Here is a 72089-nt window from a genome sequence, read left to right as displayed (position 1 = left end):
AGACATATGTCCTATCTTATCACAATTGAAACATTTCAAAGGTAGTTTTCCTTTATAGTTACCTTTGCCTCTCAGTAACCTTTTGGCTAATAGTGCTTCAAACTCTTCTTGCTTTCTGATTTCCTCATACAGTTTGTGTACTTCTTCCATGTTTTTGTGAAATCTTTCACTTGCTCCACTATGATCCCCTTTACTGTATTTACTCATTCTATCATTGTAATCATCAAATTCACCAATATGAAAAGAACTAAATGCAGATTCAACTTTATTTACCGATGATCCACTATTATCAAAATTACTTAACTCAAATGCATGTAGCTTACCAGTAGTAGCATCTAAAGAAACTGGCATATTGGGTATAGACCTGAATTCATTAATTGCAGAGAATCGGATTGCATAAGATGGTAGAAGGGTTCTTAACAACTTACTTGTTATATCCTTTTCTTCAATAGTTCCACCTGCTCCTTTAATTTGATTGACAATCTCCTTTAGTCTTGTACTGTACTGGGTTATGTTCTCACCTTCATTCATCCTCATAGATTCAAGTTGTCCTCTTAGACTATCCACTTTTGCTCTTTGAACATGTTCATCACCACCATACACAGATATGAGCTTGTCCCACATTGCCTTTGCATCATTGCAACCTTCTAGATCATTAAACTCTGAGTCAGTCAATGTAGATGTTATTTCAATCATTGCTTGGATATGTTCTTGCTTTTCCTTTATCTCTTCCATTGTCAATGGATAGGTGCTCGATGTAATGAAATCATTCTCCAGATAGTATACAACATATTCTCCAACTCCTGATAGGTGCAGCTTCATCCTTTTCTGCCATGTAGAGAAACTTGACTTGTTCAGCTTCGGTACATCCCTCTTATACATCTTTGGATCTTTTCCTCAACTACCTTTAAACATTTCTTCCAGAGTCCAATGCTCTGATACCAATTGATAGTTCTGGTACTTAAAGTTAAGTACATATGCCAAGCTAATAAGATGAGATGAGGGTGAATCATACAACCTTAATCTTCCATAAAAACAATAGATTCAACCTCGATAACATATACTTCAGTAATATAACCAAAACTACTAAACATGCAAACTCAAAAGCATATAAACATCATAAAACTCATAACACTAGATTTAACGTGGAAACCCAAATAGGGAAAACCCACTATGGGATTTTAGACCCACTAAGAAATATACTCTTCTAGAGTATGCTTGGTTAAAAGCAAATCCTGCTAAATATTACAAACACATTGCTAGATTTGACCCGATTAAGGGATTTCCCTCAGATCTGTTAGGATCTTCACCTTGTTAGAAGTGACCTTGTTAAAGGATTTCAAACACTCAATCAGAATGTCACCTTGCTAGAGGGTTATACAAATAAGACTGTTAAGTCCACTCAGTCAAGAGATTTTCTGTCACTTTACAAAATAACAATAATAAAAATCTATCTGCAACTTTAGATCTAAAATGCGAAAGCAGATTCTTATTTGCTCATTACAATCTAGACATAGAACTTTGTCTTGTCCATCTGCTGGTATCTATACTCTGTTATTCAAATAGGTCTTCAAGCTTCAGTGCTCGATAATCACTATGTAGCATCCTTGTGCATACACTTGCCCACATACATTGTTTATCAACAGTTCCTTATTTATAAGCAATTTGCTAGCCGCTTAATCTCCTTGATCACATTTCCCATGATCAATCATAGCCATCAGATCTTCAAACTTTGACTAGGTTCAATGTATCCTTCAATCTAAAAATGTTTTACCCCACCTTGGAACATGCATACATTTCTTGGAACTTGTGCTAGGGTATTGCGGTTTAGTCTGAGCTGTAGATTTTCCTATCGATTTTCCTTTACCATAGATTCTTTAACAAACTTTATGCATGACATACCAATCATTTAATCAGTTCGAGTTCATCAGCTTCCTTCATTAACTAATGTTTATATTCATTCAATGCATTCTGTTACTACTCAGTTGCAACTCGGTAAATACTAAACTTCACTCGGTAGATATTCTGCCTTCATTAATCGATAGCGATAACCTTAGGGTTTACCGACTTGGTTCCTTAGGGTTTACCAACTAGGTTGTTTGCTCAGTAATATAGTATAGTATTAACCTTACAATCAATAACATATGTAGGATATCAAAGCAATCTAAACATCATGATCTCATCATTGTCTAACTCGGTAATAGTTGCCCATTGAATAACTTATTCCTCCCCTTATTCATCACATTATGTCTGTGTCTTTTATCGACATCTTTATACTCATCAAATCATACTTCTTAAGATATGGCAACATCATACTGAATTAGAAAATCAATTTTTTGACATCAATGACAAAATAATAATATTAAGACAGTAAACATCCTTAATAAATTATATCCATAATCATCAACAACCTTCTCAATATCCTTATTGAAATGCCAATAATCTCTCCTTGTCTATTATAATGCCAACATCTAAAGCCTTGTAGAAGTCCAAGATTTTCAAAGCCATGGTTTAGACTGAGATTGGACTGAAGCTGAAGTGTCTGAGATTTCATAGAGGTGGCAAATTTACTTTTGATGAGTTCAATGTATTTTTGTGAAGAGCAAGGAGTGAAGAGACAATTATCTGTACCTAGAACCCCTTAGCAAAATGGTGTTGTGGAGGGAAATAATAGAATAATTCAGGAAGCTTCTAGAACCATGATGATTGAAGGAAATGTTTCGCATATCTATTGGAGGGAAGTTGTGAGTACTGCTATATACACTCTTAATCGAGTGCATATCAAAGGTAATATCGGTAAGACTCCTTATGAGTTATGGTTTGGTCATGTTCCTACAGTTAGATAGTTCAAAAAAATTGGAAGTAAATGCTATATTAGAAGAGATGAAGATCTAGGGAATTTTGATTCTAGATGTGATGAAGGAATCTTTCTTGGTTATTCTACTGAGAGCAAGGCCTAATAGTGTTAAAATAAGACATTGAGAAAGATAGTTGAAATTGCTAATGTGAAGGTTGATGAAAGCAATGTGAAACATATCAGATCTTGCATATATGATTTAGATGAGTAGGATGTTAGTTTAGATGAAAGAAAGCAAGTGCAGACCTAGAATCAAATTTAGATTGTTCCATAAAACCCTAAGATTGAAGGAGAAGGTACTAGTGCAGAAGAAAGAGCTCAAGAGTCTCAAAATCAAGAAAATCCTAAGACTCCCAAGTATGTGAGATTGAATCATTTGGAAAATCAGATCATAGGAGATAAGAATAAAGGTTTGATGACTAGAAGAAGAATTTTCGAAGAGTATTGCTTTATTTCTAAGATTGAACCTAAAGATGTGATGAAGCATGCAAAGATGAAAATTGGGTTAAAGCATTGGAAGAAGAATTAAACTAGATTGAAAAGTTTTGTGCCTATGAAGTGTATACATGTTCCTGTAACACAAAACACTCAATATATCATTACAAGCATGATTAATGAATTTAAAACAAAGAAAGATAAAACCATAGCTAAGCGATCTATCGCCTCCTAGTAAATACGAGTATGAATTTTGCTCTTAGATCTGATCGGGCAAATTCCAGTGACTTGACTACACTTAAATGGAGGATTTAAATGATGAATATGCATAAGCTAGAAATGATGGCATAATTAAACTACATGATTTCATGATTATTCTAGAAAATGGACTAGAATGAATATGCAATTAAGCTAAAATTGAACATGATAACAATGCTAAAATGATAAACTAGATGCTAGATGCCTATAGTAACAATTCTTGAATGCAAATGAGATGGGATTTGGGATGCTTTGAATTCCAAAATGGGGTTTATTTATAGGATTTCCAAGGCTAGGGGTGAGGTGGCAGGAATCAATGGTCAAGATTAAGTCTGAAGATATCAATGGTTAAATTGGAGGAGGTTGGCAAAGAGGTTGGATTAAAGGGAACATTTGGAGGTTGGTAGGAGAAGAGGCTGGATGAATTGGGACAATTTCATCTCCATGGTGAAAAGTGTCAAGAGGCTTCTAGAAGAGGTTGGATGAAAGGGAACATTTAGTGACAAGTGTCACAAAGCTTTACTCATGAGAGGGAAAAGTGCTCAAGGAAAGGGGACATGTGGTTAGAAGTTAGGAGAATTTGAATTTAAAAATTCAAATAATAGGAAAAGGCTAATTAATATCAACAACTCATAAATTGATTTGTTTTAATTAATTATGGGATTTAGAAGAAATGAATTTGATGAGAGAAAATAATTAATTTGAATTAATTAATTAAAGGGGATTATGAAATGAACCTATTAAATAAATCCTTAAATGTATTAATAAGTAGATGAAAGGGGGAATTTAATTAAATTACTTAGTGAATTCAATTAAATTGGGAAGGGGGATTAATTAAATAATTACTTATTTAATTAATTATCTTCAAACCATTTTTAGATGTATACATTTTGCCCCTCTTTGAAGCGAGGTGTGATGATGCATTGATTCAAAGAATAATCTCATTTTGATGATGATGTTGGTTCTATAGGATGCCCCAGCTCTTGATTGCGATACGATGATGCCCCCTCTGGAGATCAATTGAGATAATTGATCTTTGGGGTTTTTGGATTTTTGTGAAATTGATTTCCTGATTAGAAATGATTTGATTTTTGCAACTGTGGTTGATGAAAGTGCGAGTTCTATGATCACGGTGATGTGGTTCTTGATGATTGATAAGATCGAGATTCAGTCTGGTTTCAAGAATGACACCTCCTGTGTAAGACAAAGATGATCAAAGCATCTAGTTTTAGGAATGATATATCCTGTATAAGACATGATCAGAACATCTGGTTTCAGGAAAGATACATCCTGTATAAGACATGAGAGAATCAATTTAGATGTGATTGATTGATAGAATTGATAAGATTGATTGGATAAAGAACTGGCAGTTTGTTGATATCAAGTTGCAGTAAGATTTAGATATGCTGATGTTGGTTTAGATGAGAGGGTAGAATAAGATTTTTGTTGGGTCGATAATATCTAGAGATATATGAGTCACCATTCTGATTGTGTATACACTTGTGATGATACCTTGATGATTCCTACAATATATTTAACCTTGGATAAAAGGAGCATGTAGGATCCCATGCAAGAATGAAATACAAGCTAAATGCAAATGAAAATGCAAAGCTACAAGTGGACCAGTCACTGGATTATTGCATTTTTGTCATCATTGAGCTCTTTAAAATGTGGGAAGTGAGTGCAAACATCGATGGTATAATTAAACAATGACCATCTGAGCACTACTTTCCTGGATTTTGATATGGCAAGTTAGCACAAGCATCGAGGTATAATTGAACCAAGATGACCCAAGTGTTGCTTGCATAAAACAGGTAGTATTAATCATTTCAATACGCAAATCAAAAATTTCTTCGATGATACTCCGATGATCATGTCCTGAGACAAATTTGCACATAATAATGATTAATTTTCAGACAGCAGACAAGAAAAATATCATGTTCCTTCCTTCTTCCTCTAGTCAAAGACATCCTGGAGGCACTCAGAAATCATGATAGAAAAAATCAATTATAAATAAAAGCTAAAAAATCATATTAAATCATTATCCAAAATATATCATCCATGTGTTTAGACTGACTTTGTGATAGTTTGATGGTTGATAGTTTGATCTCATGTTCAATGTTGGATATGTCACAATTTTTACTTGATAAGAGCTATCTAACCATTTGTTCTACTTGTTTGATTAAGCTCAAAATTGATCCAAAGTTTTGCCCCCAGCTAAGTGCAGAATTTTGCCCCAAGCCTAGAAACAAATTTGTTATGATATACCCAATTATCCAAACCATGGTGAGAGAGCAGTTGTGATGCCTGTGTATGTACAAAAGCTTTATGATGGATATGAACAACGTTGATGGAAAATGAATGCAATCAGAAGGATGCATGAACTAATAGATGGAAGAGCCAGCTAACCGATAGTGCTTGTTTTTTAAGGTTTTCACCATATGTTTTTATTGTACTTTTTTCTCATATTTGATTTTTTTTGGATTTTCTCCTTTTTCACTGTTTTTGATTTTTTATTCTTTTTCACTTTTTTTTTATTTTTCTGCTTTTTCATTGTTTTTTATTTTTCTGCTTTTTCATTGTTTTTAGATTTTTTTTACTTTTTCACTATTTTTTATTTTTTTTGCTTTTTCATTGTTTTTTATTTTTCTACTTTTTCACTGTTTTTGGATTTTTTTGCTTTTTCAAACATAGAACCTCTTCAGATGCATGCTATTGATTGGTTCCTCAAGCTGATCTCCATCCTATGTTGATAGCTGATATGCTCCTGATCCAAATATTGTTGTGATCACAAATGGACCTAATCGGTTTGGTTCAAATTTTCCTTTCTTTTCTTGATCTTCCTGGTTGCATGGATTTCTAACTCTTGTAGTCTAGATACTCATTGTTCTTCATCTAGGATGAGACCTTTTAATGATACTTGTAGAGAAGGTATTACTTCTGATCCATAAACAAGAGAGAAAGGTGTGGCACCTGTTGGTGTGCTGATATTGGTATGTTAGGCCCATAGAGTAGGGTTCAATTGGATATGCCAATCTTTTCTAGCATCATTCACTGTCTTTTTGAGGATTTTTAGAATAGTTTTGTTTGATTCCCCTATGGCTAGTAGGGTGTGGAGAATCTATGTTTAATCTTGAATTTCTCACATAGCTCTTGTACATCTTGATTCTTGAATGGTCGCCCATTATCAGTGATAATGGTCATTGGTAATCCGTAGGGACAGATGATGTAATTCAAGATAAATGCAACAATTTGTTTTCCTATGATATTTATGAGAGGTACTGCCTCAATCCATTTTGTGAAATATTTTGTAGCTACAAGGATGAATTTATGACCATTAGATGAAGAAGGATTTATTTTTCTGATGAGATCAAGACCCCATTAACAAAAAGGCCAAGATGTTGCCAAAGCATGAAGTTCTTGTGTTGGTGCATGAATCAAATTCCCATGGATCTGACATTGTTTGCATGTTCTAGCTATCTAAAAAGAATCTCATTCTATAGTAGGCCAATAGTAGCCCAAGCGTATGAGTTTTTTCAAAAAGGTATGACCACTTGAATGAGTGCCACAAATGTCATTATGGACTTCATGTAAGGCCTTCTCATATTCTTCTTGTTCAAGACATCTTAAAAGAGTACCATCTAGATCTCGTTTAAATAGGGTATCCATGATGAGAGTAAAATGGGAGGATTGGGGAATAAAGTTTGTCTTTTTATTTTTTGATAAGTCAGAAGGTAAGATGTTATCTTTCAGGTATGTGTAAGTTTGGCCACAGTGGGAGGAATCATGTCCAATAAGTTGATAGATGGTTTGGGAATCAGCACAATTATAGGTGGGGTAAAACAACTCTTCCACCAGGAATTCATAACGCTATTGATTTTCCTGTGTCTGAAGGAGAGAAGCAAGTGTAGCCATGACGTTTGCTACTTTATTATCATTCCTTGGAATCTACTAAAAAGTTATTTCTACAAAGTACTTCTTGGTATCATCAACCATCTTTTTATAAGGCATTAGCTTTTCATCCTTTGTTTGATAATCATCATTAATTTGATTAATGACAAGCTGAGAGTCTCCAAATACTTGAAGTTATGTAATATTCCATTCTATAGCCATTTTGATACCTGTAACCAAAGCTTCATATTGTGTTGTGTTGTTGGTGCATGGAAAGCTTAATTTGTATGCTTTTGGAATTGTATGACCTTGTGGTGTGATGAATAGAATACCTACTCATGATCCGTGTTGTGTATGATGTCTTCTCCTAGACTGATATTTGGGTGATGTATTGTAAGATATGGATCAATCCTTGAAATATCTGTATATGACCAGGTAAAATTGATTTGCCTTCTTTTGAAGAGTTTCAAATATTTTTGCCTTGTTAATTCTGCTAGAGAAGTTGCTAGATATAGATCAGTTATGCCAATGATAACTGCCTCTACTGGTTCTATCAAAATGGATGACCTTTCTTGATAAAATTTAGGTAAGGTGTCAAATCTCCCATCTTCTGGCACCTCAAGGAGGTTTTCATCGTTAGATTCATCCTTTATTTTTACTTTTTCCTGGTCTAATGATGCCAATAAATGGTTTTCAGGATTATAGCTTATATTGTTTTCTTGATTTTCACTTTTGCGACTAGGAGATTTGACACCCACTTAACTTGAAGATACGTTAGCGGAATCCCTAGTGAAATTTGTTGTGGGTTTTATTTCATTAAGATATAAGGATATGGCCTGGTCATTAGGAAAGGTATCAATGGCAGTATGTCCTTCATTTTCCTAGTCCATAGGTTCAGGAGGGATTAAGGATAAAGGGTCCTCATATTGAATTATGTCAAAGATATTTGGGGTCATGATAGAGATGTAGCTTTCAATATGTATTTCGATGTCTAGAATGGTACTCTCATCAGAATGACCTCGTGTAAGAAACTCCTGATCATCCTTGGTTAAGTCCATGTCAGTCGAATGTGATTCTGATTCAAGTGGGATAGTTCCTAACATTTGTCCTGCATACGTGTGAACTACATCGACTTCTACATCTTCTTCTTCCCTTTCAACTTGAAGTTGCTCTTGCTTGTTTTTCCATGATAGAAAATATTCTTCATTCCCTCGATCTTTTAGCTACATTTGTTTTTCCATGCTTGACAAAATTGATGCAAATGATTGTTCCTTGGATTGTGTGCTTGAAGATGTTGCCTCTCTATTATGTGAAACTATGACCTTTTGAGTTGATTTCAAATTATTACAACACTGCAATGGATTTGAGTCTACTGATATTGTGATTTTCTGTCCATTGTATGCAAATTTTAAGTATTGATGACATGTTGATGTAATAGCTTGTATGTCCTGTATCCATGGTCTTCCCAAGAGTATGTTGTATGGTAGGTCAACGTCTAGAACTTGGCATGTGTGTCTTTCTACAAAGGTCCTACTCTGAGGGGTAATACCACAATTCCTTTAGAGGAATTCTCTTCTTCACCATAGGCTTTGATTTTTATCTTTTTCCTGGGATCAACTGCATCTTCTAAATATCCTAGATGATAGACAAGACTCAAAGAGAAAATGTTCAAGCCAGCTTCCCCATCTATTAGGACTCATTTAACAAGCATTCTATGAATGATGACTTCAATTTGAAAGAGAGTGTTATGGGGATGCTGCATTGAATTAATGCTTAGATATGAAGGAGATGAGCTTTGACTAGGATCCTCTGAAATAGGTTTGACAACAATTATGGATATCCCTTGGTGAACTTCATCTTTGGATGTATTCTTTGGTGATGATGCTATGGAAGATTCTTGCAAGCTTTCAAGAGGTGTAGGAATAAATGCCTTTGGAGAATCAATTTGTTTATGGGGGTTTGAGCCATTGCTAGACATAGGTGCATGATTTTGATCTTCTTTAGCCAAATCCTTTAGGGGCATTTTTAAGAGTTGCATAAAAGAGCCACTTTTCTTTGGAGATGCATTTGAATTCTTGTGAGGTTTTAACATAGTTGGATTTTGATTTTGGACTTGTTTGATTGCTTTGATATGTTGGTTTGTCATGTCTTTTTCTTGTGTTTTTCTTTGGTATGTCATGTTGATATAATTTTCAACTATTTCAAATGTTTCTCTTTCCGTTTCAAGGGTTTGATTGTCCAAAAGTTGTTTTGGTAAGTGATCAACTGTTAATGTAAATATGCTAGAATGATAGGACATGAAAAGATGATTCAAGTGTTTGAAGGTTTGTAAGTTTTCCGATCTTCGGTTTAAGAGTGCAATGATGATGATTTGAGAAAAATCAAGTCCAATAGGAGCGATATATCTTACGACGTGGGACAAGATTATCTTGACCAAATGTTTCAGTTTCATGATAAAGGATGATAGATCTTGATGAGAAACTATGTTTGAGTGATCAGTTTATCAAAGAGGGTGATAATGCACTTTGAGATGTTTAGATCTTGAACTTGTTGAGGGATAGCACTTGAAAATATTGAGGTGTTTATGTTCTAAAGTCTGATTTTGATGGATGATAACTTGACCAAGAAAACCAAGAAGACAATTTAAGAACAAAATAACATATAATAGGTGTTTGTGATTACTGCACACTGATCAAGCAAAATGACAGACCTAAAAAAGATATGCAAATCGATAGCTCTAGACTGATAAACACAGAGACTCATATGACAATACTTCATGAACCATACGATAAAAGATACAACACCAAATGACAAATCAAAAATTTCCTTTGAAAGAGAAGAGACTCGTACGACAATATTTTTTGAACCATATGATAAAATAGAACCCCTGTACGACAAATCACCTGACTCGTACGATAGAGAACAGGACAATGAAAAATATGTTTGTTTTGTCGAATTTGATTAGTGATTTTTGGTGTTTTTCTTATGTTTTCCCATTTTAGATGTCTTATTTTTTCAATTTAGAGATGAATACATAGCAAACACATGATGTGATAAGTGACTCCAAGCATGCTAAACCCTAAGGAAGTTGGTTGAGGAGAGAAAACTTTTTCTTGCAAGCTTAGGTACACACCCAATAGCTAATCAGAATATGACCGCTGAGTCTCACACAATGGATTCTCAACATTATATTATCCGATTCCAAATGCTAATGGGGGCACAATATGGCATGTATCTTAGGAGAGTTACTATCTCTCTTGCACAAAGAATATCATGCTTTCGGAGGTGAATCGGGTAGCTTCTAATTTAATCAGAACTAGTAAGGGATCCATTCGGGTAGCGTCTTGAAAACCAAGGTTTCCTATACCCGAAGGTACGAAGGAGAGCTATTCTTGAGCACTGTCATTGACTTGATTTTCATCAAATCACATTTATTTTATAGTGGGTTGGATTACTTGGCATTAGCTGTTCCCACTTAGGTTGTTCCCCTCACACCGACCATAATGGCTTTAAGAGTTATTAACTCCTCGAGAGGGCAGGCCTGCTAAACAAATGTACTAGTAAAAGTAAAAGATGAGTCTAGCTTTCTGATCACCTGAGAAAGGTGAGAGCATACTCACCTATCATCAAAGACACAAAATACATGATTGTTCATTTCTTTAGCAAAAGATAAGTGTGCCTAAAAAAACTTTAAGGAATATACAAAGTTTTGCTGAGTTCTTTTAGGCAACCTACAAAATAGATCCATTAGTAGTCATTGATGTGTTTTGAATTTGGTCTTTGACAAGCGTATCTTTGTCAATCATCCTACAGAAAAGAGTTAAGCTGCCAAAAATCTCACAAACAAGTCAGGGTTAGCATTAGTAAAGCTCGGATTAAAAATAGAAAACCCTAAAATGTAGTTTATTTTAAAATCCCAGAGGCAAATACTCGTACGACACAAATTTAGATCTCAGACACAAACCAAAATAGGCTTGTACAACACAGAAACAAGCTAATACGAGTCAGAATATGTTTAGTCTGAAATTCGTACGACATAGATTTAAGTCTCGTACGACAAGGTAAATGAGCTCGTATGACACATAATTCACCTGGTATGAGTTAGGATTAGGTTTTGTCCTAGCCTAAAAGGAAGTTTGTACAAGTTGGAAAATCAACTCGTACAACATTCTGAATCAAGATCCGACAGAGATGAAGTTTTGTTGAAGCTTGAGAGGCCAAAAATGATAATTTTAGCCCCATGGTGGGTGCCAAAATGTCATGCCTGTGAAGTGTATACCTGTTCATGCAACACAAAACACTCAATAGATCATTACAAGCATGGTTAATGAATTTAAAACAAAGAAAGATAAAACCATAGCTAAGCGATCCATCGCCTCCTAGTAAATGCGAGTATGAATTTTGCTCTCAGATCTGATGAGGCAAATTCCAGTGACTTGACTACACTTAAATGGAGGATTTAAATGATGAAGATGCATAAGCTAACAATGATAGCATGATTAAGCTACATGATTTCATCATTATTATATAAAATAAGCTAGAATGAAGATGCAATTAAGATAAAATTGAACATGAAAACAATGCTAAAATGATAAACTAGAAGCTAGATGCCTATAGTAACAATGCTTGAATGCAAATGTGATGGGATTCGGTATCCTTTGAACTGCAAAATGGGGTCTATTTATAGGATTTCCAAGGCCAGGGGTGAGGTGGCAGGAATCAACAGTCAAGATTAAGTCTGAAGATATCAATGGTTAAATTGGAGGAGGTCGGCAAAGAGGCTAGATTAAAGGGAACATTTGGAGGTTAGTAGGAGAAGGGGTTGGATGAAAGGGGACAATGTCATCTCCATGGTGACAAGTGTCGAGAGGCTTCTAGAAGAGGTTGGATGAAAGGGAACATTTAGTGACAAGTGTCACAAAGCTTTGCTCATGAGAGGGCAAAGTGTTCAAGGAAAGGGGACATGAGGTTAGAAGTTAGGAGAATTTGAATTTAAAAATTCAAATAATAGGAAAAGGCTAATTAATCTCAACAACTTATAAATTGATTTGTTTTAATTAATTATGGGATTTAGAAGAAATGAATGTGATGGGGGGAATTAATTAATTTGAATTAATTAACTAAAGGGGATTATGAAATAAACCTATTAAATAAATCCTTATATTTATTAATAAGTAGATGAAAGGGGTAATTTAATCAAATTACTTAGTGAATTCAATTAAATTAGGAAGGGGGATTAATTAAATAATTGCTTATTTAATTAATTATCTTCAGACCATTTTTAGGTGTATACAAAAAGAATAATACATGGATTCTTGTTCTCATAACTAAGGATAAAAATGAAATTGGAACTAAATGGGTCTTCTGAAACAAATTGGATGAACAAGGTGAAGATATTAGGAACAAAGTTAGACTTGTTTGTAAGGGATATTCCATATTTTGAGGATACTTTTGCTCTGGTGGCAAGAATTGAAGTTTTTAGATTATTTATTGCTTATGCTACTTACAAAGACTTTAAAGTGTATTAGATGGATATCAAGTCAACCCTTGTTAATGGTGAGTTAGAAGAAGAATTTTATATTGAGCAACCAGATGGATTTCAGTTGATAGATCAAGGAGATATTGTTTACAGATTGAAGAAAGCACTATATGGATTGGGGCAAGCACCAAGAGCTTGGTATGATAGATTGGATAAGTATTTGTTGAAGCTTGGATTCAAAAAAGGTACTACTTATAGTAATCTCTATTTAAAGATTTATAATGATAACATCTTGATTGTTGAGGTATTTGTTGATGATATTATTTTTGGAACGAATGATAGTTTGTGGAAGAAGTTTGTTGATGACATGCAAAGTGAGTTTGAGATGTCTATGATTGGTGAAATGAAATCCTTTTTGAGATTGCAAATTATTCAGTTAGATAAAGACATTTTTATATCTCAGCCCAAGTATATGAAAGAATTATTAAAGAAGTCTGGTTTAGATGATTCAAATCCAATTGGTACTCCTGTAGTGACCAGATGTAAGTTGACAAAGGATGATAATTCTCCGAAAGCAAATCAGACTAGATACAAATCTATGATTGGTGGATTGTTATATTTGACTAAAACTAGATCAGATATTATGAATGTTGTTTGTCTTGTTGCTAGATTTCAAGATGATCCTAACAAATCTCATGTTGTAGCTGTGAAAAGAATTTTTTAGATATTTGAAAGGGATAGTTGATTTTGGTTTGTGGTATCCTAAAGATGATGATTTTCCTTTGAGTGCTTTTAATGATGCTGATTGGGTAGGTGATGTGGATGATAAGAAAAGTACAAGTGGTGGTGCATTTTTCTTGAGAAAGAGATTGGTTTCTTGGATGAGTAAGAAGTAGAATGCTAATTTTTATCTACTACAGAGGCTGAGTATATTGCTACTTCTAGCAATTGTACTCAGGTGTTGTGGATGAAGGAGATGTCAAAGGATATCAGAGTTGGTTTTTATGAGTCTACTGCTATATATTATGATAATTCAAGTGCTATCAATATTTCTAAGAATCTGGTGTTGCATTCAAAGAAAACATATATCAATCAAGTTTCATTTCTTCAGAGAGAAGGTGAATGAGAAGGAAGTTAGATTGGAGTATTTATCTACAAAGGAACAGATTACAGATATCTTTACTAGGACTCTTCCTAGGGATACTTTTGAGTATCTCAAAGAGAAGCTAGGGGTGATTTCCCCTCCTGATGAGAATTATGATGCATCAAGTTGCATCAATCTAGTGGATTTCATAGTCATATCTTATGATCCAGATTGATGAGTAGTAGCTGCTACTCAGGGGGAGTAGTCAATTTGGTTGTTAAGATGTTAAGATTTGTTAGTTTTGATGTTCACCTGTGGGGAGAGAGAGTTTGGCCAAAGGGAGAGATTGTTGAGAGATTTTTCCAATATGTGCCTTTAGCATTGATGTCAAAGGGGGGGAGAGAGCTATGTGAAAAACTTGTGTTGAGCTCTGTGCATGATCTATGGGGGAGTTGATTATTTTCTTTCTTTGCATTGATTTTTTTTCACATTCATATGTTGCCATCAATGCTAAAGGGGGAGGTTTTTGGATATTGTTGAGAAGTTTGCTAGAATAATGTTTTCTCATTGATGTCAACATATTCATGTGTTTTAGTTTTACAGTCAGATTAATTGAGTTAGTTTGGCCAATTTGTCATAGATTAGTTGTTGTGGATTAAAGGATTTTGAGATAAGTATCTCTAGTTGGTTCAACTATAGTTTCAGAGGTTTGCATGGATATTTGATTGAGTTATGAGATCTGGTATTGTGGTTGGTTTTTCTATTGCTTAGTGTTGATTTGTATTTTGGATTTTGCTTTGCATTGCAATATATTGGTTTGTGGATTTGGCAGTGTTTTAGACATTCATATGTGTCCTTAATTTAGATGATGGTTCATGATTTGGGGCAATGCAAGTGAATCTTCATTATGATAGTCAGTTCAATTAGTGTTCTTGAAGTTTGATATAATGATGATGAAGATTCTAGTAAGTGGTGATGTAGCAATTATTGTTGTGGTAATTCATGATGCATGTGGATGTTTTTTATATCGTTTCCTATCCATTTTGATGGTCTGCATTGATCGGTGTGGACATTATTGATAATTTTATTTGATCTGGTGGTGTTCTTCATGTTATTGGCCAACATGATGATTCTAGAGGGTTGCATATGTTTGAGTTGTTGATTTAGGTCCATACTATGTCTTAGCTGACATTATTTTGGTTTAGATGTAATATTGTAGCGTGTATGGTTATAGCTTTGTAATTTGTGATGTTTGTTGAGCTGACCTTGAAATATAGGTTGATAGTTTGTATAAATATATGTAATAATCATATGAGAGATGTATCTATGAGTGTAGGTGAATGTGTTTGATCAGATAAGTGTGCAAACAATTTTTTTGATCTTTCGGAAGTGTGAAGAAGTGTGGTAGAGCAGATCAAATTGTGTGCTTAACTGGAACGGTAACTAGACATGAGGCGATGATATTTTATCAATTCATGATCTTTCGAATGTAATCTGAATGTTTTTGTAAGAAAATGAGTCTTCCCAAGGGTCGTAGCTTTCCTTGTTATGTGTTTTGAGCAATGATCTCTAGGCAGTGTGCCTGAATGCATGTGCATTCCCCATTGTAATATTTCATATGCTTCTAATAGGGTATCATCATATTGTGGGTAAGTTCCCATTGTGGTTTTTCCCTTGACCGGTTTTCCACGTCAAAAATCTTGATGTTATGTGTGTTATTGTTGTGGTATTGATTTATGCTTTCACTATTGACTATCAGATCTGAAATTTTGTTTGAGTTGAGTAAATTTTTTTGAGAAAACTGATTCACCCCCTCTCATTTTGCAGCCTTGTTGGCTAATAGATTTATCACTTTAGTTTTATACTCTTTTTTCCATGTCAATGATAATCGAATGAAAATTTGCATCACTTGCAATGGTATTTGCAAGTGCTATTTGCTTATTTTACAAGGAACAACTACCTTCAATTGATATGCAATGAATGAAAACATAGGGTATGTTTTTCACTAGAAAACAAAAAAGGAAAACTAACACCTACCCATAACCATGAAATTAGATGCAAAAGATTAATTTTAAATGAAGTGAATATAGACAAAATACACAATGTTTACTTATCTCACACTCACAAATGATATCTAGGGGAAAAAAGAACAATATAACCTTTTCAATAGATGATTTAATCTAAATTCAAAGCTTCGGAATTAAATACATACATAGTCCAATATAATAGAATGACACTGAAAGTAATTACAAAGAAGCATAGTTCATTGCAATTAAAAGAAAACATTAATAAATTCAAAGACTCAGAAATATCCTCTTTATTCTTTCAATGTCACAATGTGAGTTCCCAGACTCAACACCCCTATACAATAAAACTATGCAGAAAAGAAAACTATGTTTCCCTCCCCCTTTTTCCTTTTTTTCCCATAATCTGTTAATTACATATTTAAAGACTCTCCAATCAGGCTTTTCAATTTCTGTAACTGGTTCTTTTTAAAAGAATAAAATAACCCTTTCACACTCACATGAAATTACTTCTCTCAAAATGATTTAAAACATTTTAAATGTTTTAAATTATTGTACATAAACAATAGAGAAAGAGAGAAATTTTTAATCTCATGTAGCTACTTTTGAGTAAATTCATCATGGGTTAACCAGGCATCTTGGGGCCATGAAAGTTTGGGAGCAGTAATGATAATTAAATAAAACATGGGTTTATTAGCCATTTTTGAACAACTCACAAGATTGAGGTACTTTGTAAACTGGCCTTGCCAACCATATGGCTCCATAGAGAAAATATCGAATAACATATCATATGAGGTCGTCTGGCCATAAAATTAAAATTGGGGGCATTTGAGACCAAAATATTAAGTGGCTTTCCTTTAGATTTAAGTAATTTGCAACTTTTTTGGATGTATTTTTGGCCTTATGAATCAGTGAAGTTGGGAAATCAGGGAATTGAGGAACTTTAGAACATTGGAACCCTTTGAGGTCGACAAATTGGGTAATCAGGGAACATTGGAACCCTTTGAGGTTAGCAACTCAACCATTTTAGGAACTTTGGAACTTGAAAACTTGAAAAAGGCCGACTATGAACTAGGACTTAAAAGGTTAAATTTGGCTAGGTTAAAAAATGGACCAACAATCCTATAACATTGCATTTAGTTATTAATATAGTGATTTTGAATCTCATGGTTTTTCCCATATTGTGTTTTCCATGTAAAAATCTAGTGTTCATGTGTTTGATGTTTGTTATTTCATCTTTCATCAATGCTTAGTTGATTAAAGATAATTGATGTGTGTTTGTGATTAAAGAAAGTTAAAGGATGTGTTCAAGACCGTTCACCCTCTTCTTAGTCTTGTGTTGTGATCAACAATTGATATCAAAGAAAGGTTCCTCTAGGAAGATCTTAACTGCTTGAGGAAGGTTCAAAATGCAACAAGATAGTGCTCACAAAGTACCAAAGTTTGATGGTTCAAATTATTACTTTTAAAAGGAGTAGATGGAATCTTACTTGTATTTTGTGTTGTTTGGAGTATGGGAAGCTAATAAGGATGGTTATACACCTTTGTCTAGTGGTTATTCTACTCAAATGAGGTTAGGTTGCATGAGAATAATGGAAAGGTAAGAAATGCACTTATTATTCAATTGAGTGGCTTTGTGCTTTTGAAGGTCATCTCCCTCAAGACTACAAAGGAAGTTTTCGAGAAGCTAGGTAGCATTTGTGAACGAGATTAGAAGATCAAGCGAGTCAAGATGCAAAATTTGAAGTATAAATTTGTGACTCTAAGGATGTCTAAAGATGAGAACATTAATAGTTATCTAGATGAAGTAAATGAAATAGTAATTGTAATTAGAGGTATTGGCAAGAGATGGAAGAAAATGAGGTTGTGAGAAAAGTAATGAGAATATTTCCTAGATGCTATAGACTTAAGTTGTATGATGTTGAGAAAATTAATAATATGGATCCATATACCTTGGATCATCTCTATAGATACATCTCTACCTTTGAGATATTATAATTTGGAGAACAACACAATGTTAAAAAGGAAGTTGCATTCAAACCTACCAAGAATATTGAAGATGTACCTAAAACAAGCAATGATTTGGATGATGATGAGGCAAACTTTCTGAGAAGACTAAAGAAACGATCTAGAAAATAAAAAGGTAATTTTCCCTTTAAATGTTTTAATTGTGCAAGAATTGTTCATTATGATGCTAGATGTACTTTCAAGGAAGATAACTTTGAGAGACCTAATGATGATAACAAGAGAAAGAGTTATTATAGAAGAGATGATAGAAATAAAAGAATAGATGATAGAAATTGTTACTACTTATCAAATTGTCATTAGTTTTTATTTTCAAAGTCATACTATATACTCTAGTTGGTTAATACTACCAAATCATGCAGTTGGTACACATAGAGAAGTTGGTATGCATAGTCTACTCGATTACAGAGGAAAGTAGTCACAGAATGCAGTATACACCGAGTTGTCTACTGAGTATCTTTTTATGACTACCGAGAAGCAAAGATGAGACACCGAGTTAATATACACTGAGTGAAACATGTTACCAGATACATTGAACCTGGACATACATATGAAAACATGTTACAAGATCGAGGCACATCTAACCATTATTACATTGGAAATTGCACCAGAAGATTGAGAATTATTTTGAGATCAATCTAACCAATGAAATATTTTGTATAGTTATTCATTTGAGGAATCTTGTTTGTAAGATCAAAGCAATGAATTGGATCACCATCTTAAGAGATCTATTTATATAGCATGAGTTAAAGGTGTATGCATGAACATATATGTGTGTATGAAAACTATTACAAAGACACAGAGGTCACCAAGAAGGATTTCAAAGAACAATCAAAGAACAAAGTAAACAGAAGGGTTTACTGAGTTACTATATAGGTTACCGAGGTAGGCTATAAGCAAGGTAATCTTATTCCAAGCATATAAAATCTGCTATAACATTTCAGATGTAAAGTTGCAGATATTTGTAATGATTTTATTGTAATATTGTGAAGTTGAAAGAGAAACCTTTAACAGAGTAAAAGACTCTAATCAAGTTTATAAATTGTAAAGCCTCTAACCAGGTGCATCATTCAGAATAAATGTTGTAAAATCCTTTAGCAAGGTAGATCTAATAGATCTTGTTACTCCTAATAGGGTAAGCTATCAGAAATAGCTAAATGTAGCTCTAACCGAGCACTCTTTATTATTGTAGTAGTGAAGTTGTGGGTGCCATCCCGACCATAGTTTTTCTCTCTAACCAAGAGTTTCTGCATAACCAAAATATATGTGTTATGGAGTGAATCATGTATGATTGTTATCTATTTGTTTTAACTTCATTTTATGTTACTGCACTATTCTATTTATGCATAATAGTAAGGTTATTATTCAAGAAAAGTTTTGAAGTACTGATTCACCCCTCCCCTCTCAGTACATTAGCTTTCCATATTGGGCCTAACAATTGGTATCAGAGCTTCAATCTTGGAAAAGGGTTTAACTGCTTAAAGAGAAAGATCTTATCAATGGAAGGCTACAGACAATCTGGGAGATTGTATATCTGCAAGAAGAGATGGATCATGCTAATCAAGTGATTGCAGACATGCAAAGGCAAATGCAAAAATCTCTAAAAGTAAGAAGAAGATTATCTGATGATTTGTAGAATTCTCAAGAGCTAGTGGAACAAATTGAGACATCATCTGAGAATAGTATATCTGAAGAAACTGAAGAAATGATTGGAGTATTGGAAGAAAAGAACAAAGCATTGGCTGATCAACTAAAAGCAATGAAAAGAGAATATGAACATTTCAACACACAAATGACTGAAAATTTAGATGCATTAAGGACAACTGAGGATAAATCAAGAGATCTACAAAGAGAGAAACAACAACTTGAAGTCTTGGTATATGATAAAAATGATGAAATCATAAGATTGACTAGGATTCAACAAAATATGATAAATCAACTAGGTTATGCACATCATGAAGCAATTATGAAGAATGATGAAAATCAAGCAATGAAACTTGAAGTATCAAGGTTGACCGATGAACTTGAAATAGAGAAGAAATCCAAAGAAACACTGAAGAAGAGTTATGAAGCATCAAAGATGTTGGATGAGCAACTGAATACAAGATGACCCAACAAAGATGCAGGACTTAGTTACAAAGGAAAAGACTCTACCGAGAAAGGAATTCACACTACCGAGAGAGGAGAATCATCAAAGCAAGCTGAAAAAAGGAATAACATAAAAAGAAAGAAGCCTATTTGCTACTACTATGGAAATCAAGGTCACACTACCAACATATACCAAATCAGAAAAGGTAAGAAACTGAATATCACTAAGTCCAATGACTATTGTTACAATTGCAATAAATATGGTCACACATCTAATCAATGTAGGACAAAGTCTGTTAACAACTATCAGAAGGCAAAATTCAAAGGGTTTTGTAAAAACTGCAATAGATATGGACATAGTATCAAGAAGTGTTGGCTTAAGCAAAAGAACTACATGTGGTCTACACACCGAGCAAACACTAGAGGTTACCGAACTCACACAGATCCTTACCGACAATATGAAGCAGTACCATGGGATTACAATACAAGGATATGGTGTGAATGTTGTGGAAGATATGGACATATTAGTGCCAATTGTTTTATAAGGTTTGGAATGAACAACCAAAGATCATGGAGAAATCCTAGTATGGCATGTTTTCATTGTCACAAAGTTGGACATTTAGCTGGAGATTGCAGAGATCAACCTAGAGGAGACATTGAAAAAATAAAAGATGATTTGGAAAAAGAAGGAAATTATGTCAAATGAAGAAAGCACCTTACGTACCAAGTTAGGTGCACCTATTCCAAATTAATCAGCAAAGGTATGAAGGGACTACATTCTTTGAAGGTTAAAATCATAACAGTTCCTATTCTATTATGTACTAAATTAAAAATCTGCATAGTTAAGATGTATTAGTAAGTTTGAAATTCTATCAAAAGTACTTTACAGGAAACCTATCAAGTCGGTGAATATAGGAAGCCTGTCAAGTCAGTAAATGAAGGAAATTTGGTTACTCGGTTAAAACAAAAAGGAGAGTAAATCAGTTAAAGGTGAACCGAGTGCATTTAATGTTTTGACCTAATCCGCACGGAGCCCGATAAGGTATTTTGTGTACTTAAAAGCATTTTTGTGGTCATTTACACTTATCAAGTTTTCGAAAGACAAGGAGCTTACTGCAAAAATTCTTTCCATCAGTTGGTAAAGTAGTTTGGGAGCTACACCGACCGATCACCCATCAAATTAATGACTTTATCAAGAAGTTGGGAGATAATTTCAATGATATAATGGATGATTATTTCAGCAAATTTCAAGAGAAGATGCACAACAGGTACCGGATTCCACCCCAGCTAGTAGAGAAATATAAAGATGATATATGCTTTGAGGTAGACACCGATTACTGTTATGTGAATGCTGTGGAACCAAGAACTCAATCTTTGCCACCAATGGGTTACGAGATTGACTTTGACATCACACAATAGTAAATTGATGCATTTCTTACATTTCCAAGGCATGCTACCGAACTGAGGTATGGAACTTATGAAGAAGTTAAGGAAAAGGTAAAAATGAGCATTGTAGTACCTAAAGCTACAAGAAAGGCCACAAAGATGATTAAAGCATTATCTAAGAAATTTGGAGAAGAATCTTCCTCCACACCTATCAAAGGTACTCTTGCCATCACCAAAGAGGAATCAGAAGCTCAAGAGGCAGCAATAACATTAAGTACCGAACTACCTAAGGGTAAACTATTGAAAAGAAAGAAATAGGACATTTCAAAGGCCCTACCAACTCCTCCAACAAAGAGATCTAATACAAGAGCATCAACTGCATCACTGAGTAAGAAACAAAAGAGTGTTACTGCTCCCAAGGTAACCAAGACCTACAAGAAATCTACTCGGAGACTCTTTTTGGCAAAAGAGTTTAGTGATATAGAATCTGAGGATGCCAACAAATTCCAAATTGTCCAAAGCAAGAAGGTAAATATACATAGTGTTGTAAACTTCTGTGCCAATCTAAAAGAATATGGTGGATTTGGTTCTTTTAGATACTTATGTCAAGTATGAAACAAGAAACAATGATGAGAAGAGACTACTCAAGACCAGACCTCTCAAGCACCCTCGAGCATCAAAAATGTAGCAGTTGAGACACCCAGTACCAAGACACCAAAAGACACCACATTAGCTATAGGAACCGACCAAAGTGTTGCCTCTACTGAGCAACCTACCAAGGGTTAGCAAGCCTCTCAAGCTATTTTCTTAGTTCAACTGACCAAAGGTAAAGAGAAGAAGGTGAAAAAGCATAGTTTCAAAGTTGATTTGACTAAACCGATAGTGTTGCCCAATGTGGATATCTCAAAATTAAAGGGGCAAGCTCTTATTGATTTCAGTGAACTATGCAAATCAAAGGCCAAACAAGAAAAACAGATGGCCATTCAAAAGAAGAATAAAGTACTTCAAAAGGTAAAGACACTGCTAATAGATATGCTACCTACAGCTACAGTGTCAACTGATGCAGCCATCCACATTCAACTGGATGAACTCCTAAATCAAATAGAAACATCTGGAGTAGATGCATCTGAGTACTTGCGCAAGCTCAAAGACAAGGAGCTTACTGCAAAAATGATAGAAGAGGTACAAAAAGCTCTCACTATTGGCAAAGTCAAACTTGTCAAATTCATTGCTAAGTTATCCCCTCAACTCAAGCATATTCTTTATTTATTTCAGAAACTTTGTACATTTTCTATATTCATTAAAGATATCAAGAATAAAATTGATGCAATTGAGAAAGAGATCACATATCTCTCAAATAAGTTGACTCCTGAGCCCAATTCAGTTCAAAAAATTTATACCAAGCTTCAATAGCTCATGGCTCAACAATTGGAACTCAGAAATGAAGAACATAAGATCCAGATGGATATAATGACACTCCAGACATTATTCCTTCCTCATCTTTCATTAGTTCAAGAATAGATTAACTGAGTCACACGCCTATCTACTACACAAGAGGGAAGCACTCTTGATGGCTTAATATCACTATTGGCTGATATTCAAGCACAAAATTCTTTAATGGAAAGTGTCAAAGATGCCCTCTTTGTCGCTCTCCCTGATGCCCGGAAGAAGTATAAATCTATTTTTGATCAGTTACCACCCTCGGATGGAAATTAAGTTTTTTATGTTTGTCAAAAAGGGGGATTAATCCAATATATTGAGTGATACAGTTTTTGTGATACAGTTTTGATACAGTATTCAGAGTATTGTATACAGGGGGAGTATACTGAGCAGAGTATTCAGAGTATTCAAGGACAGTAAGCAGAGCACACAAACACAGAACCAATCATGCACAAATCAGAGTTATGTATAGTATAATGATAAGGGGAGTATATTTGAATATACGATTTCATTGACTATTGTATTTATTGTTAAGTATAGTCATTTTGCAAAGTATATAGACTTTTGAGTTATGACTTTGAAAGTAGTTTTTGTCAAACATCTCAACTAATGTCAAAAGGGGAGATTGTTACTACTTATCAAACTGCCATTAGTTTTTATATTCAAAGTCATACTATATACTCTAGTCGGTTAATACTACTGAATCATGTAGTCTATACACATAGAGAATTCAGTATGCACAGTCTAGTCGGTTATAGAGGAAAGCAGTCACAGAACGTAGTATCTTTTTATGACTACCGAGCAGCAAAGATGACACACCAAGTTAATATACACCGAGTGAAACATGTTACTAGATACATTGAACCTGAACATGCATATGAAAATGTGTTACAAGATTGAGGCACATCTAACCGTTATTACATTGGAAATTGCACCAGAAGATTGTGTATGATTTTGAGATCAATCTAACCAATGAAATATTTTGTATAGTTATTCATTCAAGAAATCTTGTTTGTAAGATCGAAGCAATGAATTGGATCATCGTCTTAAGAGATCTATTTATATAGCATGAGTTAAAGGTGTATGCATGAATATATATGTGTGTATGAAGATTGTTACAGAGACACAAAGGTCACTGAGAAGGTTTTCAGATAACAGTTGAAGAACACAGTAAATAGAAGGGTTTACCGAGTTACTATATGAGTTATCGAGGTATGCTATAAGCAAGGTAATCTTATTCTGAGCACATAGAATCTGCTATAACATTTCAGATATAAAGTTGCAGATATTTGTAATGATTTTATTGTAATATTGTGAAGTTGAAAGAGAAACCTTTAATAGGGTAAAAGACTCTAATCAAGTCTATAAAGTGTAAAGCCTCTAACCAAGTGCAACATTCAAAATAAATGTTGTAAAATCCTTTAGCAAGGTAGATCTAACAGATCTTGTTACTCCTAACTGAGTAAGCTATTAGAAATAGCTAAAATGTAGCTCTAACCAAGCACTCTTTATTATTGCAGTAGTGAAGTTGTGGGTGCCATCCCCACCACAGTTTTTCTCTCTAACCAAGAGTTTCTGCGTAACCAAAATATATGTGTTATAGAGTGAATCATGTATGATTGTTATATATCTGTTTTAACTTTATTTTATGTTACTACACTATTAAGTTTATGCATAACAGTAAGGTTATTATTCAAGAAAAGTTTTGAAGTACTGATTCACCCCTCCCTCTCAGTACATTAGCTTTCCATATTGGGCCTAAATAAAAGAAAGGATTATTATAACAAGAGAAAGGATTATTATAGAATAGATGATAGAAATAGCCTAAGAAGAATTTTTATTCAATGGAGATCCACTCATCTAAGGATTAAGATTATGATGAATCAAATGATGAATTATTATTTTTAGCCATAAAAGAAAAGGATAATAAAAGGTTTGGTACTCTACATGATGAAGAAAATAGCAAAAGATCAATGATTGTAAGGACCACACTACATGCAAATAAAGGACCTAAAGCTTGGATAATTGATTCCAGATTCTCAAATCATATGACAAGTGATAGAAAGATGTTCCTTAACTTTGAAAGTATGACAGTGGATTAGTGAACTTTGTTGGTGAAGAGATTACACTTATTTATAGAAAATGAACCATATCCATTGATGATAAGCATAAGACAGATGATGTTTATTATGTTAATATTTTAATACATAATGTTTTGAGTGTGAGTCCAATGTGGGACAAAGGATACAAGCTCATATTTTATGGGTCTGGATGTGAGATCAAACAAGGTGATTCCAAAAGGTTTATTGAAGAAGGTATAAGAACAAATGGTTATGTCTATTACATAAAGGAAAATAGAGGAAGTTGTTGTCTATTGGCATAGAGAAATGAATTTTGGTTGTGGCACAAAAGGATGGGACACATTAATTTTGACAACATGGTGAATATTAGTTCAACTCATGGTATGAATGATTTACCAAAGATTACCGAACCTGCCAATATGGTGTGCAAGGAATGTTAGATGGAAAGAAAATAAGGAATAGATTCAAGAACAAGGAGTATTGTGCAACAAAACCTTTGAAGTTAATTCATTTAGACATGTGCAAACCTACAAGGATAAGAGGACTAATGGTGAAAGGTATGTTATGTTTCTCATTGATGATTATTCTAGAATGACATGCATTACTTTCTTAAAAGAAAAAATAGAATCCCTAGATAGATTTAAAGTATTCAAATTCATTGTTGAAAATAAAGTAGAATCTAAGATCAAATTTCTAAAATTTGATAGAGGTGGAGAATCCACAACAAATGAATATGATAGATTTTGTGAAGACCATGGTATTAGAAGAAAATTGTCTGCATCTAGAACTCCATAGAAAAATAGAGTTGTTGAAAGGAAGAATAGAACTATTGTTGAAATGGCTATTGCATGCGGGAAAAGTGGGGGGATGAATGGAAAATATGATTTCAAAATTGTCCACACACCAATGGGACTCTTGGTGCAAGTTATGGAGTCATATTGAGTAACTCAACTTCCCAAGGGATGTTCCATTGTTCTCTATCTCACTAGACCCCTCAAGCCAATGCCTTTTCTCTCAGATCACTGAGCAAAGTGACTTAGGGATGACAATCATGAAAATGAGGGATATTGTTCTTAGAACCTCATTTCGGAGGTTGTGACTCAAACGCCTCATTATTGGAACATAAAAATTAGTGTTTGGAGTCACAACAAGGTTTCAAGACACAAGTCCCAATTCCAGAGTGGGTAAAGTCAAAATACAATTTTGATGTACATCATGCTCTTAGAACCTCATTTCATAGATTGTGCCTTGAAAGCCCTGATTTTGGCACATCAAAATCAATGTTTTTAGGCACAACAAGGTTTCAAGAAACAAGTCCCTATTCCGGAGCCAATAGCATCAAAATTCCATTTTGACACACATCATTCTTTGAGAAGCTCATTTTAGAGCTTGTGCCTCGAAAGACTCAGTTTTGGAGCATCAAAATCAATGTTTGGAAGCACAACAAGCTTTCAAGATGCAAGTCCCAATTATAGAGTCAATAGCATCAAAATCTGATTTTGGTGCACATCGTGCTCTTACAACCTCATTTCAAAGCTTGTGCCTCAAAAGCCCTAGTTTCAGATCATCAAAATTAGTGTTTTGAGGTACAACAAGATTTCAAGATACAAACCCCTATTCTAGAGCCAGTAGCATCAAAATTCAAGTTTGATGCACATTGTGCCCTTAGAACCCTGTTTTAGAAATTGTGCCTCAAAAGCCCCAGTTTTGGAGCATCAAAATCCATTTTTGTAGTCACAACAATGTTTCAAGATTCAAGTCCCGATTATAGAGTCAATAGCGTCAAAATCTTATTTTGGTGCACATCGTGCTCTTAAAACCTTATTCGAAGCTTGTGCCTCAAAAGCCCCAGATTCAGAGCATCACAATCAATGTTTTGAGGCACAACAAGGTTTCAAGATGCAGGCCCCAATTCTAGAGCCAGTAGCATCAAAATTTAATTTTGATGCACATTGTGCTCTAAGAACCGTATTTCAGAAATTATGCCTCAAAAGCCCCAATTTTGGAGCATCAAAGTCGATGTTTGGAGGCACAACAAGGTTTCACGATGCAAGTCCTGATTCTGTAGCCACTCTTAGAACCTTGTTTTGGAGCTTATGCCCTAAAATCATCGATTTTGAAGCATCAAAATTGGTGTTTGGAGGCACAAAAAGCTTTCGAGATGCAAGTCCCTATTCCAGAGCCTGTAGTGTCAAAACATGATTTTGATGCACATCGTGCTCTTAGAAACTCCTTTTGGAGCATGTGGCTAGTTTCAAAACACCCAAATCAATGTTTAAAGGCACAACAAGGTTTCAAGACACAAGTCCCAATTCTCAAGCTGATAGCATCAAAGCACGATTTTGACAAACATGGTGTTCTTAGAACCTCATTCCGAAGGTTGTGACTCAAAAGCCTCACTTTTGGAACATAAAAATTAGTGTTTGGAGTCACAACAAGGTTTCAAGACACAAGTCCTAATTATAGAGTGGGTAGAGTCAAAAAGAAATTTTGATGTACATCATGCTTTTAGATCCTCATTTTAGAGATTGTGCCTTCAAACCCCTGATTTTGGCACATCAAAATCGATGTTTTGAGACACAACAAGGTTTCAAGAAACAAGTCCTTATTTCAGAGCCAGTAGCGTCAAAATTCCATTTTGACATACATCATTCTTTGAGAAGCTCATTTCAGAGCTTGTGCCTCGAAAGACTTAGTTTTGGAGCATCAAAATCAATGTTTGTAGGCACAACAAGGTTTCAAGATGCAAGTCCCGATTCTAAAGGCAATAGCATCAAAATTTGATTTTGGTGCACATCATGCTTTTAGAACCTCATTTCGAAGCTTGTGCCTCAAAAGCCCTAGTTTCAAATCATCAAAATCAATGTTTTGAGGCACAATAAGGTTTCAATATGCAAGCCCCTATTCTAGAGCCAGTAGCATCAAAATTAGAGTTTGATGCACATTGTGCCCTTCGAACCCTGTTTTAGAAATTGTGCCTCAAAAGCCCTAGTTTTGGAGCATCAAAAATGATTTTTGGAGTCACAACAAAGATTCAAGATGCAAGTCCTGATTATAGAGTTAGTAGTGTCAAAATCTGATTCTGGCACACATCGTGCTTTTAAAACCTCATTCGAAGCTTTTGCCTCAAAAGCCACAGATTCAGAGCATCAAAATCAATGTTTTGAGGCACAACAAGGTTTCAAGATGCAAGCCCCGATTCTAGAGCCAGTAGCATCAAAATTTAATTTTCATGTACATTGTGCTGTTAGAACCCTATTTCAGAAATTGTGCCTAAAAAGCCCCAATTTTAGAGCATCAAAATCAATATTTGGAGGCACAACAAGCCTTCAAGATGCAAGTCCTGATTCTGGAGCTGGGAGCATCAAAATTTGATTTTGACGCACCTTTTTTTGGAGCTTATGCCACAAAATCATCGGTTTCGAAGCATCAAAATTGGTGTTTGGAGGCACAACAAGATTTCGAGACACATGTCCCAATTCCGGAGCCTTTAATATCAAAACATGATTTTGATGCACATCATGATCTTAGAAACTCATTTCAGAGCATGTGGCTCGAAAGCACCGGTTTCAAAACACCCCAATCAATGTTTAAAGGCACAACAAGGTTTCAAGACACAAGTCCCAATTCTCAAGCTGATAGCATCAAAACACAATTTTGACAAAAATGGTGCTCTTAGAACCTCATTACGGAGGTTGTGACTCAAAAGCCTCATTTTTGGAACATAAATATTAGTGTTTGGAGTCACAACAAGGTTTCCAAACACAAGTCCCAATTCTAGAGTGGGTAGAGTCAAAATGCAATTTTGATGTACATCATCCTCTTAGAACCTCATTTTGGAGATTGTGCCTTGAAAGCCCTAATTTTGGCACATCAAAATCAATGTTTTGAGGCACAACAAGGTTTCAAGAAACAAGTCCCTATTCTGGAGCCAGTAGCATCAAAATTCCATTTTGATGCACATCATTCTTTGAGAAGCTCATTTCAGAGCTTGTGCCTCGAAAGACTCAGTTTTGGAGCATCAAAATCAATGGTTGGAGGCACAACAAGGTTTCAAGATGCAAGTCCTGATTCTAGAGTCAATAGCATCAAAATTTGATTTTAGTGCACATCATGCTCTTAGAACCTCTTTTCGAAGGTTGTGCCTCAAAAGCCCTAGTTTTGGATCATCAAAATTACTATTTTGAGGCATAACAAGGTTTCAAGATGCAAGCCCCTATTCTAGAGCCAGTAGCATCAAAATTCGAGTTTGATGCACATTGTGCCCTTAGAACCCTGTTTTAGAAATTGTGCCTCAAAAGCCCCAGTTTTGGAGCATCAAAATCAATTTTTGGAGTCACAATAAAGTTTCAAGATGCTAGTCCTGATTATAGAGTCAATAGCATCAAAATATGATTTTCACGCACATCGTGCTCTTACAACCTTATTTGAAGCTTGTGCCTCAAAAGCCCTAGATTCAAAGCATCAGAATCAATATTTTGAGGTACAACAAGGTTTCAAGATGCAAGCCAAGATTCTAGAGCCAGTAGTATCAAAGTTTAATTTTGATGCACATTGTGCTCTTAGAACCGTGTTTTAGAAATTGTGCCTCAAAAGCCCCAATTTTGGAGCATAAAAAATGATGTTTGGAGGCACAACAAGTTTTCAAGATGCAAGTCCTAATTCTAGAGCCAGTAGCTTCAAAATTTGATTTTGACACACATCATGCTCTTAGAACCTTGTTTTGGAGCTTATGCCTCAAAATCATCAGTTTCAAAGCATAAAAATTGGTGTTTGGAGGCACAAAAAGCTTTCAAAATGCAAGTCCCTATTCCGAAGCCTCTAGTGTCAAAACATGATTTTGATGCACATTGTGCTCTTAGAAACTTGTTTTAGAGCATGTGGCTCGAAAGCACCAGTTTCAAAACACCCAAATCAATGTTTAAAGGCACAACAAGGTTTCAAGACACAAATCCCAATTCTCAAGCTGATAGCATCAAAACACGATTTTGACAAACATGGCATTCTTAGAACCTCATTTCGGAGGTTGTGAATCAAAAGCCTCATTTTTGGAAAACAAAAATAAGTGTTTGGAGTCACAACAAGGTTACAAGACACAAGTCCCAATTCCAGAGTGGGTAGAGTCAAAATGCAATTTTTATGTACATCATGCTCTTAGAACCTCATTTCGTAGATTGTGCCTTGAAAGCCCTGATTTTGGCACATCAAAATCAATGTTTTGAGGTAGAACAAGGTTTCAAGAAACAAGTCCCTATTTCGGAGCCAGTAGCGTCAAAATTCCATTTTAATGCACATCATTTTTTGAGAAGCTTATTTCAGAGCTTGTACCTCGAAAGACTCAGTTTTGGAGCATCAAAATCAATGTTCGGAGGCACAACAAGGTTTCAAGATGCAAGTCCTGATTCTAGAGTCAATAGCATCAAAATTTGATTTTCGTGGACATCGTGCTCTTAGAACCTCATTTCAAAAATTGTGCCTCAAAAGCCATAGTTTTGGATAATCAAAATCAGTGTTTTGAGGCATAACAAGGTTTCAAAATGCAAGCCCCTATTCTAGAGCCAGTAGCATTAAAATTCAAGTTTCATGCACATTGTGCCCTTAGAACCCTGTTTTAGAAATTGTGCCTCAAAACCCCGAGTCTTGGAGCATCAAAATTGATTTTTGGAGTCACAACAAAGTTTCAACATGCAAGTCCCGATTATAGAGTCCATAGCGTCAAAATCTGATTTTGGCACAAATCGTGCTCTTAAAACCTCATTCGAAGCTTGTGCTTCAAAAGCCACAGATTCAGAGCATCAGAATCAATGTTTTGAGTCACAACAAGGTTTCAAGATGCAAGCCCCGATTCTAGAGCTAGTAGCATCAAAATTTATTTTTGATGTGCATTGTGCTCTTAGAACCCTATTTCAGAAATTGTGCCTCAAAAGCCCCAATTTTGGAGGATCAAAATCAATGTTTGGAGGCACAACAAGGTTTCAAGATGCAAGTCCTAATTCTGGAGCCGGTAGTGTCAAAATTTGAATTTTCCGCACATCGTGCTCTTATAACCTTGTTTTGGAGCTTATGCCTCAAAATCATCGGTTTCAAAGCATCAAAATTGGTGTTTGGAGGCACAACAAGCTTTCGAGACACAAGTCCCTATTACAGAGCCTGTAGTGTCAAAACATGATTTTGATGCACATCGTGCTCTTAGAAACTCATTTCGGAGCATCTGGCTCGAAAGCTCGAGTTTCAAAACACCCAAATCAATGTTTCAAGATGCAAGTCATGGTTCCGAAGCCAGTAGCGTAAAAATTGGTTTTTGGAGGCACAACAAGCTTTCGAGACACAAGTCCCAATTCTAAAGTTAATAGCATGAAAACATGATTTTGACAAACATGGTGTTCTTAGAACCTCATTTCAGAGGTTTTGACTCAAAAGCCTCATTTTTGGAACATAAAAATAAGTGTTTGGAGTCATAACAAGGTTTCAAGACACAAGTCCCAATTCCAGAGTGGGTAGAGTCAAAATGCAATTTTGATGTACATCATGCTCTTAAAACCTCATTTCGGAGATTGTGCCTTAAAAGCCCTGATTTTGGCACATCAAAATCAATGTTTTGAGGGACAACAATGTTTCAAGAAACAAGTCCCTATTCCGGACCCAGTAGCATCAAAATTCCATTTTGAGGCACATCATTCTATGAGAAGCTCATTTCAAGGCTTGTGCCTCGAAAGACTCAGTTTTGGAGCATCAAAATCAATGTTTGGAGGCACAACAAGGTTTCAAGATGCAAGTCTTGATTCTAGAGTCAATAGTATCACAATCTGATTTTGGTGCACATCGTTCTCTTAGAACCTAATTTCAAAGCTTGTGCCTCAAAAGCATTGGTTTTGGATCATGAAAATTAGTGTTTTGAGACACAACAAGGTTTCAAGATGCAAGCCCCTATTCTAGAGCAAGTAGCATCAAAATTCAAGTTTGATGCACATTGTGCCCTTAGAACCCTATTTTAGAAATTGTGCCTCAAAATCCCTAGTTTTGGAGCATCAAAATAGATTTTTGGAGTTGAAACAAAGTTTCAAGATGCATGTCCCGATTATAGAGTCAATAGCATCAAAATCTGATTTTGGCGCACATCGTGCTCTTAAAACCTTATTCGAAGCTTGTGCCTCAAAAGCCCCAGATTCAGAGCATCAAAATCAATGTTTTGGGGCACAACAAGGTTTCAAGATGCAAGACCCGATTCTAGAGCCATTAGCATCAAAATTTAATTTTGATGTGCATTGTGCTCTTAGAAACCTATTTCAGAATTTGTTCCTCAAAAGCACCAATTTTGGAGCATCAAAATCGATGTTTTGAGGCACAACAAGGCTTCAAGATGCTAGTCTTGATTCTGGAGCCGGTAGCGTCAAAATTTGATTTTGACGCACATCGTGCTCTTAGAACCTTGTTTTGGAGCTTATGCCTCAAAATCATCGGTTTCAAAGCATCAAAATTGGTGTTTGGAGGCACAACAAGCTTTCGAGATGCAAGTCCCTATTCCGGAGCCTGTAGTGTCAAAACATGATTTTGATGCACATCATGCTCTTTGAAACTCATTTCAAAGCATGTGGCTCAAAACCACCAGTTTTAAAATACCCAAATCAATGTTTAAAGGCACAACAATGTTTCAAAACACAAGTCCCAATTCTCAAGTTGATAGCATCAAAAAATGATTTTGACAAACATGGTGTTCTTAGAAACTCATTCCAAAGGTTGTGACTCAAAAGCCTCATTTTTGGAACATAAAAATTAGTGTTTGGAGTCACAACAAGCTTTCAAGACACAAGTCCCAATTCTAGAGTGGGTAGAGTCAAAATGCAATTTTGATGTACATCATGTTCTTAGAACCTCATTTCTGAGATTGTGCCTTGAAAGCCCCGATTTTCGCACATCAAAATCAATATTTTAAGGCACAACAAGGTTTCAAGGAACAAGTCCCTATTCCAGAGGCAATAGTGTCAAAATTCCATTTTCACGCACATCATTCTTTGAGAAGCTCATTTCAGAGTTTTTGCCTTGAAAGACTCAATTTTGGAGCATCAAAATCAATGTTTGGAGGCACAACAAGGTTTCAAGATGCAAGTCCCGATTATAGAGCCAATAGAATCAAAATCTGATTTTGGTGCACATCATGCTCTTATAACCTCATTTCGAAGCTTGTGCCTCAAAAGCCCTGGTTTCAGATCATCAAAATCACTGTTTTGAGGCACAACAAGGTTTCAAGATGCAAGCCCCTATTGTAGAGCCAGTAGCATCAAAATTCAAGTTTGATGCACATTGTGCCCTTAGAACCCTGTTACAGAAATTGTGCCTAAAAAGCCCCAGTTTTGGAGCATCAAAGTCAATTTTTGGAGTCACAACAAAGTTTCAAGATGCAAGTCCCGATTATAGAGTCAATAGCATCAAAATCTGATTTTCACGCAGATCATGATGTTAAAAACTCATTCGAAGCTTGTGCCTCAAAAGCCCCAGTTTCAAAGCATCAGAATCAATGTTTTGAGGCACAATAATGTTTTAAGATGCTAGCCCCGATTCTACAGCCAGTAGCATCAAAATTTAATGTTGATGCACATTATGCTCTTAGAACCATGTTTTAGAAATTGTGCCTCAAAAGCCCCAATTTTGGAGCACCAAAATCGATGTTTGGAGGCACAACAAGGTTTCAACATGCAAGTCCTGATTCTAGAGTGGGTAGCATCAAAATTTGATTTTGACACACATCGTGCTCTTAGAACCTTGTTTTGGAGCTTATGCCTAAAAATCATCGGTTTCAAAGCATCAAAATTGGTTTTTGGAGGCACAACAAGGTTTCAAGACACAAGTCCCAATTCTCAAGTTGATAGCATCAAAACATGATTTTGACAAACATGGTGTTCTTAGAACCTCATTTCAGAGGTTGTGAATGAAAAGGCTCCTTTTTGAAAAACAAAACTAAGTGTTAGGAGTCACAACAAGGTTTCAAGACACAAATCCCAATTCTAGAGTGCGTAGAGTCAAAATGTAATTTTGATGTACATCATGCTCTTAGAACCTCATTTCAGAGATTGTGCCTTGAAAGCCTTGATTTTGGCACATCAAAATCAATGTTTTGAGGAACAATAAGGTTTCAAGAAACAAGTCCCTATTGCAGAGCCAGTAGCGTCAAAATTCCATTTTGACACACAACATTCTTTGAGAAGCTCATTTCAGAGCTTGTGCATTGAAAGACTCAGTTTTGGAGCATCAAAATCAATGTTTGGAGGCACAACAAGGTTTCAAGATGTAAGTCCCAATTCTAGAGAAAATAGCATCAAAATCTTATTTTGGTGCACATCGTGCTCTTAGAACCTCATTTCGAAGCTTGTGCCTCAAAAGCCTTGGTTTTGGATCATAAAAATTAGTGTTTTGAGGCACAACAAGGTTGCAAGATGCAAGCCCTTAGAACCCTATTTTAGAAATTGTGCCTCAAAAGCCCCAGTTTTGGAGCATCAAAATCAATTTTTGGAGTCACAACAAAGTTTCAAGATGCAGGTCCTGATTATAGAGTCAATAGCGTCAAAATCTGATTTTGGCGCACATCATGCTCTTAAAACCTCATTCAAAGTTTGTTCCTCAAAAGCCCCAGATTCAAAGCATCAGAATCAATGTTTTGAGGCAGAACAAGGTTTCAAGATGCAGGCCCCAATTCTAGACCTAGTAGCATCAAAATCTAATTTTGATACACATTGTGCTCTCAGAACCTTGTTTTAGAAATTGTGCATGAAAAGCCCCAATTTTGGAGCATCAAAATTGATGTTTGGAGGAACAACAACGTTTCAAGATGCAAGTCCTAATTTTGGTGCGGGTAGCATCAAAATGTTATTTTGATGCACATCATGCTCTTAGAACCATGTTTTGGAGCTTACACTGCAAAATCATCTATTTCAAAGCATCAAAATTGGTGTTCCGAGGCACAACAAGCTTTCAAAATGCAAGTCCCTATTCCGGAGCCTGTAGTGTCAAAACATGATTTTGATGCACATTGTGCTCTTAGAAACTTGTTTTGGAGCATGTGGCTCGAAAGCACCAGTTTCAAAACACCCAAATCAATGTTTAAAGGCACAACAAGGTTTCAAGACACAAGTCCCAATTCTCAAGCTGATAGCATCAAAACATGATTTTGACAAACATGCTATTCTTAGAACCTCATTTTGGAGGTTGTGAATCAAAAGCCTCATTTTTGGAAAACAATAATAAGTGTTAGGAGTCACAACAATTTTTCAAGACACAAGTCCCAATTCCAGAGTGGGTAGAGTCAAAATGCAATTTTGATGTACATCATGCTCTTAGAACCTCATTACGGAGATTGTGCCTTGAAAACCCTGATTTAGGCACATCAAAATCAATGTGATTTTGATGCACATCATTCTCTTAGAAACTCATTTTGGAGCATGTGGCTTGAAAGCACCAGTTTTGAAACACCCAAATCAATGTTTAAAGGAACAACAAGGTTTCAAGACACAAGTCCCAATTCTCAAGCTGATAGCATCAAAACATGGTTTTGAAAAACATGGTGTTCTTAGAACCTCATTTCGGAGGTTATAACTCAAAAGCCTCATTTTTGGAACATAAAAATTAGTGTTTGGAGTCACAATAAGGTTTCAAGACACAAGTCCCAATTCCAGAGTGGGAAGAGTCAAAATGACATTTTGATGTACATCACGCTCTTAGAACCTCATTTCGAAGATTGTGCCTTGAAAGCCCTAATTTTGGCACATCAAAATCAATGTTTTCAGGCACAACAAGGTTTCAAGAAACAAGTCCCTATTCTAGAGCCAATAGCGTCAAAATTCCATTTTCATACACATCATTCTTTGAGAAGCTCATTTCAAAGCTTGTGCCTCGAAAGACTCAGTTTTGGAGCATCAAAATCAATGTTTGGAGGCACAACAAGGTTTCAAGATGCAAGTCCCGATTCTAGAGTCAATAGCATCAAAATTTGATTTTCATGCACATCGTGCTCTTAGAACCTCATTTTGAAGCTTGTGCCTCAAAAGCCCTGGTTTCAGATCATCAAAATCAGTGTTTTGAGGCACAACAAGGTTTCAAGATGCAAGCCCCTATTATAGAGCCAGTAGCATCAAAATTCAAGTTTGATGACATTGTGCCCTTAGAACCCTGTTTTAGAAATTCTGTATCAAAAGCCCCAGTTTTGGAGCATCAAAATTGATTTTTGGAGTCACAACAAACTTTCAAGATGCAAGTGCCCGTTATAGAGTCAATAGTGTCAAAATCTGATTTTGGCGCACATTGTGCTCTTAAAACCTCATTTGAAGCTTGTGCCTGAAAAGCCCTAGATTCAGAGCATCAGAATCAATGTTTTGAGTTACAACAAGGTTTCAAGATGCAAGCCCCGATTCTAGTGCCAGTAGCATCAAAATTTAATTTTTATGCACATTGTGCTCTTAGAACCCTATTTGAGAAATTGTGCCTCAAAAGCCTCAACTTTGGAGCATCAAAATCGATGTTTGGAGGCACAACAAGGCTTCAAGATGCAAGTCCTGATCCTAGAGCCAGTAGTGTCAAAATTTGATTTTGATGCACATCGTGCTCTAAGAACCTTGTTTTGGAGCTTATGCCTCAAAATCATCAGTTTCAAAGCATCACAATTCGTGTTTGGAGGCACAACAAGCTTTGAGACGCAAGTCCCTATTCCGGAGCCTATAGTGTCAAAACTTGATTTTGAAGCACATCGTGCTCTTAAAAACTCCTTTTGGACCATGTGGGTCAAAAGCATCAGTTTCAAAACACCCAAATCAATCTTTAAAGGCACAACAAGGTTTCAAGGCACAAGTCAAAGATTGTGCCTTGAAAGCCCTGATTTTGGCACATCAAAATCAATGTTTTGAGGCACAACAAGGTTTCAAGAAACAGTTTCCTATTTGGGAGCCAGTAGCATCAAAATTCCATTTTGACGCACATCATTCTTTGACAAGCTCATTTAAGAGCTTGTGCCTCAAAAAACTCAGTTTTGGAGCATCAAAATCAATGTTTGGAGGAACAACAAGGTTTCAAGATGCAAGTCCCGATTCTAGAGTCAATAGCATCAAGATCTGATTTTGGTGCACATCGTGCTCTTAGAACCTCATTCTGAAGCTTGTGCCTCAAAATCCCTAGTTTCGTATCATCAAAATTAGGGTTTTGAGGCACAGTAAGGTTTCAAGATGCAAGCCCCTACTCTAGAGCCAGTATCATCAAAATTCAAGTTTTATTCACATTGTAACCTTAGAACCCTCTTTTAGAAATTGTGCCTCAAAAGCCCTAGTTTTGGAGCATGAAAATTGATTTTTGGAGTCACAACAAAGTTTCAAGATGCAAGTCCCGATTATAGAGTCAATAGCATCAACATCTGATTTCTGGTGCACATCGTGCTCTTAAAACCTCATCAAAAGCTTGTGCCTCAAAAGCCCCAGATTCAGAGCATCAGGATCAATGTTTTAAGGCACAACAAGGTTTCAAGATACAAGCCCCGATTCTAGAGCCAGTAGCATCAAAAATTAATTTTGATGCACATTGTGCTCTTAGATCCCTGTTTCAGAAATTGTGCCTCAAAAGTCACAATTTTGGAGCATCAAAATCGATGTTTGGAGGCACAACAAGGTTTCAAGATGCAAGTCCTAATTTTGGAGCCAGTAGCATCACAATTTTATTTTGACGCGCATCGTGCTCTTAAAACTTTTTTTGGAACTTATGCAATAAAATCATTGATTTCAAAGCATCAAAATTGCTGTTTGGAGGCACAACAAGCTTTCAAGATGCAAGTCCCTAATCCGGAGCCTGTAGTGTCAAAACGTGATTTTGATGCACATCATGCTCTTAGAAACTCATTTTGGAGCATGTGGCTCGAAAGCACCAGTTTCCCAAATCAATGTTTAAAGGCACAACAAGGTTTCAAGACACAAGTAACTATTCTCAAGCTGATACCATCAAAACATGATTTTAACAAACATGGTGTTCTTAGAACCTCATTTTAGAAACACCCATTTTGATGCTTCGAAACCAATTATTTTGAGGTATAAGCTCCAAAACAAGGTTCTAAGAGCACGATGTGCGTCAAAATCAAATTTTGACACTATCGGCTCCAGAATCAGGACTTGCATCTTGAAACATTGTTGTGCCTCCAAACATCGATTTTGATGCTCCAAAATTGGGGGTTTTGAAGTACAATTTCTGAAATAGGGTTCTAAGAGCACAATGTGCATCAAACTTGAATTTTGATGCTACTGGCTCTATAATAGGGGCTTGCATCTTGAAACCTTGTTGTGCCTCAAAACACTAATTTTGATGATCTGAAACAAGGGCTTTTGAGGCACAAGCTTTGAAATGAGGTTCTAAGAGCATGATGTGCACCAAAATCAGATTTTGATGCTCTTGACTCTAGAATTGGGACTTGCATCTTGAAACCTTGTTGTGCCTCCAAACATTAATTTTTATGCTCCAAAACTGAGTCTTTCAAGGCACAAGCTCTGAAATGAGCTTCTCAAAGAATGATGTGTGTCAAAATGAAATTTTGACGCTACTGGCTCCAGAATAGGGACTTGTTTCTTGAAACCTTGTTGTGCCTCAAAACATTGATTTTGATGTGCCAAAATCAAGGCTTTCAAGGCACAATCTTTGAAATGAGGTTCTAAGAGCGTGATGTACATCAAAATTGCATTTTGACTCTACCCACTCTGGAATTGGGACTTGTGTCTTGAAACCTTATTGTGACTCCAAACACTAATTTTTATGTTCCAAAAATGAGGCTTTTGAGTCATAACATCCGAAATGAGGTTCTAAGAACACCATGTTTGTCAAAATCATGTTTTGATGCTATCAGCTTGAGAATTGGGACTTGTGTCTTGAAACCTTGTTGTGCCTTTAAACATTGATTAGGATGTTTCGAAACTGGTGCTTTTGAGCCACATGCTCCAAAATGAGTTTTTGAGAGAATGATGTGCATAAAACTCACATTGATTTTGATGTGCCTAAATCAGGGTTTTCAAGGCACAATCTCTGAAATGAGGTTCTAAGAGCATGATGTACATCAAAATTGTATTTTGACTCTACCCACTCTGGAATTGGGACTTGTGTCTTGAAACATTGTTGTGACTCCTAACACTTATTATTGTTTTCCAGAAATGAGTCTTTTGATTCACAACCTCTGAAATGAGGTTCTAAGAACAGCATGTTTGTCAAAATCATGTTTTGATGCTATCATCTTGAGAATTGGGACTTGTGTCTTGAAACCTTGTTGTGCCTTTAAACACTGATTTGGGTGTTTTGAAACTGGTGCTTTCGAGCCACATGCTCTGAAACAAGTTTCTAAGAGGACGATGTGCATCAAAATCATGTTTTGACACTACAGGCTCCGGAATAGGGACTTGCGTTTCGAAAGCTTGTTGTAACTCCAAACACCAATTTTGATGCTTCGAAATGGATGATTTTGCGACATAAGCTCCAAAACATGGTTCTAAGAGCACGATGTGTGTCAAAATAACATTTTGATGCTACCCACACCAGAATCAGGACTTGCATCTTGAAACCTTGTTGTGCCTCCAAACATCAATTTTGATCCTCCAAAATTGGGGCTTTTAAGGCACAATTTCTAAAACAAGGTTCTAAGAGCACAATGTGCATCAAAATTAACTTTTGATGCTACTGGCTCTAGAATTGGGGCCTGCATCTTGAAACCTTGTTGTGCCTCAAAACATTGATTATGATGCTCTGAATCTGGGGCTTTTGAGGCACAAGCTTCGAATGAGGTTTTAAGAGCATGATGTTCGCCAAAATCAGATTTTGATGATATTGACTCTATAATCGGAACTTGCATCTTGAAACTTTGTTGTGACTCCAAAAATTGATTTTGATGCTCCAAAATTGGGGCTTTTGAGGCATAATTTCTAAAACAGGGTTCTAAGGGCGCAATGTGCATCAAACTTGAATTTTGATGCTACTGGCTCTAGAATAGGGGCTTGCATCTTGAAACCTATTTTTGCCTCAAAATAAAGATTTTGATGATCCAAAACTAGGGCTTTTGAGGCACAAGCTTTGAAATGAGGTTCTAAGAGCACAATGTGTACGAAAATCAGATTTTGATGCTATTGACTCTAGAATTGGGACTTGCATCTTGAAACCTTGTTGTGCCTCCAAACATTGATTTTGATGCTCCAAAACTGAGTCTTTCGAGGCACAAGCTCTGAAATGAGCTTCTCAAAGAATGATGTGTGTCAAAATGGAATTTTGATGCAACTGGCTTTGGAATAGGGACTTGTTTCTTGAAACCTTGTTGTGCCTCAAAACATTGATTTTGATGTGCCAAAATCAGAGCTTTCAAGGCACAATCTCCGAAATGAGGTTCTAAGTGCATGATGTACATCAAAATTGCATTTTGACTCTACCCACTCTGGAATTCGGACTTGTGTCTTGAAAGCTTGTTGTGACACCAAATAGTTATTTTTATTTTCCAAAAATGAAGCTTTTGATTCACAACCTCCGAAATGAGGTTCTAAGAACACCATGTTTGTCAAAATCATGTTTTGATTTTATCAGCTTGAGAATTGGCACTTGTATCTTGAAACCTTGTTGTGCCTTTAAACATTGATTTGGGTGTTTTGAAATTGGTGCTTTCAAGCCACATGCTCTGAAATGAGTTTCTAAGAGCACGATGTGCATCAAAATAATGTTTTGACACTACAGGCTCCAAAATAGGGACTTGCATTTTGATAGCTTATTGTGCCTCCAAACACTAATTTCGATGCTTCAAAACTGATGATTTTGAGGCATAAGCTCCAAAACAAGGTTCTAAGAGCATGATGTGCATCAAAATAAAATTTTGACGCTATCGGCTCTAGAATCAGGACTTCCATCTTGAAACCTTGTTGTGCCTCCAAACATCGAATTTGATTCTCCAAAATTGGGGCTTTTGAGGCACAATTTCTGAAATAGGGTTCTACGAGCACAATGTGCATCAATATTAAATTTTGATGCTACAAGCTTCAAATGAGGTTTTAAGAGCACAATGTGCGCCAAAATCAGATTTTGATGCTATTGACTCTATAATCGGGACTTGCATCTTGAAACTTTGTTCTGACTCAAAAAATTGATTTTGATGCTCCAAAGTTGGGGCTTTTGAGGCACAATTTCTAAAACAGGGTTCTAAGGGCACAATGTGCATCAAACTTGAATTTTGATGCTACTGGCTCTAGAAAAGGGGCTTGCATCTTGAAACCTTGTTGTGCCTCAAAACACTGATTTTGATGATCTGAAACCAGGGCTTTTGAGGCACAAGCTTTGAAATGAGGTTCTAAGAGCATGATGTGCACCAAAATCAGATTTTGATGCTATGGACTATAGAATCGGGACTTGCATCTTGAAACTTTGTTGTGCCTGCAAACATTGACTTTGATGCTCCAAAAATGAGTCTTTCAAGGAACAAGCTTTGAAATGAGCTTCTCAAAGAATAATGTGTGTTAAAATGTAATTTTGATGCTACTGGCTTCAGAATAGGGACTTGTTTCTTGAAACCTTGTTGTGCCTCAAAACATTGATTTTGATCTGCCAAAATCAGGGCTTTGAAGGCACAATCTCCGAAATTAGGTTCTAAGAGCATGATGTACATCAAAATTGCATTTTGACTCTACCCAATGTCGAATTAGGACTTGTGTCTTGAAAACTTGTGACTCCAAACACTAATTTTTATGTTCCAAAAATGAGGCTTTTGAGTCACAACCTCTAGAATGAGGTTATAAGAACACCATATTTGTCAAAATCATATTTTGATGCTATTAGCTTTGAGAATTTGGACTTGTGTCTTCAAACCTTGTTGTGCCTTTAAACATTGATTTGGCTATTTTGAAACTGGTGCTTTCGAGCCACATGCTCTGAAATGAGTTTCTAAGAGCATGATGTGCATCAAAATCATGTTTTGACAATAGAGGCTCTAGAATATGGACTTTCATCTCGAAAGCTTATTGTGCCTCCAAACACCAATTTTGATGCTTTGAAACCAATGATTTTGAGGCATAAGCTCCAAAACAAGGTTCTAAGAGCACGATGTGCATCAAAATCAAATTTTGAAGCTACCAGCTCCAGAATCAGGACTTGCATCTTGAAAATTTGTTGTGCCTCCAAACATCGATTTTGATGCTCCAAAATTGGGGCTTTTGAGGCATAATTTCTGAAACGGGTTTCTAAGAGCACAATGTGCATCAAAATTAAATTTTTATACTACTAGCTCTAGAATCAGGGCTTGCATCTTGAAACCTGGTTGTGCCTCAAAACATTGATTCTGATGCTTTGAATCTGGGGCTTTTGAGGCACAATCTTTGAATGAGGTTTTAAGATCACGATGTGTGCCAAATTGAGATTTTGAAGCTATTGACTCTATAATCGGGACTTGCATCTTGAAACTTTATTGTGACTCCAAAAACCTATTTTGATGCTCCAAAACTGGGGCTTTTGAGACACAATTTCTAAATAGGGTTCTAAGGGAACAATGTGCATCAAACTTGAATTTTGACGCTACTGGCTTTAAAATAGGCGCTTGCATCTTGAAACCTTGTTGTGCCTCAAAACACTGATTTTGATGATTCGAAACCAGGGCTTTTGAGGCACAAGCTTTGAAATGAGGTTCTAAGAGCACGATGTGCACCAAAATTAGATTTTGATTCTATTGACTCTACAGTCGGGACTTGCATCTTGAAACTTTGTTGTGCCTCCAAACATTGATTTTGATGCTCAAAAACTGAGTCTTTCGAGGCACAAGCTGTTAAATGAGCTTCTCAAGGAATGTTGTGCGTCAAAATGCAATTTTGATGCTACTGGCTCCAGAATAGGGACTTTTTTCTTGAAACATTGTTGTGCCTCAAAACATTGATTTTGATGTGCCAAAATCAGGGCTTTGAAGGCACAATCTCCGAAATGAGGTTCTAAGAGCATGATGTACATCAAAATTGCATTTTGACTCTACCCACTCTGGAATCGGGACTTGTGTTTTGAAACCTTGTTGAGACTCCAAACACTAATTTTTATGTTCCAAAAATGAGGCTTTTGAGTCACAACATTCAAAATGAGGTTCTAAGGACACCATGTTTGTCAAAATCATGTTTTGATGCTATCAGCTTGAGAATTGGGACTTGTGTCTTGAAACCTTTTTGTGCCTTTAAACATTGATTTGGCTGTTTTGAAACTGGTGCTTTCGAGCCACATGCTCTGAAACGAGTTTCTAAGAGCACGATGTGCGTCAAAATCATGTTTTGACACTACAGGCTCTGGAAATAGGGACTTGCATCTCGAAAGCTTGTTGTACCTCCAAACACCAATTTTGTTGCTTCGAAACCGATGATTTTGAGGCATAAGCTCCAAAACAAGGTTCTAAGAGCATGATTTGTGTCAAAATCAAATTTTGACACTACCGGCTCCAGAATCAAGACTTGCATCTTGAAACCTTGTTGTGCCTCCAAACATTGATTTTGATGCTCCAAAATTTGGGCTTTTGAGGCACAATTTCTGAAATGGGGTTCTAAGAGCACAATGTGCATCAAAATTAAATTTTGATACTACTGGCTCTAGAATCGAGGCTTGCATCTTGAAACCTTGTTGTGCCTCAAAACATTGATTTTGATGCTTTGAATCTGGGGCTTTTGAGGCACAAGCTTTGGATGAGGTTTTAAGAGCACGATGTGCGCCAAATAAGATTTTGACACTATTGACTCTATAATCGGGACTTGCATCTTGAAGCATTGTTGTGACTCCAAAAATCGATTTGAGGTACAATTTCTAAAAAGGGTTCTAAGGGCACAATGTGCATCAAACTTGAATTTTGATGCTACTAGCTCTATAATAGGGGCTTGCATCTTGAAACCTTGTTGTGCCTCCAAACACTTATTTTTGTTTTCCAAAAATGAGGCTTTTGATTCACAACCTCCAAAATGATGTTCTAAGAACACCATGTTTGTCAAAATCATGTTTGATGCTATCAGCTTAAGAATTGGGACTTGTGTCTTGAAACCTTGTTGTGCCTTTAAAAATTGATTTGGGTGTTTTGAAATTGGTGCTTTCTAGCCACATGCTCCAAAATGAGTTTCTAAGAGCACGATGTGCATCAAAATCATGTTTTGACACTACAGGCTCCAGAATAGGGACTTGCGTTTCGAAAGCTTGTTATGCCTCCAAACACCAATTTTGATGCTTCGAAACCGATGATTTTGGGGCATAAGCTCCAAAACAAGGTTCTAAGAGCACGATGTGCATCAAAATCAAATTTTGACGCTACCAGCTCCAGAATCAAGACTTGCATCTTGAAACCTTCTTGTGCCTCCAAACATCGATTTTGATGCTCCAAATTGGGGCTTTTGAGGCCCAATTTTTGAAATAAGGTTCTAAGAGCACAATGTGCATCAAAATTAAATTATGATGCTAATGGCTCTAGAATCGGGGCTTGCATCTTGAAACCTAGTTGTGCCTCAAAACATTGATTCCAATGCTCTAAATTTGGGGCTTTTGAGGCACAAGCTTCGAATGAGGTTTTAAGAGCACGATGTGCACCCAAATCAGATTTTGATGCTATTGAGTCTATAATCAGGACTTGCATCTTGAAACTTTGTTGTGACTCCAAAAATCGATTTTGATCCTCCAAAACTGGGGCTTTTGAGGCACAATTTCTAAAATAGGGTTCTAAGGGCACAATGTGCATCAAACTTGAATTTTGATGCTACTGGCTCTAGAATAGGGGCTTCCATCCTGAAACCTTGTTGTGCCTCAAAACACTAATTTTGATGATCCAAAACCAGGGCTTTTGAGGCACATGCTTCGAATTGAGTTTGTAAGAGCACGATGTGCACTAAAATCAGATTTTGATGCTATTGACTCTAGAATCGGGACTTGCATCTTGAAACCTTGTTGTGCCTCCAAACATTGATTTTGATGCTCCAAAACTGAGTCTTTCAAGGTACAAGCTTTGAAATGAGCTTCTCAAAGAATGATGTGTGTCAAAATGGAATTTTGATGCTACGGGCTCCAGAATAGGGACTTGTTTCTTGAAACCTTGTTGTACCTCAAATCATTGATTTTGATGTGCCAAAATCGGGGATTTCAAGGCACAATCTCTAAAATTAGGTTCTAAGAACATGATGTACATCAAAATTGCATTTTGACTCTACCCACTCTGGAATTGGGACTTGTGTCGCGAAACCTTTTGTGACTCCAAACACTAATTTTTATGTTCCAAAAATGAGGCTTTTGAGTCACAACCTCCGGAATGAGGTTCTAAGAACACGAGGTTTGTCAAAATCGTGTTTTGATGCTATCAGCTTGAGAATTGGGAATTGTATCTTGAAACCTTGTTGTGCCTTTAAACATTGATTTGGGTGTTTTGAAACCAGTGCTTTCAAGCCACATGCTCCGAAAGGAGTTTCTAAGAGCACGATGTGCATCAAAATCACGTTTTGACACTACAAGCTCCAGAATAGGGACCTGCATCTCAAAAGCTTGTTGTGCCTCCAAACACCAATTTTGATGCTTCGAAACCGATGATTTTGGGGCATAAGCTCCAAAACAAGGTTCTAAGAGCACGATGTGTGTCAAAATCAAATTTTGACGCTACCAGCTCTAGAATCAAGACTTGCATCTTGAAACCTTGTTGTGCCTCCAAACATCGATTTTGATGCTCCAAAATTGGGGCTTTTGAGGCCCAATTTCTGAAACAAGGTTCTAAGAGCACAATGTGCATCAAAATTAAATTATGATGCTACTAGCTCTAGAATCGGGGCTTGCATCTTGAAACCTTTTTGTGCCTCAAAACATTGATTCCAATGCTCTGAATTTGGGGCTTTTGAGACACAAGCTTCGAATGAGGTTTTAAGAGCACGATGTGCACCCAAATCAGATTTTGACGCTATTGAGTCTATAATCGGGACTTGCATCTTGAAACTTTGTTGTGACTCCAAAAATTGATTTTGATCCTCCAAAACTGGGGCTTTTGAGGCAAAATTTCTAAAATAGGGTTCTAAGGGCACAATGTGCATCAAACTTGAATTTTGATGCTACTGGCTCTAAAATAGGGGCTTCCATCTTGAAACCTTGTTGTGCCTCAAAACACTGATTTTCATGATCCAAAACTAGGGCTTTTGAGGCACATGCTTCGAAATGAGGTTGTAAGAGCAAGATGTGCACCAAAATCAGATTTTGATGCTATTGACTCTAGAATCGGGACTTGCATCTTCAAACCTTGTTGTGCCTCCAAACATTGATTTTGATGCTCCAAAACTGAGTCTTTCGAGGTACAAGCTTTGAAATGAGCTTCTCAAAGAATGATGTGCGTCAAAATGGAATTTTGATGCTACTAGATCCGGAATAGGGTCTTGTTTCTTGAAACCTTGTTCTGCCTCAAAACATTGATTTTGATGTGCCAAAATCGGGGCTTTCAAGGCACAATCTCTAAAATTAGGTTCTAAGAACATGATGTACATCAAAATTGCATTTTGACTCTACCCACTTTGGAATTGGGACTTGTGTCGCGAAACCTTTTTGTGACTCCAAACACTAATTTTTATGTTCCAAAAATGAGGCTTTTGAGTCACAACCTCAGGAATGAGGTTCTAAGAACACGATGTTTGTCAAAATCGTGTTTTGATGCTATCAACTTGAGAATTGGGAATTGTATTTTGAAACCTTGTTTTGCCTTTAAACATTGATTTGGGTGTTTTGAAACCAGTGCTTTCAAGCCACATGCTCTGAAAGGAGTTTCTAAGAGCACGATGTGCATCAAAATCATGTTTTGACACTACAGGCTCCAGAATAGGGACCTGTATCTCAAAAGCTTGCTGTGCCTCCAAACACCAATTTTGATGCTTCAAAACTGATGATTTTGAGGCATAAGCTCCAAAACTAGGTTCTTAAAAGCATGATGTGTGTCAAAATCAAATTTTGACGCTACCCGGCTCCAAAATCAGGACTTGCATCTTGAAACCTTGTTCTGCCTCCAAACATCGATTTTGATGCTCCAAAATTGGGGCTTTTGAGGCCCAATTTCTGAAACAAGGTTCTGAGAGCACAATGTGCATCAAAATTAAATTATGATGCTACTGGCTCTAGAATCGGGGCATGCATCTTGAAACCTTGTTGTGCCTCAAAACATTGATTCCAATGCTCTGAATTTGGGGCTTTTGAGGCACAAGCATCGAATGGGGTTTTAAGAGCACGATGTGCACCCAAATCAGATTTTGACGCTATTGAGTCTATAATCAGGACTTGCATCTTGAAACTTTGTTGCGACTCCAAAAATCGATTTTGATCCTCCAAAACTGGGGCTTTTGAGGCACAATTTCTAAAATAGGGTTCTAAGGGCACAATGTGCATCAAACTTGAATTTTGATGCTACTGGCTCTAGAATAGGGGCTTCCATCTTGAAACCTTGTTGTGCCTCAAAACACTGATTTTGATGATCCGAAACCAAGGCTTTTGAGGCACATGCTTCGAAATGAGGTTCTAAGAGCATGATGTACAACAAAATCAGATTTTGATGCTATTGACTCTAGAATCAGGACTTGCATTTTGAAACATTATTGTGCGTCCAAACATTGATTTTGATGCTCCAAAACTGAATCTTTTGAGCCACATGCTCTGAAACGAGTTTCGTAGAGCACGATGTGCATCAAAATTAGGTTTTGACACTACAGGCACTAGAATAGGGACTTGCGTCTCGAAAAACTTTTTGTGCCTACAAACACCAATTCTGATGCTTCCAAACTGATGATTTTGAGGCATAAGCTCCAAAACAAGGTTCTAGGAGCATGATGTGTGTGAAGATCAAATTTTGACGCTACCGGCTCCAGAATTAGGACTTGCATCTTGAAACCTTGTTGTGCCTCCAAACATCGATTTTGATGCTCCAAAACTGGAGCTTTTGAGGCACAATTTCTAAAACAGGGTTCTAATAGCACAATGTGCAAATTAAATTTTGATGCTACTGGCTCTAGAGTCGGGGCTTGCATCTTGAAACCTTGTTGTGCCTCAAAACATTGATTCTGATGCTCTCAATCTCGGTCTTTTGAGGCACAAGCTTCGAATGAGGTTTCAAGAGCATGATGTGCACCAAAATTAGATTTTGATGCTATTGACTGTATAATTGAGACTTGCATCTTGAAACTTTGTTGTGACACCAAAAATTGATTTTGATGCTTCGAAACGAGGGCTTTTGAGGCATGATTTCTAAAACAAGGTTCTAAGGGCACAATGTGCATCAAACTTGAATTTTGATGCTACTGGCGCTAAAATAGGAGCTTGCATCTTGAAACCTTGTTGTGCCTGAAAACATTGATTTTGATAATCCGAAACTAGGGCTTTTGAGGCACAAGCTTTGAAACGAGGTTCTAAGAGCACGATGTGCACCAAAATCAAATTTTGATGCAATTGACTCTAGAATCAAGACTTGCATCTTGAAACCTTGTTGTGCCTCCAAAAATTGATTTTGATGCTCCAAAACTAAGTCTTTCGAGGCACAAGCTCTGGAATGAGCTTCTCAAAGAATGATGTGCGTCAAAATGGAATTTTGATGCTACTGGCTCCGGAATAGGGACTTGTTTTTTGAAAGCTTGTTGTGCCTCAAAACATTGATTTTGATGTGCCAAAATCAAGGCTTTTAAGGCAGAATCTCCGAAATGAGGTTCTAAGAGCATGATGTACATCAAAATTACATTTTGACTCTACCCACTCTTGAATTGGGAGTTGTTTCTTGAAACCTTATTGTGTCTCCAAACACTTATTTTTATGTTCCAAAAATGAGGCTTTTGAGTGACAAACTCCTAAATGAAGTTCTAAAAATGCCATGTTTGTCAAAATCGTGTTTTGATGCTATTAGCTTGAGAATTGGGACTTGTGTCTTGAAACCTTGTTGTGGCTTTAAACATTTACTTGGGTGTTTCTAAACTGGTGCTTTGGAGCCACATGCTCCGAAATGAGTTTCTAAGAGCACGATGTACATCAAAATCATGTTTTGACACTACAGGCTCTGGAATAGGGACTTGCATCTCGAAAGCTTGTTGTGTCTCCAAACACAAATTTTGATGCTTCAAAACAGATGATTTTGAGGCATAAGCTTCGAAAAAAGGTTTTAAGAGCATGATGTGGATCAAAATCAAATTTTGATGATATCGGCTCGAGAATCAGGACTTGGGGCTTTTGACGCACAGTTTCTGAAATAGGGTTCTAAGAGCACAATGTGCATCAAAATTAAATTTTGATGCTACTAGCTCTAGAGTTAGGACTTGCATCTTGAAAGCTTGTTGTGCCTCAAAACATTGATTCTGATGCTCTGAATCTGGGGCTTGCATCTTGAAACTTTGTTGTGACTCCAAAAATCAATTTTGATGCTCCAAAATTGGGGGCTTTTGAGGCACAATGTGCATCAAACTTGAATTTTGATGCTACTAGCTCCAAAATAGAGGCTTGCATCTTGAAACCTTGTTGTGCCTCAAAACACTGATTTTGATGATTTGAAACTAGGGCTTTTGAGGCACAAGCTTTGAAATGAGGTTCTAAGAGCACGATGTGCACCAAAATTAGATTTTTATGCTATTGACTCTAGAATTGGGACTTGCATCTTGAAACCTTGTTGTGCCTCCAAACATTGATTTTGATGCTCCAAAACTGAGTCTTTTGAGGCACAAGCTCTAAAATGAGCTTCTCAAAGAATGATGTGGGTCAAAATGGAATTTTGACGCTACTGGCTTCAGAATAGGGACTTGTTTCTTGAAACCTTGTTGTGCCTCAAAATATTGACTTTGATGTGCCAAAATTGGGGCTTTCAATGCACAATCTCTAAAATGAGGTTCTAAGAGCATGATGTACATCAAAATTGCATTTTGACTCTACCCACTCTACAATTGGGACTTGCGTCTTGAAACCTTGTTGCGACTCCAAACACTAATTTTTATGTTCCAAAAATGAGGCTTTTGATTCAAAACCTCCGAAATGAGGCTCTAAGAACACCATGTTTGTCAAGATCATGTTTTGATGCTATCATCTTGAGAATTGGGACTTGTGTCTTGAAACCTTGTTGTGCCTTTAAACATTGATTTGGGTGTTTTGAAATTGGTGGTTTCAAGCCACATGCTCCAAAATGAGTTTCTAAGAGCATGATGTGCATCAAAATCACGTTTTGACACTATAGGCTCCAAAACAGGGACTTGCACCTCGAAAGCTTGTTGTGCCTCCAAACACCAATTTTGATGCTTTGAAATTGATGATTTTTAGGCATAAGCTCCAAAATAAGGTTCTAAGAGCATGATGTGCATCAAAATCAAATTTTGATGCTACCAGCTCCAGAATCAGGACTTGCATCTTGAAACCTTGTTGTGCCTCCAAACATCGATTTTGATGCTCCAAAATTGGGGCTTTTGAGGCACAATTTCTGAAACAGGTTTCTAAGAGCACAATGTGCATCAAAATTAAATTTTGATGCTACTAGCTCTAGAATCAAGGCTTGCATCCTGGAACCTTGTTGTGCCTCAAAACATTGATTCTGATGCTCTGAATCTGGGGCTTTTGAGGCACAAGCTTCGAATGAGGTTTTAAGAGCACATGAGCACCAAAATCAGATTTTGACGTTATTGACTCTATAATCAGGACTTGCATCTTGAAACTTTGTTGTGACTCCAAAAATCAATTTTGATGCTCCAAAACTGGGGCTTTTAAGGCACAATTTCTAAAATAGGGTTCTAACGGCACAATGTGCATCAAAGTTGAATTTTGACGCTACTGGCTCTAGAATAGGGGATTGCATTTTAAACCTTGTTGTGCCTCAAAATAGTTATTTTGATTATCTGAAACCAGGGCTTTTGAGGCACAAGCTTTGAAATGAGGTTCTAAGAGCATGATGTGCACCAAAATCAGATTTTGATGCTATTGACTCTAGAATCGGGACTTGCATGTTGAAACCTTATTGTGCCTCCAAACATTGATTTTGATGGTCCAAAACTGAATCTTTTGAGGCAGAAGCTCTGAAATGAGCTTCTCAAAGAATGGTGTGCATCAAAATGAAATTTTGACACTATTGGCTGCTGAATAGGGACTTGTTTCTTGAAACCTTGTTGTGACTCAAAACATTGGTTTTGATGTGCCAAAATTAGGGCTTTCAAGGCACAATCTCCAAAATGAGGTTCTAAGAGCATGATGTACATCAAGGTAATAAGGCACAAGTCCCAATTCAAGAGTTATTAGTGTCAAAATGCAATTTTGATGTACATCATGCTCTTAGAACCTCATTTCAGAGCTTGTGCCTTGAAAGCCCTTATTTTGGATGATCAAAATTAGTGTTTGGAGGCACAACAAGGTTTCAAGAGGCAAGTCCCTATTCCAGAAAATGTAATTTTGATGCACATCATGCTCTTAGAATCTCATTTCGTAGTGTGTGGCTGAAAAGCTCTAGTTTCAAAACATCAAAATCAATGTTTAAAGGAAGAACAAGGTTTCAAGACACAAGTCCCGATTCTCAAGCTGATAGCGTCAAAAACACGATTTTGACAAACATGGTATTCTTAGAACCTTATTTCAGAGGTTGTGCCTAAAAAGAATCATATTTTGAGCATAAATATTAGTGTTTGGAGGCACAACAAGGTTTCAAGAAACAAGTTCCAATTCTAGAGTCCGTAGCATCAAAACACAATTTTGATCTACATCGTACTCTTAGAACTTCATTTCAGAGCTTGTGCTTTGAAAGCCCTATTTTGGAACATCAAAATCAATGTTGGGAGGCATAACCAAGTTTCAAGATGCAAGTCTTGATTCTAGAGTCAATAGCATCAAAATCTGATTTTGGCGCACATCGTGCTCTTAGAACCTTATTTCAGAGCGTGTGGCTCGAAAGCTCTAGTTTCAAAACATCAAAATCAATGTTTAGAGGCACACCAAGGTTTCAAGACACAAGTCTCGATTCTCAAGTTCATATTGTCAAAACATGATTTTGACAAACATGGTGTTCTTAGAACCTCATTCCAGAGGTTGTGCCTCAAAAGCCTCATTTTGGAGTATAAAAATTAGTATTTGGAGGCACAACAAGGTTTCAAGACACAAGTCCCAGTTCCAAAGTCGGTAGTGTCAAAATGCAATTTTTATGTACATCCTCCTCTTAGAACCTCATTTCAGAGCTTGTGCTTTGAAAGCCCTCATTTTGAAACATCAAAATGAATGTTTTGAGGCCCAATAATGTTTCAAAATGCAAGTCCCTATTCTGGATCTGATAGCACATGATTCTCTTAGAAGTTCATTTCGAAGCTTGTGCCTCGAAAGACCCAGTTTTGGAGCATCAAAATCAATGTTTGGAGGCACAACAATGTTTCAAGATGCAAGTCCTGATTCTAGAGTCAATAGCATCATAATCTAATTTTTGAGCACATCTTGCTCTTAGAACCTTATTTCAAAGCTTGCACCTTGAAAGCCCCGGTTCGGATCATCATAATCATTGTTTTGAGGCACAACATGATTTCAAGATGGAAGACCCAATTCTAGAGCCAGTAGCATCAAAATTCAATTTTGATGCACATTGTGCTCTTAGAACCTTATGTAATAAATTGTGCTCAAAAGCCCCAGTTTTGGAGCATCAAAATCAATGTTTGGAGGCACAACAAGTTTTGAAGATGCAAGTCCTGATTCTAGAGCCAGTAGCTTCAAATTTTGATTTTGATGCACATTATGCTGTAAGATTCTTGATTTGGAGCTTATGCCTGAAAATCTTCAGTTTCAAAGCATCAAAACTAATGTTAGGAGGCACAACAAGCTTTTGAGATGCAAGTCCCTATTCTAGAGCCTGTAGTGTGAAAACATGATTTTGATGCAAGTTCATTTCGGAGCTTGTGCCTTGAAAGACCCAGTTTTGGAGCATCAAAATCAATGTTTGGAGGCACAACAAGGTTTCAAGATGCAAGTCCCGATTCTAGAGTCAATAGCCTCAAAATCTGATTTTGGCGTACATCATGGTCAAATCAGTGTTTTGAGGCACAACAAGGTTTCAAGATGCATGCCCCGATTCTAGAGCCAGTAGCATAAAAATTCAAATTTCATGCCCACTATGATGTTAGAACCCTGTTTTAGAAATTGTGCCTCAAAAGCCCTAGTTTTGGAGCATCAAAATCTATGTTTCAAAGCACAATAAGGTTTCAAGATGAAAGTCCTTATTCTGGAGCTGATATTGTCAAAATTTGATTTTGATGCACATCATGTTCTTAGAATGTTTTGGAGCTTATGCCTCAAAATCTTCAGTTTCGAAGCATCAAAATTGGTGTTTGGAGGCACAAGAAGCTTTCAAGATGCGAGTCCCTATTCCGGAGCCTGTAGCATCAAAACATAATTTTAATGTACATCATGCTCTTAGAACCTCATTTCGTAGCTTGTGCCTTGAAATCACTGATTTTGGAATATCAAAATTAGTGTTTGGAGACACAACAGGTTTAAAGAAGCAAGTCCCTATTTCAAAGCTTGTGCCTTGAAAGCCCTTAATTTGGAACATCATAAACGCACAAAAAGGTTACAAAAAGCAAGTTCCTATTTCTGAGCCTGTATTTTGACGCACATCATTCTCTTAGAAGCTCATTTAAGAGATTTTGCCTTGAAAGACCCAGTTTTGGAGGATCAAAATCAATGTTTGGAGGCACAACAAGGTTTCAAGATGCAAGTCCTAATTCTAGAGTCAATAGCTTTAAAATCTGGTTCTGGAGCACATCGTGCTCTTAGAACTTCATTTTGAAGCCAGTAGCATCAAAATTTAATTTTGATGCAAATTGTGCTCTTAAAATCCTATTTTAGAAATTGTGTCTCAAAAGCCCTAGTTTTGGAGGCGGCCCTTTTTTATCTTGTCGGAGAACCGGAAGTTCAGACCTAAATGAGTGCATCTGAATGAATGAAGCTTAACCGAGGGGATTACGGGAAGTTGTTATGTTGTGGAGTGCGTCAATGCTTGTCTGTTTTGAGTGCCGTTCATAGCGAGTCCCCCTTGCCGAGAGAAAGTCGAAAAGGAAGGAAGGAATTGGATGTAGTTGGAAGGGTGGGAAGGAATGCGAAAGCATAAAATAAGGGGGTAGACCCTTATAATTGTATGACATTGGAGGCACAACAAGGTTTCATGATGCAAGTCCCGATTCTAGAGTCAATAGCATCAAAATCTGATTTTGGTGCACATCGTGCTCTTAGTCCCGCATTTCGAAGCTTGTGCCTCAAAAGCTCTGGTTTCAAAGCATCAAAATCAGTGTTTTGATGCACAACAAGGTTTCAAGATGCAAGCCCCCATTCTAGAGCTAGTAGCATCAAAATTCAAGTTTGATGCACATTGTGGCCATAGAACCCTATTTTAGAAATTATGCCTCAAAAGCCCCAATTTTGGAGCATCAAAATCAATTTTTGGAATCACAACAAAGTTTCAAGATGCAAGTCCTGATTATAGAGTCAAGAGCATCAAAATATGATTTTGGCGCACATCATGCTCTGAAAATCTAATTCGAAGCTTGTGCCTTAAAAGACCTAGTTTTAGAGAATCAAAATCAGTGTTTGGACTCACAACAAGGTTTCAAGACACAAGTCCCAATTCCAGAGTGGGTAGAGTGAAAATGCAATTTTGATGTACATAATGCTCTTAGAACTTCATTTTGGACATTGTGCCTTGAAAACCCCGATTTTGGCACATCAAAATCAATGTTTTTTAGGCACAACAAGGTTTACAGAAACAAGTCCCTATTCCGGAGGTAGTAGTGTCAAAATTCCATTTTGACACACATCATTCTTTGAGAAGCTCATTTCAAGCTTGTGCCTCGAAAGACTCAGTTTTGGAGCATCAAAATCAATGTTTGGAGGCACAACAAGGTTTCAAGATGCAAGTCCCGATTCTAGAGTCAATAGAATCAAAATCTGTTTTTGGTGCACATCATGCTCTTAGAACCTCATTTTGAATCTTGTGCCTCAAAAGCCCTAGTTTCAGATCATCAAAATCAATGTTTTGAGGCACAACAAGGTTTCAAGATGCAAGCCCCTATTCTAGAGCCAGTAGCATCAAAATTCAAGTTTGATGCACATTGTGCCATTAAAACCCTGTTTTAGAAATTGTGCCTCAAAAGCCCTAGTTTTCGAGCATCAAAATGAATTTTTGGAGTCACAACAAAGTTTCAAGATGCAAGTCCCGATTATAGAGTCAATAGCCTCAAAATCTGATTTTGGTGCACATCGTGCTCTTAAAACCTCATTCGAAGCTTGTGCCTCAAAAGCCCCAGATTCAGAGCATCAAAATCAATGTTTTGAGGCACAATAAGGTTTCAAGATGCAAGCCCTGATTCTAGAGCTAGTAGCATCAAAATTAAATTTTGATGCACATTGTGCTATTAGAACCCTGTTTCAGATTTTTGCCTCAAAAGCCCCAATTTTGGAGCATCAAAATCAATGTTTGGAGGCACAACAAGGTTTCAAGATGCAAGTCCTGATTCTCGAGCCAGTAGCGTCAAATTTGATTTTGATGCACATCGTGCTCTTAGAACCTTGTTTTGGAGCTTATGCCTCAAAATCATTGATTTCAAAGCATCAAAATTGGTGTTTGGAGGCACAACAAGCTTTCAAGATGCAAGTCCCTATTCTAGAGCCTGTAGTGTCAAAACATGATTTTGATGCACATCATGATCCTAAAAACTTGTTTTGAAGCATGTGGCTCGAAAGCACTAGGTTCAAAACACCCAAATTAATGTTTAAAGGCACAACAAGGTTTCAAGACACAAGTCCCAATTCTCAAGCTGATAGCATCAAAACAAGATTTTGACAAACATGGTGTTCTTAGAACCTCATTTAGGAGGTTGTGACTCAAAAGCCTCATTTTTGGAACATAAAAATTAGTGTTTGGAGTCACAACAAGGTTTCAAGACACAAGTCCCATTTCTAGAGTGGGTAGAGTCAAAATGCAATTTTGACTTACATCATGCTGTTAGAACCTCATTTCAGAGATTGTGCCTTGAAAGCCCTGATTTTGACTCATCAAAATCAATGTTTTGAGGCACAACAAGGTTTCAAGAAACATGTCCCTATTCTAGAGCCAGTAGCATCAAAATTCCATTTTGATGCACATCATTCTTTGAGAAGCTCATTTCAGAGCTTGTGCCTCGAAAGACTCAGTTTTGGAACATCAAAATCAATGTTTGGTGCTGCAACAAGGTTTCAAGATGGAAGTCCCAATTCTAGAGTCAATAGCATCAAAATCTGATTTTCGTGCACATTGTGCTCTTAGAACCTCATTTTGAAGCATGTGCCTCAAAACCCCTAGTTTCGGATCATCAAAATCAATGTTTTGAGGCACAACAAGTTTTCAAGATGCAAGCCCCCATTCTAGAGCCAGTAGCATCAAAATACAAGTTTGATGCACATTGTGGCCTTAAAACCTTGTTTTACAAATTGTCCCTCAAAAGCCCCAATTTTGGAAAACCAAAATCCATTTTTGGAGTCACAACAAAGTTTCAAGATGCAAGTCCTGATTATAGAGTCAATAGCATCAAAATCTAATTTTGGCACACATCCTGCTCTTAAAACCTCATTTGAAGCTTGTGCCTCAAAAGTCCTAGATTCAGAGCATCAGAATCAATGTTTTGAGGCACAACAAGGTTCCAAGATGCAAACCCTGATTCTAGAGCCAGTAGCATCAAAATTTGATTTTGGTGCACATTATGCTCTTAGAACCCTATTTTAGAAATTGTGCCTCAAAAGCCACAATTTTGGAGCATCAAAATTGATGTTTGGATGCACAACAAGGTTTCAAGATGCAAGTCCTGATTCTGGAGCCGGCAGTGTCAAAATTTGATTTTGATGCATATCGTGCTCTTAGAACCTTGTTTTGGAGCTTATGCCTCAAAATCATCAGTTTCAAAGCATCACAATTGCAGTTTGGAGGCACAACAAGCTTTCGAGACACAAGTCCCTATTCTCAAGCTGATAGCATCAAAACACGATTTTGACAAACATGGTGTTCTTAGAACCTCATTTCGGAAGTTGTGACTCAAAAGCCATATTTTTGGAAAACAAAAATAAGTGTTTGGAGTCACAACAAGGTTTCAAGACACAAGTCCCAATTCCAGAGTGGGCGGAGTCAAAATGCAATTTAGATGTACATCATGCTCTTAGAACCTCATTACGGAGATTGTGCCTTGAAAGCCCTGATTTTGGCACATCAAAATCAATGTTTTGAGGCACAAAAAGGTTTCAAGAAACTAGTCTGTATTCCGGAGCCAGTAGCATCAGAATTCCATTTTGACGCACATCATTCTTTGAGAAGGTCATTTCAGAGCTTGCGCCTTGAAAGACTCAATTTTGAAGCATCAAAATCAATGTTTGGAGGCAAAACAAGGTTTCAAGATGCAAGTCTCGATTCTAGAGTGAATATCATCAAAATCTGATTTTGGTGCACATCGTGCTCTTAGAACCTCATTTCGAAGCTTGTGCCTCAAAAGCCCTCTTTTTGGATCATCAAAATCAGTGTTTCGAGGCAAAACAAGATTTCAAGATGCAAACCCTTATTCTAGAGGCAGTAGCATCAAAATTCAAGTTTGATGCACATTATGCCCTTAGAACCCTTTTTTAGAAATTGTGCCTCAAAAGCCCCAGTTTTGGACCATCAAAATCAATTTTTGGAGTCACAACAATGATTCAAGATGTAGGTCCTGATTATAGAGTCAATAGCGTCAAAATATGATTTTGGCACACATTGTTCTCTTAAAACCTCATTCGAAGCTTGTGCCTCAAAAGCCCCAGATTCAGAGCATCAGAATCAATGTTATGAGGCACAACAAGGTTTCAAGATGCAAGCCCTGATTCTAGAGCTAGTAGCGTCAAAATTCAAGTTTGATGCACATTGTGCCGTTAGAACCCTGTTTTAGAAATTTTCCCTCAAAAGCCATAGTTTTGGAGCATCAAAATCGATTTTTGGAGTCACAACAAAGTTTCAAGATGCAAGTCCTGATTATAGAGTCAATAGCATCAAAATCTGATTTTGGTGCACATCGTGCTCTTAAAACCTCTTTCGAAGCTTGTGCCTCAAAAGCACCAGATTCAAAGCATTAAAATCAATGTTTTGAGGCACAACAAGGTTTTAAGATGCAAGCCCCGATTCTAGAGCCAGTAGCATCAAAATTTAATTTTGATGCACATTGTGCTCTTAGAACCCTATTTAAGAAATTGTGCCTCAAAAGCCCCGATTTTGGACCATCAAAATCGCTGTTTGGAGGCACAATAAGGTTTCAAGATGCAAGTCCCTATTCTAGAGGCGGTAGCCTCAAAATTTGATTTTGACGCACATCGTGCTCTTAGAACCTTGTTTTGGAGCTTATGCCTCACAATAATCAGTTTTGAAGCATCAAAATTGGTGTTTGGAGGCACAACAAGCTTTCGAGATGCAAGTCCCTATTCTGGAGCTTGTAGTGTCAAAACATGATTTTGATGCACAACGTGCTCTTAGAAACTCATTTCAGAGCATGTGGCTCAAAAGCACCAGTTTCAAAACACCCAAATCAATGTTTAAATGCACAACAAGATTTCAAGACACAAGTCCAAATTCTCAAGCTGATAGCATCAAAACATAATTTTGACAAACATGGTGTTCTTAGAACCTCATTTAGAAGGTTGTGACTCAAAAGCCTCATTTTTCAAACATAAAAATTAGTGTTTGGAGTCACAAAAACATTTCAAGACACAAGTCCCAATTCCAGAGTGGGTAGAGTCAAAATGCAATTTTCATGTACATCATGCTCTTAGAACCACATTTCAGAGATTGTGCTTTGAAGGCCCTGATTTTGACACATCAAAATCAATGTTTTGAGGCACAACAAGGTTTCAAGAAACAAGTCCCTATTCCGGAGCTAGTAGCGTCAAAATTCCATTTTGATGCACATCATTCTTTGAGAAGCTCATTTCAGAGATTGTGCCTCGAAAGACTCTATTTTGGAGCATCAAAATCAATGTTTGGAGGCACAACAAGGTTTCATGATGCAAGTCCCGATTCTAGAGTCAATCGCATCAAAATCTGATTTGTGTGCACATCGTGCTCTTAGAACCTCATTTCAAAGCTTGTGCCTCAAAAGCCCTGGTTCTGAATCATCAAAATTAGTGTTTTGAGGAACAACAAGGTTTCAAGATGCAAGCCCCTATTCTAAAGCCAATAGCATCAAAATTCAAGTTTGATGCACATTGTGCCCTTAAAACCCTGTTTTACAAATTGTGCCTCAAAAGCCCCAGTTTTGGAGTATCAAAACTGATTTTTGGAGTCACAACAAAGTTTCAAGATGCAAGTGTCAATTATAGAGTCAAAAGCGTCAAAATTTGATTTTGGCACACATCGTGCTCTTAAAACCTCATTCAAAGCTTATGCCTCAAAAGCCCCAGATTCAGAGCATAAGAATCAATGTTTCAAGGCACAACAAGGTTTCAAGATGCAAGCCTCGATTCTAGAGCCAGTAGTATCAAAATTTAATTTTGATGCACATTGTGCTCATAGAACCTTGTTTTCAGAAATTATGCCTCAAAAGCCCCAATTTTGGAGCATCAAAATTGATGTTTGGAGGCACAACAAGGTTTCATGATGCAAGTCCTAATTCTGGAGCCGGTAGCGTCAAATTTGATTTTGATGCACATCATGCTCTTAGAACCTTATTTTGGAGCTTATGCTTGAAAATCATCGGTTTGGAAGCATCAAAATTGGTGTTTGGAAGCACAATGAGCTTTCGAGATGCAAGTCCCTATTCTGGAGCCTGTAGTGTAAAAACGTGATATTGATGCACAACGTGCTCTTAGAAACTCATTTCGGAGCGTGTTGCTTGAAAGCACTAGTTTCAAAACATGCAAATCAATGTTTAAAGGTATAACAAGGTTTCAAGAAACAAGTCCCAATTCTCAAGCTGATAGCATCAAAACACGATTTTGACAAACATGGTGTTCTTAGAACCTCATTTGGGAGGTTGTGACTCAAAAGCCTCATTTTTGGAACATAAAAATTAGTGTTTGGAGTCACAACAATGTTTCAAGACACAAGTCCCAATTCCAGATTGGGTAGAGTCAAAATGCAATTTTGATGTACGTCATGCTCTTAGAACCTCATTTCGGAGATTGTGCCTTGAAAGCCTTGATTTTGACACATCAAAATCAATGTTTTAAGGCACAACAAGGTTTCAAGAAACAAGTCCCTATTCTGGAGCCAGTAGGTTCAAAATTCCATTTTTACACGCATCATTCTTTAAGAAGCTCATTTCAGAGCTTATGCCTCGAAAGACTCAGTTTTGGAGAATCAAAATCAATGTTTGGAGGCACAACAAGGTTTCAAGATGCAAGTCCCGATTCTAGAGTCAATCACATCAAAATCTGATTTTGGTGCACATCGTGCTCTTATAACCTCATTTCAAAGCTTGTGCCTCAAAAGCCCTGGTTTCGGATCATCAAAATTAGTGTTTTGAGGCACAACAAGGTTTCAAGATGCAAGCCCCTATTCTAGAGCTAGTAGCACCAAAATTCAAGTTTTATGCAAATTGTGCCTCAAAAACCCCAGTTTTGAGCATCAAAATCATTTTTTGGGGTCACAACAAAGTTTCAAGAATGCAAGTCCTGATTATAGAGCAAAAGCATCAAAACCTAATTTTGGCGCACATCGTGCTCTTAAAACCCCATTCGAAGCTCTTGCCTCAAAAGCCCCAGATTCAGAGCATTAGAATCAATGTTTTGAGGCACGATAAGGTTTTAAGATGCAAGCCCCATTTCTAGAGCTAGTAGCATCAAAATTTAATTTTGATGCACATTGTGCTCTTAGAACCCTATTTCACAAATTGTGCCTCAAAAGCCCCAATTTTGGAGCATCAAAATTGATGTTTGGAGGCACAACATGGTTTCAAAATGCAAGTCCTGATTCTGGAGCTGGTAGCGTCAAAATTTGATTTTGACACACATCATGCTCTAAGAACCTTGTTTTGGAGCTTATGCCTCAAAATCATCGGTTTCCAAGCATCAAAATTGGTGTTTGGAGGCACAGAAAAGCTTTCAAGATTCAAGTCCCTATTCCGGAGCCTGTATTGTCAAAACATGATTTTGTTGCACATCGTGCTCTTAGAAACTCATTTCAGAGCATGTGGCTTGAAAGCACCAGTTTCAAAACACCCAAATCAATGTTTAAAGCCACAATAAGATTTCAAGACACAAGTCCCAATTCTTAAGTTGATAGCATAAAAATAGTATTTTGACAAACATGGTGTCCTTAGAACCTCATTTCGAAGGTTGTGACTCAAAAGCCTCATTTTTGCAACATAAAAATTAGTGTTTGGAGTCACAACAAGGTTTCAAGACACAAGTCCCAATTCCAGAGTGGGTAGAGTCAAAATGCAATTTTGATGTACATCATGCTCTTAGAACTTCATTTCAGAGATTCTGCCTTGAAAGCCTTGATTTTGGCAAATCAAAATCAATGTTTTAAGGCACAATAAGGTTTCAAGAAACAAGTCCCTATTCTGGAGCCAGTAGCGTAAAAATTCCATTTTGACGCACATCATTCTTTGAGAAGCTCATTTCAAAGCTTGTGACTCGAAAGACTCAGTTTTCGAGCATCAAAATCAATGTTTGGAGGCACAACAAGGTTTCAAGATGCAAGTCCCGATTCTAGAGTCAATCACATCAAAATCTGATTTGTGTGCACATCATGCTCTTAGAACCTCTTTTCAAAGTTTGTGCCTCAAAAACCCTGGTTTCGAATCATCAAAATCAATGTTTTGAGCCACAACAAGGTTTCAAGATGCAAGCCCCTATTCTGAAGCCAGTAGCATCAAAATTCAAATTTGATGCACATTGTGCCCTTAGTACCCTGTTTTAGAAATTTTGCCTCAAAAGCCCCAGTTTCGAAGCATCAAAATCGATTTTTGGAGTCACAAAAAAGTTTCAAGATGCAAGTCTCAATTATAGAGTCAAAAGCATCAAAATCTGATTTTGGTGCACATCGTGCTCTTAAAACCTCATTCGGAGCTTGTGCCTCAAAAGCCCTAGATTCAAAGCATCAGAATCAATGTTTTGAGGCACAAGAAGGTTTTAAGATGCAAGCCCCGATTCTAGATCTAGTAGCATCAAAATTTAATTTTGATGCACATTGTGCTCTTAGAACCCTGTTTCAAAATGTGTGCCTCAAAAGCCCCAATTTTGGAGCATCAAAATCGATGTTTGGAGGCACAACAAGGTTTCCAAATGCAAGTCCCGATTCTAGAGCCAGTAGCATCAAAATTTGATTTTGATGCACATCATGCTCTTAGAACCTTGTTTTGGAGCTTATGCCTCAAAATCAACGGTTTCAAAGCATCAAAATTGGTGTTTGGAGGCACAACAAGCTTTCGAGATGCAAGTCCCTATTTCGGAGCCTGTAGTGTCAAAATGTGATTTTGATGCACAACATGCTCTTAGAAACTCATTTCAGAGCGTGTGGCTTGAAAGCACTAGTTTCAAAACACGCAAATCAATGTTTAAAGGCACAACAAGGTTTCAAGACACAAGTCCCAATTCTCAAGCTGATAGCATCAAAACACGATTTTGACAAACATGGTGTTCTTAGAACCTCATTTGGTAGGTTGTGACTCAAAAGCTTCATTTTTGGAACATAAAAATTAGTGTTTGGAGTCACAAAAATGTTACAAGACACAAGTCCCAATTCTAGAGTTGGTAGAGTCAAAATGCAATTTTGATGTACGTCATGCTCTTAGAACCTCATTTCGGAGATTGTGACTTGAAAGCCCTGATTTTGACACATCAAGAAACAAGTCCCTACTCTGGAGCCAGTAGCGTCAAAATTCCATTTTTACGCACATCATTCTTCAAGAAGCTCATTTCAAAGCTTGTACCTCGAAAGACTCAGTTTTGGATCATCAAAATCAATGTTTGGAGGCATAACAAGGTTTCAAGATGCAAGTCCCGATTCTAGAGTCAATCGCATCAAAATCTGATTTTGGTGCACATCCTGCTCTTATAACTTGATTTCGAAGCTTGTGCCTCAAAAGCCCTAGTTTCGGATCATCAAAATCAGTGTTTTGAGGCACAACAAGGTTTCAAGATGCAAGCCCCTATTCTAGAGCCAGTAGCATCAAAATTCAAGTTTTATGCAAATTGTGCCTCAAAAGCCCCAGTTTTGAGCATCAAAATCAATTTTTGGAGTCACAACAAAGTTTCAAGAATGCAAGTCCTGATTATAGAGCAAAAGCGTCAAAACCTGATTTTGGCGCACATCGTGCTGTTAAAACCTCATTCGAAGCTTGTGCCTCAAAAGCCCCAGATTCAGAGCATCAGAATCAATGCTTTGAGGCACAACAAGGTTTTAAGATTCAAGCCCCGGTTCTAGAGCCAGTAGCATCAAAATTTAATTTTGATGCACATTGTACTCTTAGAACCCTGTTTCAAAAATAGTGCCTGAAAAGCCCCAATTTTGGAGCATCAAAATCGATGTTTGGAGGCACAACATGGTTTCAAAATGCAAGTCCTGATTCTGGAGCCGATAGCGTCAAAATTTGATTTTGACGCACATCATGCTTTTAGAACCTTGTTTTGGAGCTTATGCCTCAAAATCATCGGTTTCCAAGCATCAAAATTGGTGTTTGGAGGCACAACAAGCTTTCGAGATTCAAGTCCCTATTCCAAAGCCTGTATTGTCAAAACATGATTTTGCTGCACATCGTGCTCTTAGAAACTCGTTTCGGAGTGTGTGGCTTGAAAGCACCAGTTTCAAAAACCCCAAATCAATGTTTAAAGGCACAACAAAGTTTTAAGACACAAGTCCCAATTCTCAAGCTGATAGCATCAAAACAGTATTTTGACAAACATGGTGTTCTTAGAACCTCATTTCGAAGGTTGTGACTCAAAAGCCTCATTTTTGCAACATAAAAATTAGTATTTGGAGTCACAACAAGGTTTCAAGACACAAGTCCCAATTCCAGAGTGGGTAGAGTTTTGAGGCACTACAAGGTTTTAAGAAACAAGTCCCTATTCCAGAGCTAGTAGCATCAAAATTCCATTTTGATGCACATCATTCTTTGAGAAGCTCATTTCAGAGCTTGTGCCTCAAAAGAATCAATTTTGGAGCATCAAAATCAATGTTTGGAGGCACAACAAGGTTTCAAGATGCAAGTCCCGATTCTAGAGTCAAAGCATCAAAATCTGATTTTGGTGCACATTGCACTCTTAGAACCTCAATTCAAAGCTTATGCCTCAAAATTCCTGGTTTCAGATCATCAAAATTAGTGTTTTGAGGCACAACAAGGTGTCAAGATGCAAGCCCTTATTCTAGAGCTAGTAGCATCAAAATTCAAGTTTGATGCACATTGTGCCCTTAGAACCCTGTTTTAGAAATTACACAGAAAGCACAACAAGGTTTCAAGAAGCACGTCCCTATTCCAGAGCCTGTAGCATCAAAATTACATTTTGATGCACATCATTCTCTTAGAAACTCATTTTGAAGCTTGTGCCTCGAAAGACCCAATTTTTGAGTGTAAAAATCAATGTTTTGAGGCACAACAAGGTTTCAAGATGCAAGTCCTAATTCTAAATTCAATAGTGTCAAAATATGATTTTGGTGCGCATCGTGGTCTTAGAACCTGATTTCAAAGCTTGTGCCTCAAAAGCCCCAGTTTCGGAGCATCAAAATCAATGTTTTGAGGCACGTCAAGGTTTCAAGATACAAGCCCTAATTTTACAGCCAGTAGCATCAAAATTCAATTTTGATGCACATTGTGCTCTTAGAAGCCTGTTTTAGAAATTGGGCCTCAAGAGCCCTAGTTTTCGAGCATCAAAATCGATGTTTGGAAGCACAACAAGGTTTAAAGATGCAAGTTATGATTCTAGAGCTAGTAGCATCAAAATTTGATTTTGAGACACATCATGCTCTTAGAAACTTGTTTTGGAGCTTATGCCTCAAAATCTTTAGTTTCAAAGCATGAAAATTTGTATATGGAGGCAGAACAAGCTTTCAAGACACAAGTCCCTATTCCAAAGCCTGTAATGTCAAAACATTATTTTGATACACATCATGCTCTTAGAACCTCATTTTGGAGTGTGTGTCTAGAAAGCTCTAGTTTCAAAACATCAAAATCAATGTTTAAAGGCACAACAAGGTTTCAAAACACAAGTCTCGATTCTCAAGCTGATAGCTTCAAAACATGATTTTGACAAACATGGTGTTCTTAGAACCTCATTTTGGAGGTTGTGCCTCAAAATCCTCATATTTGGAGATTAAAAATTAGTGTTTGGAGGCACAACAAGGTTTCAAGACATAATTCCCAATTCTAGAGTCGGTTGTGTCAAAACACAATTTTGATGTACATTGTGGTCTTAGAACCTCATTTCAGAGCTTGTGCCTTGAAAGCTCTGATTTTGGAACATCAAAATCAGTGTTTGGAGGCACAACAAGGTTTAAAGAAGCAAGTCTCTATTCAAGAGCCTGTATCATCAAAATTCCATTTTGATGCACATCATTCTCTTAGAAGCTCATTTTGGAGCTTGTGCCTTGAAAGACCCAGTTTTGGAGCTTCAAAATCAATATGTGTTTTGACGCTATTGGATTCGGAATAGGGACTTGTTTCTTGAAACCTTATTGTGCCTCAATACATTGATTTTGATGTGCCAAAATCAAGGCTTTCAAGACACAATCTCTGAAATGAGGTTCTAAGAGCATGATGTACATCAACGTAAAAAGGCACAAGTCCCAATTCAAGAGTTGGTAGCATCAAAATGCAATTTTAATGTACATCATGCTCTTAGAACCTCATTTCGGAGCTTATGCCTTGAAAGCCCTGATTTTGGATAATCAGAATTAGTGTTTGGAGGCACAACAAGGTTTCAAGAGGCAAGTCCCTATTCCGAAAAATGTAATTTTGATGCACATCATGCTCTTAGAACCTCATTTCACAGCATGTGGCTCGAAAGCTCCAGTTTCAAAACATCAAAATCAATGTTTAAAGGCAGAACAAGGTTTCAAGACACAAGTCCCGATTCTCAAGCTGATATTGTCAAAACATGATTTTGACAAACATGGTATTCTTAGAACCTTATTTCAGAGGTTGTGCCTAAAAAGCATCATTTTTTGAGCATAAATATTAGTGTTCAGAGGCACAACAAGGTTTCAAGAAACAAGTCCCAATTCCAGAGTCGATAGTATCAAAACACAATTTTGATGTACATCATACTCTTAGAACCTCATTTCAGAGCTTGTGCCTTGAAAGCCCTATTTTGGAACATCAAAATTAGTGTTTGGAGGTATAACAAAGTTTCAAGATGCAAGTCCAGATTCTAGAGTCAATAGCATCAAAATCTGATTTTGGTGCACATCGTGCTCTTAGAACCTTATTTCAGAGCATGTGGCTCGAAAGCTCTAGTTTCAAAACATAAAAATCAATGTTTAGAGACACCCTCCCGATTCTCAAACTCATAGCGTCAAAACATGATTTTCATGAACATGGTGTTCTTAGAACCTCATTTCAGAGGTTGTGCCTCAAAAGCCTCATTTTGGAGTATAAAAATTAGTATTTGGAGGCACAATAAGGATTCAAGACATAAGTCCCAATTCCAAAGTTGGTAGTATCAAAATGCAATTTTTATGTACATCGAGCTCTTAGAACCTCATTTTGGAGCTTGTGCTTTGAAATCCCTGATTTTGGAACATCAAAATGAATGTTTTGAGGCACAACAATGTTTCAAAAAGCACATAATTCTCTTAGAAGTTCATTTCGGATTTTGTGCCTCGAAAAACCCAGTTTTGGAGCATCAAAATCAATATTTGGAGGCACAAAGTTTCAAGATGCAAATCCTAATTCTAGAGTCAATAGCATCAAAATCTGATTTTTGAGCACATCTTCCTCTTAAAACCTCATTTCAAAGCTTGTGCCTCGAAAGCCCCAGTTCGGAGCATCAAAATCATTGTTTTGAGGCACAACAAGACTTCAAGATGGAACACCTGATTCTAGAGCCAGTAGCATCAAAATTCAATTTTGATGCACATTGTGCTCTTACAACCCTGTTTAATAAATTGTGCCTCAAAAGCCCCAGTTTGGAGCATCAAAATCGATGTTTGGAGGCACAACAAGTTTTCAAGATGCAAGTCCTGATTCTACAGCCATTAGCTTCAAAATTTGATTTTGATGCACATTGTGCTCTAAGATTCTTAATTTGGAGCTTATGCCTAAAAATCTTTAGTTTCGAAGCATCAAAACTAGTGTTAGGAGGCACAACAAGCTTTCAAGATGCAAGTCCCTATTCTGGAGCCTGTAGTGTGAAAACATGATTTTGATGAAAGTTCATTTCGGAGCTTGTGCCTCGAAAGACCCAGTTTTGGAGCATCAAAATCAATGTTTGGAGGCACAAAAAGGTTTCAAGATGCAAGTCCTGATTCTAGAGTCAATAGCGTCAAAATCTGATTTTGGCGCACATCGTCCTCAAATTAGTGTTTTGAGGCACAACAAGGTTTCAAGATGCAAGTCCCGATTCTAGAGCCAGTAGCATCAAAATTCAAATTTCATGCCCATTGTGATGTTAGAACCCTATTTTAGAAATTCTGCTTCAAAAGCTCCAGTTTGGAGGCACAAGGTTTCAAGATGCAAATCTCGATTCTAGAGTCAATAGCGTCAAAATCAGATTTTTGAGCACATCTTGCTCTTAGAACCTTATTTCAAAGCTTGCACCTCAAAAGCCCTAGTTTGGAGCATCAAAATCATTGTTTTGAGGCACAACAAGACTTCAAGATGGAACACCCGATTCTAGAGCCAGTAGCATCAAAATTCAATTTTGATGAACATTGTGCTCTTAGAACCCTGTTTAATAAATTGTGCCTCAAAAGCCCCAGTTTTGGAGCATCAAAATCATTGCTTGGAGGCACAACAAGTATTCAAGATGCAAGTCCTGATTCTAGCCATTAGCTTCAAAATTTGATTTTGATGCGCATTGTGCTCTAAGATTCTTAATTTGGAGCTTATGCCTAAAAATCTTTAGTTTTGAAGCATCAAAACTAGTGTTAGGAGGCACAATAAGCTTTCAAGATGTAGGTCCCTATTCCGGAGCCTGTAGTGTGAAAACATGATTTTGATGAAAGTTCATTTCGGAGCTTGTGCTTCGAAAGACCTAGTTTTGGAACATCAAAATCAATGTTTGGAGGCACAACAAGGTTTCAGGATGCAAGTCCCGATTCTAGAGTCAATAACATCAAAATTTGATTTTGGCGCACATCATCCTCAAACCAGTGTTTTGAGGGACAACAAGGTTTCAAGATGCAAGCCCCGATTCTAGAGCCAGTAGCATCAAAATTCAAATTTCATGCCCATTGTGATGTTAGAACCCTATTTTAGAAATTGTACTTCAAAAGCCCCAGTTTTGGATTATCAAAATTGATGTTTGGAAGCACAACAAGGTTTCAAGATCCAAGTCCTTATTCTGGAGCCGGTATCGTCAAAATTTAATTTTGATGCACATCGTGTTCTTAGAATGTTTTGGAGCTTATGCCTCAAAAATTTTGGTTTCGAAGCATCAAAATTGTTGTTTGGAGGCACAAGAAGCTTTCAAGATGCAAGCCCCTATTCCGGAGCCTGTAGCGTCAAAACATAATTTTAATGTACATCATACTCCTAGAACCTCATTTCGGAGCTTGTAGCATTAAAATTCCATTTTCACGCATAGCAGTCACTTAGAACCTCATTTCGTAGCATCAAAATGCAATTTTGATGTACATCGTGCTCTTAAAACCTCATTTCGGAGCTTGTGCCTTGAAAGCCCTTAATTTGGAACATCATAAATGCACAAAAAGGTTACAAAAAGCAAGTTCCAATTTTTGAGCCTGTATTTTGATGTACATCATTCTCTTAGAAGCTCATTTAAGAGCTTCTTCCTTGAAAGACCTAGTTTTGGAGCATCAAAATCAATGTTTGGAGGCACAACAAGGTTTCAAGATGTAAGTCCTAATTCTAGAGTCAATATCTTTAAAATCTGGTTTGGGAGCATATCGTTTTAGAAATTGTGCCTCAAAAGTCCTAGTTTTGGAGCATCAAAATCAATGTTTGGAGGCACAACAAGGTTTCAAGATGCAAGTCCTGATTCTAGAGCCAGTAGTGTCAAAATTTCATTTTGATGCACATTGTGTTCTTAGAACCTTGTTTTGGAGCTTATACCTCAAAATCTTCGGTTTCAAAGCATCAAAATTGGTGTTTGGAGGGACAAGAAAATTTCAAAATGCAAGTCCCTATTTGAAAGCTGGAAGTGTGAAAACATGAGTTTTGATGCACATCGTGCTCTTAGAACCTCATTTCGGAGCATGTGGGTCAAAAGCTATTGTTTTAAAACATCAAAATCAATGTTTAAAGGCACAACGAGATATCATGACACAAGTCACGATTCACAAGCTGATAGTGTCAAAACATTATTTTGACAAACATGGTGTTCTTAGAACCTCATTTCAAAGGTTATGCCTCAAAAGCCTTGTTTTTTGAGCCTGTAGCATCAAAATTCTATTTTGACACAGTTCATTCTCTTAGAAGCTCAATTTGGAGCTTGTGCATCAAAAGACCCAGTTTTGGAGCATCAAAATCAATGTTTGGAGGCACAACAAGGTTTCAAAACACAACTCTCGATTCTAGAGTCAATAGTGTCAAAATCTGATTTTGGCACACATCGTGCTCTTAGAACCTCATTTCGAAGCTTGTGCATCGAAAGCCCTAGTTTTGGATCATCAAAATTAGTGATTTGAGGAACAACAAGGTTTCAAGATGCAAGCCCTGATTCTAGAGACAGTAGCATCAAAATTCAATTTTGATGCACATTGTGCTCTTAGAACACTATTTTAAAAATTGTGCCTCAAAAGCCACAGTTTTGGAGCATCAAAATCGATGTTTGGAGGCACAACAAGGTTTGATGATGCAGTCCTGATTCTAGAGCCGGTAGCGTCAAAATTTTATTTTGATGCACTTCGTTCTCTTAGAACCTTGTTTCGAAGCTTATGCCTCAAATTCTTCGATTTCGGAGCATCAAAATTGGTGTTTGGAGGCACAACAAGCTTTCAAAATGCAAGTCCCTATTCCGGAGCTGTAGTGTTAAAAAGTGATTTTGATGCACATCGTGCTCTAAGAACCTCATTTTCCAGCATGTGGCTTGAAATGTCCAGTTTCAAAACATCAAAATCAATGTTTTAAGGCACAACAAGGTTACAAGACACAAGTCCTGATTCTCAAGCAAATAGCATCAAAACATGATTTTGACAAACATGGTGTTCTTAGAACCTCATTTTAGAGGTTGTCCCTAAAAAGCCTCATTTTTTTAGAATAAAAATTAGTCTTTGGAGGCACAACAAGGTTTCAAGACACAACTCCCAATTCCAAAGTCAGTAGCATCAAAACGCAAATTTGATGTACATCATGCTCTTAGAACCTTATTTCGGAGCTTGTGCATTGAAAGGCCTGATTTTGGCTCATGAAAATCAGTGTTTGGAGGCACAACAAGGTTTCAAGAAGCAAGTCCCTATTCCGGAGCCTGTAGCGTCAAAATTTCATTTTGATGCACATCATTTTTCTTAGAAGCTCATTTTGGAGCTTGTGCCTGGAAGGACCCAATTTTTTAGCATCAAAATCAATTTTTGGAGGCACAACAAGGTTTCAATATGCAAGTCTCTATTCTAGATTCAATAGCATCAAAATCTGATTTTGGTGCATATCGTGCTCTTAGAACCTCATTTCGAAGCTTGTGCCTCAAAAGCCCTGGTTTCGGATCATCAAAATCAGTGTTTTGAGGCAGAACAAGGTTTCAAGATGCAAGCCCCTATTCTAGAGCTAGTAGCATCAAAATTCAAGTTTGATGCACATTGTGCCCTTAGAACCCTGTTTTAGAAATTGTGCCTCAAAAGCCCCAGTTTTGGAGCATCAAAATGATTTTTGGAGGCACAACAAAGTTTCAAGATCCAAGTCCCAATTCTAAAGTCAATAGCATCAAAATCTGATTTTGGCGCACATCGTGCACTTAAAACCTCATTTCAAAGCTTCTGCCTCAAAAGCCCCAGATTTGAAGCATCAAAATCAATGTTTTGGGGCACAACAAGATTTCAAGATGCAAGCCCCGATTCTAGAGCTAGTAGCATCAGAATTTAATTTTGATGCACATTGTGCTCTTAGAACCCTGTTTTCAGAAATTGTGCCTCAAAAGCCCCAATTTTGGAGCATCAAAATTGATGTTTGGAGGCACAACAAGGTTTCAAGATGCAATTCCTAATTCTGGAGCCGGTAGCATCAAAATTTGATTTTGATGCACATCGTGCTCTTAGAACCTTGTTTTGGAGCTTATGCCTCAAAATCATCAGTTTCGAAGCATCAAAATTGGTGTTTTTGATGCACATTGTCCCCTTAGAACCCTCTTTTAGAAATTGTGCCTCAAAAGCCCTAGTTTTGGAGCATCAAAATCAATTTTTGGAGTCATAACAAAAATTCATGATGCAAGTCCTCATTATAGAGTCAATAGCATCAAAATCTGGTTTTGGTGCACATCCTGCTCTTAAAACCTCATTCGAAGCATCTGCCTCTAGAGCCCCAGATTCAGAGCATCTGAAACAATGTTTTGAGGCACAAAAAGGTTTCAAGATGCAAGCCCCGATTCTAGAGCCAGTAGCACAAAAATTTAATTTTGATGCACATTGTGTTCTTAAAACCCTACTTTAGAAATTTTGCCTCAAAAAACCCCAATTTTGTAGCATCAAAATCGATGTTTGGAGGCACGACAAGGTTTCAAGATGCAAGTCCTGATTTTGGAGCCGGTAGCATCCATATTTGATTTTGATGAACATCGTGCTCTTAGAACCTTGTTTTGGAGCTTATGCCTCAAAATCATCGGTTTCGAAGCATCAAAATTGGTTTTTGAAGGCACAATGTCAAAACGTGATTTTGATGCACAATGTGCTCTTCCAAACTCATTTCAAAGCATGTGGCTCGAAATCTCCACTTTCAAAACACCCAAATCAATGTTTAAAGGAACAAGAAGGTTTCAA

This window comes from Cryptomeria japonica, chromosome 6 (assembly GCF_030272615.1).
Source record: "Cryptomeria japonica chromosome 6, Sugi_1.0, whole genome shotgun sequence".
NCBI lineage: Eukaryota > Viridiplantae > Streptophyta > Pinopsida > Cupressales > Cupressaceae > Cryptomeria > Cryptomeria japonica.
The sequence above is the reverse complement of the archived record's forward strand: the minus strand, read 5'-3'. Positions refer to the sequence as shown.